Source organism: Hemitrygon akajei, chromosome 3, assembly GCF_048418815.1.
Source record: "Hemitrygon akajei chromosome 3, sHemAka1.3, whole genome shotgun sequence".
NCBI classification, from domain to species: Eukaryota; Metazoa; Chordata; class Chondrichthyes; order Myliobatiformes; family Dasyatidae; genus Hemitrygon; species Hemitrygon akajei.
Window position 1 is genome coordinate 174426971 of NC_133126.1, and position 58808 is coordinate 174485778.

A 58808-nucleotide genomic window follows, 5' to 3' on the forward strand; every position below is an offset into this window, starting at 1 on the left:
GCTAACCAATAATATAAAAGTGGATACCAAACTACATGTGGAGTGTGAAAGAGAGGTGAGAGTAGATAATGGATTGCTTCAAAATGGTGTTGGAGAGATAGTAATGGCGAACAAGGAAATTAAGGAAAAACTGAATAAGTATTTTGCATCTGTCTTCACTATGGAAGACACTAGCAGTATGGTGGAAGTTCAAGATTATCAGGGACCAAAGTGAGTGAAGTTGCCATAACTAGGTAAAAAGTACTTGGGAAATTGAAAGGTGTGAAGGTAGATAAATCTCCTGGACCAGATGGAATACACCCTAAGGTTCAACGAGTGGCTGAAGAGATTGTGGAGGCATGACTAATGATCTTCGAGGAGGATAGGAAAATTGCAAATGTCACTCTACTTTTCAAGAGAGTGCAGAGGCAGAAAATAAATTATAGGCTAGTTAGTCCGGCTTCAGTGGTTGGGAATATTTTGGAGTTGATTGTTAAGGATGTGGTTTTGGGGGCAAACAATAAAAAATGCTGAAATCAGCATGGTTTACCAAGGGAAAATCTTGCCTGTCAAATTTCTGGGAATTCTTTGAAGAAATAACAAGCAAGATAGACAGGTGGGTGTTGTGTACTTGGATTTTCAGAAGGCCTTTGACAAGGTACCACATGAGGCTGCTTAGCAAGTTAAGAGCCCATTGTAATATAGGAAAGATACTAGTATGGTTAAAGCCATGGCTGATTGGCAGGAGACAAAGAGTGGAAATAAAGCGAGTCCTTACTGGTTGGTTGCCAGTGTCTAGAGGTGTTCCATGGAGGTCTGTGTTGGGACCGATTCTTTTTATGTTATATGTCAATGATTTGGATGAGCAAATTAATGCAACTAATAACTTTGTGGCCAAGTCTACAATGACGCAAAGAGAGATGGAGAGGCAGGTAGTTTTGAGGAAGCAGAGAGCCTGAAGAAGGACTTAGAAAAATTAGGAGAATGAGCAAAGAAGTGGCAGATGTAATAGTGTCAGTAAGTGTATGATCAGTCACTTTGGTAGAAGAAATAAAAGCATGGACTATTTTCTAAGTGGAAAGAAAATTCATAAATCTGAGGTGCAAAGGGTCTTTGGAGTCCTCATGCAGAGTTTTCTAAAGAGTAATTTGCAGGCTGAGTTGGTGCTGAGGAAGGCAAATGTAACATTAACATTCATTTTGAGAGGATTAAAATATAAAAGCAAGAATGTAATGTTAATGCTTTATTAGGCACTAGTGAGGCCCCGCTTGGACTATTGTGAGCAGATTTGGGCCTCTTATTTAAGAAAGGATGTGGGGACATTGGAGACGGCTCAAAAGAGGTTCACAAGATGATTCTGGGATTGAAAGGCTTATCATGTGAAGAGTGTTTGATCACGCTGGGTCTGTACTCACTGGAATTCAGAAGAATGAGGGAGGATCTCATTGAAACCTTTCAAATGTTGACTGGCCTCAATTGGTTTTAGTCATGGGGTTTCAACTTCTGGATTTCTAACCAAACTTCTAGCTTGTTTATTAAGTATCGACTTCCCAGACCAGCTATTGACAGGACCACAAGCACCTCGCCTTGAACTCCAGGCTTGCTGACCTATTGGCCCTTGTGCCCCTTTATGCATCCTGCTCAGATTGACATCCGATCCTACGGATGTCCTTCATCACACCTTCATGTGGCTGGTAATCGAATGCGGTGTGGAGGCCTGGACTTCAGACAGCTTTTATCACCTGTCCACATGCTTGAGCTTAAACCATAACCTGACTGCTAACCCCCCTCTCTACCTCCATAAACCATCCCCATGAACTTAAAAAGATCCACCAAGTCTGAGCCAATCTTGACAGAGATGGCAGCTCAGCATCATCTTCACCATACATCTTTGTAGCATCTGCAGTTTCTTGTGTCTCCATTTTCCAGGAACTGACCTATCTTCACACACTGGGCACCGCTGCAAGCCTCCTCGTCACATCTAACATGTTGTCTGTTATTCTATCAAGGCATATCACTGACACACTTCATGTGACACTCTTGGCACTCTTCCCTCTCTCTTACAGGTCAACTTTATAATTAATCTCAGGCAAAAGCAAAAAGCTGACCTGGGACAGGCACAGCTCTGGGTCTTACCCTACAGGGGAAAAGGAATTGTAACATCTATCATTGAAAGTAAAGACAGTGTTGGGTCTGAAATTATAAAAGTTAACAATGTTATACCCAGCCCTGACTTTCACATTTCCCTTCCTCCTTACCTCTCCACCTCTTCTAACTATTAACTCAAATATACCCTTGTGCTTTTTAAACAGATATGGGTCTCTGTGAAGGGAAAGCAGAAACTAGTATTTTTATAGCATAATTTCATAATGGCAAACAATGTATTTTGACATCTAGTCACTCAGTTGTCAACCCCACACAATGGGAAAGTATTAACCATCTTCCTCCCACCCCACCTTCCCTGCACACCCCAACCCTCCTCTCTCCTCTGGTGTCATCAACACCCTTCCCCCTTCTGACTCTAATCTTTGCCGTATCTTCATTATTCCTTCTGACCTTCTCCTCTCTGAGGCAGAAGGTTCCGTCCTCAGCAAGGGCCTCAGTGAGTTCCACACCCGCCATGACGTTGAGCTCTTCTTCTGTTGCCTCTGTCTCGAAGCCCACTTCTTTGGCAAGAATTCCACACCCCGCACTGATGATCCCTTCTCCTGTCTTCGACCCTTCTCTTCTTCTTGGATACCCAGCTCTAGATCTCTGCCTGCTCTGGATGTTTTCATCTTGAATTGCTGACGAGACATCAACCATCTCAGCTTCAGCACTCCACTCTCCTCTTTGAACCTGACCCCCCTCTGAATGCACTGCCCATCCACTCTCTCTGCACCAACCCCAACCTTACCATCAACTCCAAAGACAAAGGGCATGCTGTTGTAGTGTGGTGGACTGACCTGTACCTCACTGACACCTCCTCATACCTACCCCTTGACGAGGGCCCCACTCTCCCACTCTGGACTCTCCACTCTAACATGAACAAACTCTTCTCGGGCGTCCAGCTGGATACAGGTACCGATTTTAACAAACATTTTGATGACAATTCTACCATCTTCAATGGGGACGATGCCTAGGCATGTATAGTCCAGTGTACGTGTGTGTATATATTTATATCTCTCCCGTCATCTGTCCCTCCTGATTGGTTAGTTCTCATCCAATCAGGTTTCCACTGTCCCACCTTGTTTACAATCTTCTTCTCCAGTTTTTTTCAATGTCTTCCTTTAGCAGGCAGTCCCAACAGCTATTGGTACAGCATAGTAGTTTTGCGCTGTTGAAATCTATCCTACGGCCATTACAAATGCTATGTTCTGCTACTGCTGATTTCTCTGGGTAGCCCAAACAGATACACTTCCTGTGCTTCCTGATGCAGATTTCCACTGTGCACCCCATCTGGCCAATACACGCTGGTCAGTATTCACAGGGAATCCTGTAACTGCCAGTCAACCTGAGTCCTAGATCACCTTTGACCCACATAAACTGTGATATGAGCTTCCTTATGGGTTTGTGGGTGGTATTAATCCAGCATTTCTTCAGGATCCTGGTGATCCTTCCAGAAATCATGGAAATATAGGGAAGACGGCTGGTACTGAAGGGTTCCTCCTTGTTGTTAAGTTTTGTGGTTTTTCTGTTAGTCCTTATAAGGGCCTGATTGATTTCCTTCTCCTTGTATCCATTCTGTAGTTATGTCATGTGTAATCATCTTATTTCCTTGTAGAGACTCTCTGGGTCTGAAATAGCTTTTGCACAGTTCATCAAAGCAGGAAGAACCGCTCTATGTTGGGAGGTGTGATGGCTTCTGTTATTGTTGAGGAATAAGTCTGGGGTGGCCCTTGTCACCAGATGTTGCTAATTTCTACATGAAGGATGCTGAGGAGACGGTGCTGAGTTCATCGCCCTTACCGTCCAAATGCTTCTTCAGATACATTGACGACATCTTTGTAGTGTGGCCCCATGGACTCCAGGCACTCCAACAGTTCCACGACCATCTGAACAACATACATCCAAACATTTGATTTACGATGGAGATGGAGAAGAATGGTTGCTTCCCGTTCATGGACATTCTAATATGACGGAATCTGGATGGTAGCCTCTCACATGGACTTACACCTACATCTGTGACACTTCTGACGCTCCTGACCTCCTCAGTAACTTTCAATTCCCTGGTCCTGACTGCCTAATTTTCACCACAGATCTCCAGTCCTTATACACTTTTGTCCCCATTAAGAAAGCCTTAAAGCTCTCTGTTTCTTTCTCAATAAAAGAACCAACCAGTTCCCCTCCATCCTCTTCTGTCTGACAGAACTGGTCCTCACCCTCAACAATTTTTCCTTCAGCTCCACTCATTTTCTCCAGACTCGAGTGGTAGCCATGAGCACCCATATGGACCGCAGATATGCCTGCCTCTTCGTTGGCTATGCAGAACAGTCCATGTTCCTAACCTTCCCCAGTAATGCTCCCAACTCTTCCTCTGATGACTGCATTGGTGCTGCTTCATGCACTTGTGCTGCACTTCTCAATTTCATCAACTTTGCCTGTAATTTCCACCCTGCCTTTAAATTCCCTTGGTCCATTTCTGATACCTCCCTCTCCTTTCTTGATCTTTCTGTTTCTATCTCAGGAGACAAACTGTTGACTGATATCTTTCAAAAACCTACTGATTCCCACAGTTATCTTGACTATAGCTCTTCCCATCCTATCTCCTGCAAGAATAATATTACTTTTTCTCAGTTCGTTTGTCTCTGCCGCATCTGTTCCCAGGATGTGACTTTCCTTTCAGGAAGCACAAATGCCTTCCTTCTTCAAGGGACAGGATTTCCTTTCCTCCACCATTGTGCAGCCCTCTTCCGCATCTCCTCCATTTCCCAAATATCCACACTCACCCCATCTTCCTGCCGTCTTAACAGGAGTTAAGGAGATAGAGTTCCTCTTGTCTGTACTACCATCCCAAGAACCTCTGCATCCAAAACATAATTCTCCACAACTTCCAACATCTCATAAGGAATCCTACTACCAAACCTTCCCCTGCCTCCCTCCTCACCGCTTTCCACAGGGTTTGCTCCCTTCACAATTCCCTTGTCCATTCATCCCTCCCTACTAATCTCCCTCCCAACACTTATCCCTGCCCTTTCACCTCCTCCCACACCTCCATTCAGGGCTCCTAACAGTCCTTCACTTGCAAATCTGCTGGGGTTGTCTATTGTGTCCAGTGTTCCCGATGCATCCTCCTCTACATTGGTAAGGCCCATTGTAAATTTGGGGACTGCTTCATCAATCACCTTTGCTGCATCCAGTAAAAGTAGACCTTCCCAGCAGCCAAACATTTTAATTCCTATTCCCATTCGGTCCATGATCTCCTTGTGTGCCAAGTAAGGCTACTCCCAGGGTGGTGGAACAACAACTTCTCTTCCATCTGGGTAGATTCCAACCTGACAGCATGAATATTGATTTCTCCTTCCAGTAAAAAAGTTTTTCCCACCCCCCCTCCCCTCTTTTATTCCCCACTCTGGCCTCTTACCTCTTCTCACCTGTTTATCACCTCCCCTGGGTCCTCTTCTCCTTCCCTTTCTCCTCTGGTCCACTCTCATCTCCTATCAGATTCCTTTCTCTCCAACCATTTATCTTTTCTACCACTAGGCTTCTAGCTATCCTCCTTCCTCTCTCCCCACCTTTTTATTTTGGCATCTTTCCCCTTTCTTTCCAGTCCTGAAGAAGGGTCCCAGCTCAAAACATCAACTACTTATTCATTTCCATAGATGCTGCCTGACTTGCTGAGTTCCTCCAGCATTTTATGTATGTTGCAAAGTATTAAGAACAACCAGCTATTGATGCTGGACAAATTTCCCTCTATTTTAATGACCAGTGTGCACAAAAATCTTGTGCTGTGCAATTTTTTTTGCCCAGTGACACACTGAATTTTTAAGTGGAAATAACCTGAAGCTATTCTAAGGATAATAAGTCATTCCACTTTAGAAGAACTCGCAGTTCTTTTGCACTTCACACCCTTTGCTTCTTTGGAATTCGACATAGTGAATCAATAATTTCTTCAATAAAGCAGTATAAATAAGCCAGTTCTAAAACCTGCAAACAAATCATTGCAAACTCCATGTTGTCGACACTGTCCGCATCAGAAAATGGAAAAGGAAATATGATTGTGTGTGATTGTGAAATATGTTTAACATGCCAATGAGGTAGAGGGTGAGAACCTTTCGTGCACATGCACACCTTAGAGGGAACATTGATGGTAAGATAAATACGGTCAAGTTAACTGTGGGGAATTCTTCTTCTCTTCTTTTGTTTCATTGTTCAAGAAGGCAATCAGGGATAATCCTGGAAACTATAGACTGGCGAGTCTCACGCCAGTGGTAGGAAAGTTACTGGAGAGAATTTGCAGGGATAGAATTTATGAGCATTTTGAATTCATGACCTAATTAGGAAGAACCAGCATAGCTTTGTGTGTGGCAAGTCGTGTCTTACTAACTTGACTGAGTTTTTTGATGAGATGACGAAGGTGATTGATGAAGGTAGAGCTGTAGATATTGTCTACTTGGATTTCAGTAAGGAGTTTGACAAGGTTCCTCATGGGAGGCACCTTCATCCAGAAGATTGTGGTGCAAGATGATTTAGCTGTTTGGATTTAGAACTGTGTGCCTATAGAGGTAGAGAGTAGTGATCAAAGGGACTTAGGGGGTCTGTGATTAGTGGTGTTCCACAGTAATCTGTACTGGGACTTCCGCTGTTTGTACTGTGTGTAGATGACCTGGATGAAAATGTAGATGGGTGGGTTAGTAAGTTCGTAGATGATATGAAGGTTGGTGGTGTTGTGGATAGTATAGAAGACTGACAAAGAAAGCAACACGATATAGGTCAGTCATAGATATGGGTGCAGAAATGGTGATGGTGTTTAAACTGGACAAATGTGAAGTGTACGTCAAATGAAAAGACACGGTACACTGTTAAGGGCAAGATCCTTAACAGTGTTGATGTGCAGAGAAATCTTGGGGTCCAGATTCATGGATCTGTGAAAATGGCTACACAGATTGACAGGGTGGTTAAAAGGCATGTGGCATTAGTTGAGACATTGAGTCCAAAAGTTAGGAAGTTATGTTGCAGCCTCATAAAACTCAAGTTATGCCACATCTGGAGTATTGAATACAGTACTGGTTGCCCCGTTACAAGAAGGATGTTGAGGCTTTGGAGAGGGTGCAGAAGAGGTTTACAAGGATGCTACCTGGATTAGAGGGCATGTGTTATAACAAGAGGGTAGACAAACTTAAGTTGTTTTCTCTGAAGCGGTGAAGGCTGAGGGGAGATCTGATTTATAGGATTATGATTTAGAGATATGATATATGATGTAGGATTTCAAGGTTTATAGGATTATGAGAGTCAGAGATAGAGTAACCAGCCAGTATCTTTTTCCAAGGGTTGAAATATCTAATACCAAAGGGCATGTATTTAAGGTGAGAGGGGCAGATTTTTTATCCAGATAGTGGTGGGCACCTGGAATGCACTGCCTATGGTGCTGGTAGAGGTAGAAATACTAGAAACTAATAAGAAATACTTAGATAGATACGTGAATGTGAGGAAAATGGGAGGATATGGACATTGTGTAGGCAGAAGAAATTAGTGTGATTGCTAATTAAATTGGTTTCGCACAACATTGTGGGCTGAGTGGCCTCTTCTTGTGCTTTACTGTTCTATGTTCTATTAAATGATGCCATGTGATTGTTTTCGTCACCTGAGATGTGGATTCTATTCAACTTTTATCAAAGCATCACTTCCTCCAGCCATCTGGCATCTCTTCAGTACAGTGCAGGAATGCCAAGCAACTGCTTGTTTTATAGCCCTGAACCCACAAGGCTCTGACCCAGAGTGTTACCAACCGAGCCACAGGTGGCACTCTGATGTGGTGTTTTGCATCAACAGTGGTGGAATAGCATCCCATCAATACCTGTAACTTCATGTTCTGACATGCCCCGCACCTCACTTTACCAACGCCGTCAAGCTGGGTGACTGACACCAGCACGGAAGAAGTGTCAGAGGTCATCGCAGAGGCAGTCCCAATATGGCACAGGATGGCGGCACAGCTGCCTTACAACACCAGAGACCCAGATATAGTGCTGACCTCGGGTTCAGGTCTGTGCGGAGCTTGTGTGTTATTCCCGTGACTGCGCATGACACTGTTCGCTCTCACACCCCAAAGACATACGGGCTGGTAGGTTAAATAGCAACTGTAAATTTCTCCTAGTGTGTAGGTGAGTGCTGAAGTGGCAGGGTGTGAGGGTTGAGTTGATGAGAATGGGTGACTGAGAAACAGGATTAATGTACAATCAATGTATGTACATGGTTGAGGTTGGCAGAGACTCGATAGGCTGAAGAAACGGCTTTTCTGTGCTACATCTCTCAATAACTCTATTATCACAACAAAAGACTACAGCAATCTGAGGATGTGCTCCAGCATGATTTTAGGATAACTATGCATGGCTAATAAATTATATCCTGCCAAATATCCCCCACTTCCAAGTGGGAAAAAATCTCAAGCAATATGTTTATCTCTTTCTTCCAATATATCGTGTAAGCAGAGGCTAGCTCAGGGAGGAAGTTTCCAGATCATTGCACTTACCGCCCTTTGTCACAAACATTCACGGGACTATCTCAGGTATATCTTCCCTGGTGATTCAGAAGTTGTACTTGTTGATAAACAAAATTGGAATATGAAAAATAACAGGTCATGATGGTGCACGGTAAGCAGGAGCCTGCTCACTGGCGTATTACCTTGTGTCCTGCCTCAGTTACAGAGGACAAGGATCCAAACACCCAGAGACTTGTTATTGGAGCCAGCTAAAATGGCTGCAACCACTGCAGGACCAACAGTAGCATTTGAAATTTTGTAACAAAACTGTTGTCTGCATTAGTACAGAAGGGCATTGACCTGTAATGTTAATACTGCTCCTTACCCAGTTGATGTCTCTCAACTGCTGAATTTATGCTCTTACTGTGGATTATTTTAAATAAATTTATAACAGCTACTGAGCCTGGACTTGTGTAGATGGGCAACAATTAGCTGTAGTTGGGCATGAAGAGAATGTTATTTTGGGTGGTTTATTATTTCATATCTAACTGCAGGAGCTTGCACTCCTCATTGTTACACCAGGCTGGAATGAATCTTGAAATCTGGAATAAATATGACAGCCTGTGATGCTGTTGCAAAGTTCCATGGGGACGGTGATGTCATTAGGTAAGCAAACACTCAAGACATCTGCTTAACACATGTGTTCTTTGTTCATTACTAGTGTTACTGAGGTCCCCTGAGAAAGCATGGAATGAACTTAAAATAGTTCAAGCATAGAGTCATAGAACACAATGGCACAGAAACAGGCCCTTCAGCCCATCTAGTCTGTGCCGAACCATGAATCTGCCAAGTCACATTGAACATTGAGAGTCACTGGAATTACTGCACCTACTTAGGGCTGATGAGAGGTGAGCTGCAGTAGATAGATCTTCACAGACTTTTCCTCAGATAGTTCCAGCAAGTATGATTTACCTATCTTTACAATTAGAAAGTAATCACAGGTGTTCAGGCTCCTGCTCATAAGTAATCTGACATCATAGGCATGTCTCCTAACTTCTACTCTGTGGAGAAAAATGAAACATGATTCCCATGGGTACATTTTTCTTTGGCTTCTATATTGTAGACCACTGTTGGTTTGCCTCCCAACCTATTACATCTTGATAAGTTAGAATAAATATCATGGCAGCTTGAGAACAGAGATACTATAATTAGGTTTCCACAGATATTAATTGTTCTTGTGCCCCTTAATCCTCTCAGAGATTTGTTAGGGTAATACTCATGCAAGTCTTTATTTTATATATTTAGAACTGAATAAATGTTTAATGGCAAATGAAGAAGAGAGTAACAGTGTTTATTACATGTTTACAATGGCTAACCGCTCTCCTTTTTAACAATAGTGCGTGATTCTAGACTGGTGAGTGAAAAATTATGGAATAACTTGATAAAATGTTTTACATTTACATAGAGTACAGATAAGGGGGGCAAAGGAGCAGTATAGGAGGAAGCTAGAACAAAAGCTGCAGAAAAAAAGCATGAAGGAGGTGTGGGATGGGATGAAGATCATCACCGGATGCGGTGCAAAGCGGGGGGCGAACATAAGTGGAGACGTGGAGAAAGCGAACTAGCTGAACAACTTCTTCAACAGGTTCGACAGCTCAATCTCATCCTCACCGCAGAAACCCACACCAGGCTTACTTCCCTCACAGGAAAATAGCCACTCACAGGAGACCTTGCCCATGCCCAGGATTACAGCTGCACAGGTGGAAGGTCAACTGAGGAAGATCTGTACCAGCAAGGCGGCTGGACCGGATGGAGTTTCCCCACGATTACTGAGGGCCTGTGCGACTGAGCTGGGAGAACCACTACAGCGCATCTTCAACATGAGCCTGGAGCAGAGAAGAGTACCCAGACAGTGGAAAACATCCTGTATTGTCCCGGTACCGAAGAAACCACAACCAAAGGAATTGAATGACTTCAGACCTGTTGCCTTGACGTCGCACATGATGAAGACCATGGAGCGGCTGATAATACAGAATCTGAGGCCACAAACCAGGCACGCCCAGGATCCTCTTCAGTTTGCGTATAAGGAGAAGGTGGGAGTGGAGGATGCTATCATGTATTTGCTGCACAAATCACTCTCTCACCTAGATGGGGCCAGTTGTGCTGTGAGGATTACATTCCTTGACTTCTCTAGTGCCTTTAACACCATCCAGCCCAAGATCTTAAGGCACAAACTAACGGAGATGGGAGTAGACTCTCACATGGTGGATTGGATAGTGGACTACTTGACAGATAGACCTCAGTATGTGCGGTTGGGAGACTGTAGGTCTGACACGGTGGTCAGCAGCACAGGAGCGCCGCAGGGAACCGTACTCTCTCCGGTCCTGTTCACATCAGACTTCCAATATAACTCGGAGTCCTGCCATGTGCAGAAGTTCGCTGATGACACGGCCATAGTGGGGTGTGTCAGGAATGGACAGGAGGAGGAATATAGGAAACTGATTCAGGACTTTGTGATATGGTGCAAACTACCTGCGTCTCAATATCACCAAGACCAAGGAGATGGTGGTGGACTTTAGGAGATCTAGGCCTCATATGGAGCCAGTGATCATTAATGGAGAATGTGTGGAGCAGGTTAAGACCTACAAGTATCTGGGAGTACAGTTAGACGAGAAGCTAGACTGGACTGCCAACACAGATGCCTTGTGCAGGAAGGCACAGAGTCGACTGTACTTCCTTAGAAGGTTGGCGTCATTCAATGTCTGTAGTGAGATGCTGAAGATGTTCTATAGGTCAGTTGTGGAGAGCGCCCTCTTCTTTGTGGTGGCGTGTTGGGGAGGAAGCATTAAGAAGAGGGACGCCTCACGTCTTAATAAGCTGGTAAGGAAGGCGGGCTCTGTTGTGGGCAAAGTACTGGAGAGTTTAACATCGGTAGCTGAGCGAAGGGCGCTGAGTAGGCTACGGTCAATTATGGAAAACTCTGAACATCCTCTACATAGCACCATCCAGAGACAGAGAAGCAGTTTCAGCGACAGGTTACTATCGATGCAATGCTCCTCAGACAGGATGAAGAGGTCAATACTCCCCAATGCCATTAGGCTTTACAATTCAACCGCCAGGACTTAAGAACTTTTTAAAAGCTATTATTAATGCTTTTTGAGATAGTGATTTAGATGCATATCATATTTTTTACTGAGTTAAGTATTGTATGTTATTATTTTTGCTACAACAAGTGTATGGGACATTGGAAAAAAAGTTGAATTTCCCCATGGGGATGAATAAAGTATCTATCTATCTATCTATCTACAGTCGTTCCCATTAAAATCTCAGCAATCACAGAGCCTTTTCAAACTCAATGATTTGTAAACTAGAAAGTGCCTCTGAAAACATTAACCAATGGCAGGCAGAAACACTTCAAAAATCTGACCATCCAATTACGTCTGAACAGTTCCTACAATTTGATGCTTTGAATTCATGAGAACATTAAGAAATAGGAGCAGGAGGAGGTCATCTGGCCCAAAGAGCCTGCTCCACCATTCAATAAGATCATGGCTGATCTGGCCTTGGACTCTTCTCCATCTACCTGCCATTTCCCCATAACTCGTAATTTCCCAACTATGCAAAAATCTATCCAACCTTGTCTTAAATATATTTACTGAGGTAGCCTCCATTGCTTCATTGGGCAGAGAATTCTACAGATTCACCACTCTCTGTGTTTTCGATGAAATCAGTGCTCCCTTGGACAACTAGCCAACTGAATGACGGCCAGAATATTGTGCTGAGGTATACTCCAGGGTGGTAAATCTGTGGAATTTGTTGCCACGAGCAACTGTGGAGGCCAAGTCATTGGGTGCATTTAAGGCAGAGATAGATAGGTTCTTGATTAGCCAGGGCATCAAAGGTTATGGGGAGATGGTGAGGGAGTAGGGATGACTGGAAGAATTGTACCTGCCCATGATTGAATGGCACAGCAGATTCGATGGGCTGAATGGCCTACTTCTGCTTTTATGTCTAGTGGTCCTATGTGGTTTCTCAGAGTGAAACCAATCTGTAACTTCTGAGTAATTGATCAATTTTGAACTAAAGCCTGGACAAAGGTGGCGGTTTTTGTTTCAAATGCTCAGTTGGAGCAAAACACAAGTGTCTAGAAATCGGGCCACAAACTGTCTGCAGACACAGCATTGGCTTACACCCAACAGCATGTATGATTCTCAAACCAACCCCCTCTTTCATCATTCAAAAATAACTTCCATAATAGTTGTTAAGATTACTGGATTTCCTTCAAATACATTTTAAGTACATGTCCAATATTTAAGAGATATTTGAGCAGGTAATTAGATAGGAAAGATGGAGATGAATATGGGCTTCATGCAGGCAAATGTGAGGAACATACATTAGAAAGGCAGCATGCTAGGTACAAATGAGATGGTCCATTTCAGTGTTGTACAATTCCACAATTCTAAAGTTTTGTAAGTAAGGGCAGCAGATTTCCATCCTTAATGAATCCATTGATTTATATAACTATTCAGTAGATTTATGACCAATACTAACTGCAGCAATTTATTCAGTAGGTTTCTATTTTGACATGGGGAGACCTTAAGGAAAAATGTGGATAATGTCATAGTCCTTTAAAAAAAAGTTCATGTAGAAACCCTCCTGATGAAGGGTTTTGGCCCGAAACGTCGTCACTACCTCCTCCCATAGATGCTGTTTGGCCTGCTGAGTTCTGCCAGCATTTTGTGTTTTCATGGAGAAATTGATGTTTTTGTTTACGTAACCACACCTTCTGCTCCCTGTGTACCAGCACATCATGTGACACCTGGAGGAATTGAGCATTCAAGTCAAGTCAAGTCACTTTTTATTGTCATTTCGACCATAACTGCTGGTACAGTACACAATAAAAACGAGGCAATGTTTTTCAGGACTATGGTGCTAAATGAAACAATACAAAAACTACACTGAACTATGTAAAAGAACACAAAAACTGCACTAGACTACAAACCTACACAGGATTGCATAAAGTGCACAAAACAGTGCAGGCATTAAAATATATAATAAACAAGACAATAGGCACAATAGAGGGCAGTAAGTTGGTGTCAGTCCAGGCTCTGGGTATTGATAAGTCTGATGGCTTGGGGGGAAGAAACTGTTACATAGTCTGGTCGTGAGAGCCCAAATGCTTCACTGCCTTTTGCCAGATGGCAAGAGGGAGAAGAGTTTGTTTGAGGGGTGCGTGGGGTCCTTCATAATGCTGTTTGCTTTGTGGATGTAGTGTGTGGTGTAAATGTCTGTAATGGCAGGAGGAGAGACCCTGATGATCTTCTCAGCTAACCTCACTATCCCCTGCAGGGTCTTGAGATCCAAGATAGTGGAATTTCTGAACCAGGCAGTGATGCAGCTGCTCAGGATGCTCTCAACACAACCCCTGAAGAATGTGATGAGGATGGGGCTTGGGAGATGGACTTTCCTCAGACTTCGCATAAAGTAGAGATGCTGCTGGGCTTTCTTTGCTATGGAGCTTGTGTTGAGGGACCAGATGAGATTCTCCACCAGGTGAGCACCAAGAAATTTAGAAACATAGAAAACCTACAGCACACTACAGGCCCTTCGGCCCACAAAGTTCTGTCGAACACGTCCCTACCTTAGAAATTACTAGGCTTACCTATAGCCCTCTATTTTACTAAGCTCCATGTACCTATCTAAAAGCCCCATAAAAGACCCTATTATATCCGCTTCCACCACCTTTGCTGGCAGCCTATTCCATGCACTCAACACTCTCTGAGTAAAAAACTTACCCCTGATATCTCCTTTGTACCTACTTCCCAGCACCTTAAACCTGTGTCCTCTTGTGGCAACCATTTCAGCCCTGGAAAAAAGCCTCCGACTATCCACACGATCAATGCCTCTCATCATCTTGTACACATCTATCAGGTCACCTCTCATCCTCCTTCGCTCCAAGGAGAAAAGGCCAAGTTCACTCAACCTATTCTCATAAGGCATGCTCCCCAATCCAGGCAACATCTTTGTAAATCTCCTCTGCACCCTTTCTATGGTTTCCACATCCTTCCTGTAGTGAGGCGACCAGAATGGAGCACAGTACTCCAAGTGGAGTCTGACCAGGGTCCTATATAGCTGCAACATTACCTCTCGGCTCCTAAATTCAATTCCACGATTGATGAAGGCCAATACACCATACGCCTTCTTAACCACAGTCAACCTGCGCAGCTGCTTTGAGCGTTCTATGGACACGGACCCCAAGATCCCTCTGATCCTCCACACTGCTAAGAGTCTTACCATTAATGCTATATTCTGCCATCATATTTGACCTATCAAAATGAACCACTTCACACTTGTCTGGGTTGAACTCCATCTGCCACTTCTCAGCCCAGTTTTGCATCCTATCAATGTCCCACTGTAACCTCTAACAGCCTTCAACACTATCCACAACACCTCCAACCTTTGTGTCATCAGCAAACTTACTAACCCATCCCTCCACTTCCTCATCTAGGTCATTTATAAAAATCATGAAGAGTAAGGATCCCAGAACAGATCCCTGAGGCACACCACTGGTCACCGACCTCCATGCAGAATATGACCCGTCTGCAACCACTCTTTGCCCTCTGTGGGCAAGCCAGTTCTGGATCCACAAAGCAATGTCCCCTTGGATCCCATGCCTCTTTGCTTCCTCAATAAGTCTTGCATGGGATACCTTATCAAATGCCTTTGCTGAAATCCATATACATTACTTCTACTGCTCTTCAATGAACATCAATGCGTTTAGTCACATCCTCAAAATATTCAATCAGGCTTGTAAGGCACAACCTGCCCTTTACAAAGCCATGCTGACTATTCCTAATCATATTATACCTCTCCGAATGTTCATATATCCTGCCTCTCAGGATCTTCTCCATCAACTAACCAACCACTGAAGTTAGACTCACTGGTCTACAATTTCCTGGGCTATCTCTACTCCCTTTGTTGAATAAAGGAACAATATCCGCAACCATCCAATCCTCCAGAACCTCTCCTATCCCCATTGTTGATACAAGGATCATCGCCAGAGGTTCAGCAATCTCCTCCCTCGCCTCCCACAGTAGCCTGGAGTACATCTTGCCTGGTCCTGGTAGCTTATCCAACTTGATGTTTTCCAAAAGCTCCAGCACATCCTCTTTCTTAATATCTACATGCTCAAGCTCTTCAGTCTGCCACAAGTCATCACTACGATCACTAAGGTCCTTTTCCATAGTGAATACTGAAGTGAATACTAATTCATTTAGTACCTCTGCTATTTCCTCCAGTTCCATACACACTCTCCCACTGTCACACTTGATTGGTCCTATTCTTTCATGTCTTATCCTCTCGCTCTTCACATACTTGTAGAATGCCTTGGGTTTTTCCTTAATTCTGTCCGCCAAGGCCTTCTCATGGCCCCTTCTGGCTCTCCTAATTTCCTTCTTAAGCTCCTTCCTAGAAGCCTTATAATCTTCTAGATCTCTAACATTACCTAGCTCTCTGAACCTTTTGTAAGCTTTTCTTTTCTTCTTGACTAGATTTATTACAGCCTTTGTACACCACGGTTCCTGTACCCTACCATAACTTCCCTGTATCATTGGAACGTACCTATACAGTGTTCTACACAAATATCCCCTGAATATTTGCCACATTCTTCTCCCTGAGAACCTGTTTCCATTTTAAGCCTCTAATTTCCTGCCTGATCACCTCATAATTCCCCTTACTCCAATTAAATGCTTTTCTAACTTGTCTGTTCCTATCTCTCTCCAATGCTATTGTAAAGGAGACAGAATTATGATCACTATCTCCAAAATGCTCTCCCACTGAGAGATCTGACACCTGACCAGGTTTGTTTCCCAATACCAAATCAAGTACAGTCTCTCCTCTTGTAGGCTTATCTACATACTGTGTCAAGAAACCTTCCTGAACACATGTAACAGACTCCACCCCATCTAAACCCCTTTCTCTAGGGAGATGCCAATTGATATTTGGGAAATTAAAATCTCCCATCACAACAACTCTGTTATTATCACACCTTTCCAGGATCTGTTCCCCTATCTGCTCCTCGTTATCCCCGTTACTATTAGGCGGCCTATAAAAAACATCCAGTAAAGTTATTGACCCCTTCCTGTTCCTAACCTCCACCCACAGAGACTCTGTAGACAATCCCTCCATGGCATCCACCTTTTTTGCAGCTGTGACACTATCTCTGATCAGCAGTGCCATGCCCCCACCTCTTTGGCCTCCCTCCCTGTCCTTTCTGAAACATCTAAAATCCAGCACTTGAAGTAACCAATCCTGTCCCTCAGCCATCCAAGTCTCTGTAATGGCCACCACATCATAGCTCCAAGTACTGATCCACGCTCTAAGCTCATCCACTTTGTTTACAACATTCCTTGCATTAAAATAGACACAGCTCAAGGCTTCGGTCTGAGCACGTCCCTTCTTTATCACCTATCCTCCCTCTCGGACTGTCTACAAGCTTTCTCTATTTGTGAGCCAACCTCCTCTTCCCCAGTCTCTTCAGTTCATTTCCCACCCCCCAACAATTCTAGTTTAAACTCTCCCCAGTAGCCTTAGCAAACCTCCCTGCTAGGATATTGGTCCCCCTGGGATTCAAGTGCAACCTGTTCTTTTTGTATAGGTCACACCTGCCCCAAAAGAGGTCCCAATGATCCAGAAATCTGAATCCCTGCCCCCTACTCCAATCCCTCAGCCACAGATTTATACTCCACCTCATCCTATTCCTATTCTCACTGTCGCATGGCACAGGCAGTAATCCCAAGATTACTATCTTTGTGGTCCTGTTTCTCAACTTCCTTCCTAACTCCCTGTAGTCTTTTTTCAGGACCTCTTCCCTTTTCTTACCTATGTCATTTGTACCAATATGTACTACAACCTCTGGCTGTTCTCCCTCCCACTGCAGGATATCTTGGACGCGATCAGAAACATCCCAGACCCTGGCACCTGGGAGGCAAACTACCATCCGAGTTTCTTTCCTGCGTCCACAGAATTGCCTGTCTGACCCCCTAACTATAGAGACCCTATCACTTCTTCTTCCATTCCGAGCCACAGGGCTGGACTCTGTGCCAAAGGTACAGCCACTGTCACTGCCCCCAGGTAGGCTGTCCCCCACCAACAGTACTCAAACAGGAGTACTTATTGTCAAGGGGTACAGCCACAGGGATACTCTCTAGTACCTGACTCTTCAGCTTCCCCCTCCTGACTGTGACCCACCTGTCTGTCTCCTGTGGCCCCGGTGTGACCACCTGCCTGTAACTCCTCTCTGTCACCTCCTTGCTTTCCCTGACTAGGCGAAGGTCATCGAGCTGCATCTCCAGTTCCCTAACTCGGTCCCTCAGGAGCTGCAGCTCGACACACTTGGTGCAGATATGGCTGTCCGAGAGGCTGGGAGACTCCAGGACTCCCCACATCTGACACTGAGCACAGAAAACTGGCCTCACACATATACTTCCGACCTTGCCTCGTCCCATTACCGCCTAAGCCAGTTGAGCCAAAGCCCAACCACTCTGTTGCCTCTCACTCCGCTGCCCGCTCCAACGCTGCTTGCTGGATGTGGCTGCCTTCTTTTTAAACCTTTTGCGCTGTACTGGCTGACGTCACGCGCTCTTAACAAGCTCTATGGAGGAGCCGTCGACATTCAGCAGAGAGTGGTCTCCATGCCCTCCTGAATTCAACAGCTATCTGGTTTGTTTTGTTCACATTCAGAGACAGGTTGTTGGCTCTACACCAGTCTGTTAGCCGCTGCACCTCCTCTTTGTATGCTGACTCATCGTTCTTGCCGATGAGACCCACCACAGTTGTGCCATCGGCAAACTTGATGATGTGGTTCGAGCTGTGTGTTCCTGCACAGTTGTGGGTCAGCAGAGTGAACAACAGTGGACTGAGCACACTACCCTGGGGGGCCCCGTGCTCAGGATGATGGTGTTGGAGATGCTGCTTCCGATCCGGACTGACTAAAGTCTCCCAGTCAGGAAGTCTAGGATCCAGTTGCAGAGGGAGGTGTTCAGGCCCAGTAGGCTCAGCTTTCCAATCAGTTTCTGAGGGATGATTGTGTTGAATGCTGAACTGAAGTCTATGAACAGCATTTGAACGTACGTGTCTTTTTTGTCCAGGTGGATTAGGGCCAGGTGGAGGGTGACGGCAATGGCGTCATCTGTTGAATGGCTGGGATGGTACGCGAACTGCAGAGGGTCCAGTGAGGGGGGCAGCAGGATCTTGATGTGCCTCATGACGAGCCTCTCGAAACACTTCATGATGATGGATGTGAATGCAACGGGATGGTAGTCATTGAGGCAGGACGCTGAAGACTTCCCCGGCATGGGGACGATGATGGTTCCTTGAAGCACATTGGAATGATGGTGCTGCTCAGGGAGATGTTGTAGATAGATAGATAGATAGATACTTTATTCATCCCCATGGGGAAATTCAACATTTTTTTCCAATGTCCCATACACTTGTTGTAGCAAAAACTCATTACATACAATACTTAACTCAGTAATAATATGATATGCATCTAAATCACTAACTCAAAAAGCATTAATAATAGCTTTAAAAAAAGTTCTTAAGTCCTGGCAGTTGAATTGTAAAGCCTAATGGCATTGGGGAGTATTGACCTCTTCATCCTGTCTGAGGAGCATTGCATCGACAGTAACCTGTCGCTGAAACTGCTTCTCTGTCTCTGGATGGTGCTATGTAGAGGATGTTCAGGGTTTTCCATAATTGACCGTAGCCTACTCAGCGCCCTTCGCTCAGTGAGAACATCTGCTAGCTGGTCTGCACATCCTCTTAGCACTCTGCCAGGAAATTGTCTGGTCCAGCAGCCTTCCGTGGGTTGACCCTGCACAGGGTTCTCCTCACATCAGCCATGGTGAGACACAGCACCTGTTCATTTGGAGGAGGGGTTTGCTCTGCTGGCAGGTATGAGGTGACATCTCACTTGTTGCTTCAGAAGATATAAATATATTGGAGAAAAGTGTTTTGGTATTCCAGCATATAGTGGAGCAGTAGCAAATGATCTGGTTCTGGTTGCCCAGCTATAGGAAGGATGTCATTAATTGGAAAGGGTGCTGAAACCATGTGGAGGATGTTACTAGGACTGGGGGAGGCTTGAGTTATAAGAAGAGTGGTTAGGCTGGGACATCTTCCCCTGGAATGAAGGGGCTAACGGGTGACCTTATGGTGGTTTACAAAATCAGGAGGGGCACAGATAAGGTGGATGGTCACAGCCTTTTTCCCAGGGTAGGGAAGCCTTAAATTAGATGACATAGACTTAAGGTGAAAGAATTAAAAGGCACCCAAGACCTATTTTTACACAAACCATGGTGGGTGCATGGAACACTCTGCCAGAGGAGTTGTAGAGTCAGGTACAATTATAATGCTTAAAGAACATTTGGAAAGGTACATTGCCAAACCCAGGCAAATGTGACCAGCTCAGAAAGGCATCTTGGTTCGCATGGAGGAGATGGGGGGGGGGGGGGGGAAGGCTTGCTTCCATAACTCTATCCATACACATGGACCCCAACCAACGATGTGATAGTTATATGAGAACTGGCAAGCAACTTCACCTGTGATACAAAGGCCCACATCCTATTTGTCCGCAGAAGACAAAGATGCATAGTTCACTCAGCCACCATATTCACTGATAGATGGCTTAGCTCTTCATGTGACTGGGAAGAGTTTAAAATTAGGGTTAATGGGATCATTGGTCAAAATAAACAACTTACTGTTCTTTACATGTCATTTATTTTCCAGGAACTTGAATAAATAACACTCTTTTCTCTGTGTAAAGGAGCTGTATGTGATATGAGGAAGCCTGCTCTCTGTGGTGTTGTTAGGTAAAACATAGGGCCCTATCCTATGAACCTCACTGACCGTGGTAGTTCAATATGAAATATATTGAAAGATCTTTCAGTTAATTCATATGAAATGCCCTCAGCCCTGTGTTCTTCATTACTTAGAGAAGGATGTGGTAGTTATAGAGACAGTGTAGAGAAGGCTTGCATGAAAAATCCCTAGCATGATGGGGTCATCTTATGAAGGTAGCGCGTACATGTGCTCTGGAGTTAAGAAGAACAAAATGAAACCTTGTTAAAACACAGAAGATAATAGCAAAGGCGCTTAGCATGACTGGCATTAGAAAGACGTTCCAACTTTTAGCAAGAATCAGTGAATGCTGTTTGATGAGTCATTATTTAATACAGAATTAGGGAGAAATCACTTATCAGAGTCATGAATCTCTAGATTCTCCCACCCTAGAGAACTGTGGATACAGAGTCAGTGAATATATTCAAAGCATTTTGCATTCTAAAGGAGTCAAGTGTTTTGAGTATTAGGCAGGAATGTAGATTTAAGATTATGATTACATCTATCATGATCTTATTGATTTATAAAGAATAAGAGTCAGAATAAGGTTTATTATCACTGGCATGTGTCATGAAATTTGTTAACTTAGCAGCAGCAGTTCAATCCAATACATAATATAGAAGAAGGAAAATAATGTTAATAATAATAATAATAATAAAAAAATCAATCAATTACAGTTTATGTATATTGAATAGATCAAAAAACATGCAAAAATCAGAAATAATATATATTAAATAAGTGAGGTAGTGTCCAAGGGTTCAATGTCCATTTAGGAATTGGATGGCAGAGGGGAAGAAGCTGTTCCTGAATCGCTGAGTGTGTGCCTTCAAACTTCTCTACCTCCTCTTTTTCTCTACAGGTACATTCATATTGTTTAAAATTAGATTCTATCTACCTTGTGCTAAGAAAGGCTTATACATATGGGATTATTTTTTGGTTGCATTATTCAAATAAATTTTCACAAAACAGTAACAGATTTATATTTTAGTTACAAGAACATAATGTAGTCATCAATATAGGACAAACGAATGCTATACTTTCTGGAATTGCTAAACTAGAGACGCATCTCTTGGCTCAGGAGGATAATGAAGATCTTATAGTCTTATTCAAAACAAAAATCACAGCAGATTTTTCCAGTGTTCTCTGTGACATTAGTACTATTTGGACATTTGTCTTACATTGTTGATGTACACTATCTAATTACATAGTTCACAGAACTTAGTTGCATATTAATAGTTTTTAAACACTTGTAATTCAGATAAAATGGCAAGATTAAAATCAAATTCTTCCTTCACTGCCATGATATTGAAAGCCCTGTAGTTTGAGAGGGAGAAGCTAAGACTGGGTGTATTGGTATCACAATTGAGCAAAAGTAATTACAGAGACTTAAGAGGGAGCTAGCCAGAGTTGATTGGAAGGGTACACTAGCAGGGATGACAACAGAGTAGCTTTAGCTGGAGTTTCACAGAGTAATTTGGAAGACACAGGATCAGTTTATCCCAAAGAAAAGGAGGCATTATAAAGGGAGAATAAGGTAATTGTGCCTTACAAGCCAAAACAAAGACAGCAAAAATCAAATTAGGGGGCATACCATTTAGCAATAAATAGTGGGAAGCTAACAGATTGGGAAGCTTTTGAAAAAACAAAAACAATAGAAAGCAACTAAAAAAAAAAATAAGGCGAGAAGAGATGAAATATGATGATAAGCTAGCCAATAATATAAAAGATAATTCCAAAAGTCTTCACTGTAAAAGACACCAGCAGCATGCCAAAAATTTGGGTGTCTGAAGTAAAAGTGTGAGAAGGTGCTTGGGAAGCTGAAAGGCTTGAAGGTAGATAAGTCACCTGGACCAGATGGTTTACAAACCAGGGTTCTGAAAGAGGTAGCTAAAGAGATTGTGGAGGCATTGGTAGTAATCTTTCAAGGTTCTGTAATGAGTCTGGAGAACTGGAAAATTGCAAATGCCACTCCACTTTTTATGAAGGGAAAGATATAAAAGACAGGAAATTATAAGTCGGTTAGCTAGACTTCAATGGTTGGGACGATGTTGGAGTCCACTCTTAAGGATGGAGGCACATGATAAAATAGACCAAAGTCAGCATGGTTTCCTTAAGAAGAATTGCTGCCTGACAAACCTGTTGGAACTCTGAGGAAATAACAGGCAAGACAGACAAAGGAGAGCCAGTGGACCTTGTTTACTTGGATTTTCAGAAAGCCTTTGACAAGGTGCCGCTCATGAGGCTATTAAGCAAAACAAGAGCCCATGGTATTACAAAAAAAAAAGATACCAGCTTGATAGAAGATTCATTGAATGGCAAGAGCCCAAGAGAGGGAATAAAGGGGGTCTTTTCTGCCAATGACTAGTGGTGTTCCGCAGGGATCTGTGTTAGGGCCACTTCTTTTCACGTTATATATCATTGATCTGGATGACGGAATTGATGGCTTTGTGGCCATGTTTGTGGTCAATACGAAGATAGGTGGAAGGGCAAGTAATGTCAAGGAAGCCAGGACTCTGTAGGAAGACTTGGACAGATTAGGGAAATGGGCAAAGAAGTGGGAGATGGAATCAGTGTAAGGTAGTGTATAATCATGCACTTTAGAAGGAATAAAGGAATAGACAATTTACTAAACGGGGAGTAAATTCAGAAATCAGAGGTGCAAAGATATTTGGGAGTCCTTGTGCGGAATTCCCTAAAGGTTAACCAGCAAGTTGAGTCGGTGAGGAAGAAGGCATATTCAATGTTGGCATTAATTTCAAGAGGTCTAGAACATAAAAGCCAGGCTGTAATGGTCAGAGCACATTTCGTTGCCACAGGTGGTTGTTCAGGCCATCATTGGGTATATTTAAAAAGGAGATTGTTAGGTTATTGATCAGTAAAGATGTCAAAGGTTATGGGAAGAAGGCAGGAAAATGGTGTTAAGAAATAAAACAGCCATGATCAAATGGTGAAATCAGAATCAGACTCAATGGGCCAAATGGTCTAATTCTGCTATTATGTCTTATGATGTTATAAAGAGAGACTCTATAGGCCTGAATATTTTCATTGGAGTATAGGAGGCTGATGAATATCTCTAGAATTTTATAAAATCATGAGGTGTTTAGGAAAGATTGATTGTCATAGTCTTTTTTACAGGGTTGGGAAGTCTAAAACCTCTGTGGCAGAAGTTAATTGTGGGAGGGGAAAAATTTAAACAAGATCAGATGGAAGACTTTTTAGTACAAAGGGTGAAGGGCCTACTAGAGTAAGAAGTAGACATACAGTGGTACATACATATAGCTAGGGTGTCTTCGACTTTTGCACAGTACTACAGTTGCTCTGCTGCTGCAAAAAACAAATTTCATAACATATGAGAGTGATGTTAAACCTGATATGGGTCTCTATTGTGGACTGAGAGTGGGAAGGTGGCAGGGAGAGGGGGATCAACTTCGGGAAGAGGGGAGGGAGTGGGAAGCATTGGAGAGACATTCTGTAATGATCAATAAACCAATTGTTTGGAATCAAATGACCTTGCCGGTTATCTCAGGGCTGGGTGGTTCTGGACCCACGCCGCTCCCCACCTCTGCACTCCTTCTCTGCCACCTGCCCTACACCCCCCTGGCAGTGTACAATTACAATGTTTGATGGACACATGGGAAAAGTTTAGAGGTTTGATCCAAAGGAAAGCAAATGGGAATTGCTTGGTTAGGCATCTTTGATGGCATGAACAGATGGTCCGAACGGCCTGCTTCTGTGCCTTACAACTCTATTAACTGTATGCTTGCAAAGTGGGCTAGCACTTCAATCAAAGACCTGGCATCGAGTCTTGATTTAGTGATATATTTCATTATACTTTAGTTGAAACAGTAATGTAGGGAGCGTTGATTTAAGAGCATTTTTAAAAAAAGTGTTTGATGAAAGGAGGCATTTTCACCTGACCTGACGAACACAGTTATTTAAACTGGTGCATCATTGGGAACTCCCGTGGGATTACGGGGTGGGATCGCTCTTTCGCATTCTGTTCGGCAGGACTGATCTCGTGGTTTCTTGGCAGCTGGCGCTGATATAAGGATTCGTTGTGGAGTGGTGCAACAGATACCTGTATATATCAGTTGGGGTCAAGTCCAGAACACGCTGCCGCTCACTCTTCGTTTGGCTCTGGGCGAAGGTATTGGGGTTATTGACACTTAAAGGGTTTGTAATTCATTGTGGGGAGGGGCCGATGTAGCGAGGGGATTTCTGCGATATCGTTCCGTTTTAATGAAATATGATAATTCTGCGTAAAGTAATATGTTTTGAATTGAGTCAGTGCTAGTTGTGTTTTGCGAGACTTTGAAGAAATCCGTCGACATAAATGGAATTCTCCTGGAAATGAAGAAAACTGGTTTATTTTGCAGATGCGGCCATGTATTAAGGAACTGGTTTGTGTGAACGTGGGTTTTCGTTGGTGCCTCCCGTTCAGAGAGATTTTTAATATATAGAGAGATAGGCTTATTTGACAGCATGGGTTGACTATTAAAACCCGGGTGACGAAGTGTAAAACTTGAAACGAGGAGGGCTCGGGAAAGTGACTGAGATCTGAGTGAACTTTTATCATGGGTAACTTGCAGGTAGTGCTTAAACATAAGTCGAGAGTGAATTGGTGTACTTTGCAAAGGAGGCTGAAGGGGCAAAGTTGTTTGATACGTGCGGGAATCAACCATTTCAACAAAGCATTAGCAATTGGAATTGTTGGCGGGTACTACGTACTACAGAGCAAGGCTGTAACCCAGCCTTTTAGCGGGCACCATCAACAAATTGAGCAGCGGGGAATAAAGGATATTGCAAAAAAAAACCCAGTTCTGCAAAGCAGAGCAGTCCCTGTTTCCCTGTTTGCGTCTGCCTTCTGCAATTTGAATCTTGAGGCCCAAATATATTCGCCCAAGCGAAGAGATTTTTGGACATACCCGCATCTGTTTCGAAAGGCTCTTGTCATCACAGTGCACTTGCAGCCGTCAAATCTGTTTTACGAGGCAGAGTTACAAATTTGCTATAAGATTGAATTTTCAGTAAAATAAAGCCCGCCAAAATGTAGAAACTAATAGTCTAAATTATTATAATTAATATAGTAATAAATTTAACGTAATTATTATAACTGGTATGAAATAATATAAATTATATAATTATATACATTTATATTATGTGCGTTAACTGTACCTACATACCTGTGATGCTGCTGCAAGCAAGTTCATTATTGTACCTGGATCTCACTGTACTTGTGCGTATAACGGCGAACTCGATTTGAGAAACTTGCAGCACAGCATTTTGGCGCCTCTGCTAAAGGGCGTCGATTCTAGCATTGAAAGGAATTGAAAAATAATCGATCAGTGCTTCACTCAAACCATTTATACTGAAGTTGCCCCCCACCCCCCCACCTCCCGTTTACTTGAAAAGGAAACTGTGGCCTTATTTTCGGTCAAGGAAAGAGCAATCAAGACATGGTATTTTTACAGAAATGGGCAATTTAGTGGGAGAATGGGGCTAGTAATACCGAACACAATGTTTGTAACGTGAATCTTGCAGCTTTACACCAGTTGAATTAGTTGCTGCGAGCGAAGTGCTTTTTTTAAACTGACGGGCACTGTTGTACATACTGTTTATTACAAATTACGATAAATTGTACATTGCACATTTAGTCGGAGACGTAACATAAAGATTTTTACTCATTGTGTATGTGAAGGATGCAAAAAGTAAAGTCAATTCAATTACCACGCTTCGTGGCATTCAGTCATCTTCAGACTTTTAAGAACTCTCTCTTGTGCTCCAGGGTCCCTTTAGACGACATGATGCAGCTGCTATCCCTGTTGTTGCTGTTTACTGCCCAATTTTGTTCCATTGCAACGGCAAAATTTGGTCCTTGTAAAAATCATAAAGTTCAAGAAAATTTCACCATGTCTAAGGTTAGTGACAACATTCTCTTTTTGCAGATGTGTAGTGGACCAGTTTTCTTTTATGCAGAACATTGAACAACAAAGGAACATGCCCTTATTCCATAATGCATGCACTGAACGGCAATGCCAAACTAAACCAAATCCATTCTGCCTACTACGTGTGATCTATATCCCTTCATTCCCTGCATATTGGTTTATCTGTGTAACAGTCTATCAAATGTCTCTACCAAAATCTTCCTCCATTAATCCTGATACCTACCACACTCTGTGTACAAAACTTGCCTGGCACATCTTCTTCCAACTTTTCCTCCTCTCAGCTTAAAATGCTTGTCCTCTAATGTTTAACTCTTCTACTTTGGAAGGGGGGAGAGATTTTGACTGTCAACCCTCTCCACCTCTCTCATAAGTGCAGTGCCCACTTTATTAGTACCTCCAGCACCTAATAAAGTGGCCGCCTGGTGTATGCTTGTGGACTTTGGCTGCTGTAGCCCATCATTTTTGCATTTAGAGATGCTCTTCTGCATTGAGGTTATTTGAGTTAATGTTGCCTTCCTGTCAGCTTGAATCAGTCTCCACTGACTTCTCTCAATAACAAGTCATTTTTGCCAAATAACTGGTGCTCACTGGATTTTTTTTTGGTTTGCACCATTCTCGTAATCTCTAGAGACTGGTGTGTATACAAATTCCAGGAGATCAGCAATTTGTGATATTCAAACCACCCTGCTTGGTACCGACAGTCATTCCATGGTCAAAGTCACTTAGATTACATTTCTTCCCCATTCTTATATTTGGTCTGAACAATAACTGAACCTCATAACCATGCCTGCAAGCTTTTAAGCCTTGAGTTGTTGTCGGTGATGCATTAGGTGGCAACCTTGGCCGTTTCTTTAGCATTTAGCTGTTTATCGACGAGGCCGAGTTGCTAGCTCGATGCTCAATCCAATACAGATGAAAAGTGTGGAAGGAGTCAGCCAGGTTCGAACCTGGGAACATTCACCCTGAATTCTGGTGTGGAGGCCTCATAATTGGCTGATTAGGTATTTGTATCGATAAGTAGCTGTACCCAATAAAGCAGCCACTGAGCGTAATTTTATAAGCTTCTATGAAGTCGCCCCATAACTTGAGATGCTTCAGAGAAATCAATCCAAACTGTGTAAAGAAACATTTTGTATTATAATTGGTTCAGTAAATAACATCAGCAGGCTAGGGTTTTGGCTGTTCAATGTGGACTTGTGGGAAGGAATAGTCTGTTAAAGCATGCCTGCATCTGTGGTGGTTTCAACATTTCATCGCTGGGATGAATGAGAGATTAGGAGAAGCGTGCTTGGTATTTATTTTCCAAATCCTCAATCAGGCTTTTCTCTTTGAATAACAGCTCATTTGTATTATCTAAACAATTCTTAGACAAATGGGGACGATCAGGATATAAAAAGTATGTAAGAAATTTTGGTCTGAGGTTAAAAACACTTCCAAGGGTTGTTTCATTTCCTGAGGTGCAATGATTTTTCCACTGACCTATGAATGTGGAGTGTTCATTGACATGCAATCATTGATTTTTTTTACTTCTATTTTAGCAGACTGTAACTTAAAGTTTGGTATGGATCTTCCTGTAACCTGATCCTGAATTCCCTTCCTAGTCTCACTGTATGTTGAGCTTTCTAAATGATATCAATTAGAGATAGTGCAATTTCATGGTTTTTGTTGAATACTCTTTGGACAAGAATTGACTTTCCAGTTTGTCTTTGCCATACTAGCTGATAATATCCTACTGAATTTTATTTCAGTACAACTAGGGAAGCATGGTAGCATAGTGGTTAGCACAATGCTTTACAGTACCAGCAGTCTGGATTCAAAACATACGCCCTTGACCATATGATTTTCCTCCAAGTGCTCCGGTATCCTCCCACAGTCCAAAGGCGGAGTTGTCCTGTGACTAGGTGAGGGTTAATTCAAGAGTTGCAGGGTGGCGTGGCTCGAAGGTTCAGAAGGGCCAATTCAGTAAATAAATGAACCGTTTCTCTTCCCTTTCATCCATTCAATGCCTTTTTCATCGCCTGGCTCATTAAATTTTTCTTTACCATCCTATAGCTTTTTTGCTATTATGCTTTTGACAACATATTAAAACAAGTTTTTGCTTATAAAACTATTAGCTCAGGAGTATTCTAAATCTTAATCTGTTGTTCATTCCTTTTTCTTTGGATAGTCCATACAGTGTGGTTCTTAAGTGTTCCTAAACCAATCTGAGAAAACATTACCATCCAAATCATGGCATGTCCATTTGCATTTGAATGACAATGAAACAGGTTATTAATTTTCTGTATATGTTCATCTTACTGATGTCATTTGCTGAACCAGTCATTGAAATACCTTGGAGAAGAATAGCACTACATGACCACATGAATTTAATTATTTTTCCCCTGTAATGTGAAAAATTGCCCGAGCCTCAACTTAATTTTCTACTAGACAGGAAAGATGGGCTTTTGTTCCCTTCTTACTGACTTCAATACTTGTGACCATTCAGTAATGGAAGTTCCAGTATGCACTCGTACTCTCCCTGCATTTCTTTAAACGGAGCAAAGTCACTTGTTTTTGTCGGTAATAATTGTTGTAAAGTTATCCCTGCACTACCACTGGACCATTTAACTGGAGTTTCCTTCTAGTGATATTTTGAATAGTGCATTGTTGGTACTGATTAATCTGCTTCAACGGCATCATTTGTCTATACTAATATGTATTTAATTTCTCAGTATTTGGGAACCTGGTATGAAATTGAACGATCTGGTTCTACTGACAGCGACACCAGGTGCATTAAGGAAAAATACTCAGTAGATGACGAAAATAAGATTGAGCTCCTGACACAGTATGTGGAGTAAGTACCCCAGAGATTTCCTTTAAGTTAACGGTAAATATTTCTCTTATGTAACAACCGCATGAGTGAATTTTTACTTGGGGAAACAGAGTGATTGAGTGGTATGTCTTTGGAGTTGTGTGAGGAAACCAGAGCACCTGGGGAAAACACATGAATTCCATGGGGTGGACATACCAAGACTCCTTACAGAATGGTGCCAAAATTGAATGCCCCGAGCTGAAAATGCTGGTGATAACAAATCTGATTCTGATGATTACTATATTTGTGCTCTTTATTAGATTAAATCTCCATTCTGTTTGCAGTGAAATTGAAGAAGACCCCAATCACATGCTGATTTTCTGTTTGGCTAAAAATAAATTCTTTCACCTAGATGCGTCTGCCATTTTAACCAATTCTCGCATTTTATCAGTACTCCTGAGCAGTTTCCTATAGATGTTTATAAAATAATCTGAGTGTCCTGTTTTTATTTAACCAACATCCAAATTGTTGAGAAGCAGAGTGAACAAAGCTGCATTCGGAAGAACTTCACTTTCAGATGTTTTTATTCAAATGCTCAGAAAGCGGCTTCACTTTTTGTACTGTTTCTTTAAAACCATTTAAAAATCCATTTTGTTGTCATCACTGCAATTCCTGATTCTTTATCTTTTCATGTCATTTGCCATTTAGGTTATTTTTTGCGGAAACTGTATATACCACAGAACTACCACAGTGCCCCTACCTACCACCGCCACTATCCCAGAGTTGCACATATTTGATGTCCCTTAGTAAAACTGGTGCTGCTTGCTACTGATTACTTATTTGGATCTCTGGTATTTTCAACATCAGAGGTTTTGAAAATTTGCTTTCCACAGGCACTAAGCCAACTGACTTTCTTTTAACTAGCTTACTTTGTATCTGCTATTAAAAATGGCTTCAACCATGACCGTACTGGCCCTTGAGCACATATCGAAATGAAACTTTTATTGTTTTTAATTTCTTGGTCATTCAAGTCTTGTAGGTTTTAATCCATCAGCCTTTATACTTTCCTGCTACTATCAAGAAATTACTTACAGAAATGTAAAATGTCATATTTTAAAAAAGATTATTGAGCTGCAGTGTGGAATAGACCCTTCTGGCCCTCTGAGCCGTGCCGCCCACACATCCCTCTATTTAATCTGAGCCTAATCACGGGACAATTTACAATGGCCAATTAACCTACCAAAGACTGGTATGTCTTTGGTCTGTGGGTGGAAACCAGAGCATCTGAAGGAAACCAATTGATGCACCATCAATAACTCTCGGAGATGTGAGGTGAGATATAGGCTTTTATTGGCTGGAAGAAAGAACAAGCAGCAATTGACCACCACACTACATCCTGGAGATTGAGGCCGGGGCTGTGTCTCCAATCGCCTTTATACCGGGGTCCATGGGAGGAGCCACAGGAGCAGTCAGCGGGGGGGGGGGCATGTCCAGACAGGTATATGTAGTTCACCACACCAATGCAAACTCCTTACAGACAGCCGCAGGAACTGAAGTTGGGTCCCCTGTACTGTAAGGCATTGTGCTAACCACTGTGCTGTGTTTCTAACACCTTCCGAGTTCACCACTACTACATTGTCCTTTTTCTAGTATGCGCCCATTCATTGACTAGCAGTTGACAACCCAGCCCACTCAATGCTAATTCTGCAACTGCACTAACTGATTGCAACTTGGACTTTGAGGCCTCAGTTCTACAGCTTTCTTCAAAGATGCACTGGCCCAAATGGTGGCTAGGTGGCTGGACTTCACATCCTGCAGTCCCAGCTTCAGCAGCTCCCTTCTAGCCTTCTGATGGCTCCTCACCTGTCAGAGTGCAGTTTCACTGTTTCCAAATTTCTCCGATGCGCAGGGACATTTAGAACATGAAAATATTTAAATTGATAATCTAATTAAATTATTCAACAAATATGCAAGGTTTTAAAAGTACACTTCCAAAATTAATTACAACATATTTAAAATCAAGTATATATTTTCAAATTTTATCCACGATGTGCTATCATTGATTCAAACATAAATTATTCAGTAATATAAAACTAAGTCTTTTAGTTAACCCAACATTTTTAATTGAACTTGGCAAATCATTTAACATTATTTTCATCTGTGCAGGAAAGACAATACTCTAAATATTCACAAAGGAGATATATTTTACGCTTCGCATGAGAAAAATAAAGCCAAATTTTTCTTCAGAGTTACAAATGGTAAGTATGTGAAAATGATTGCTTACCTTCTTGCCGACTGCTTCACAGGATTTGCTTTGTTTATAGTTGTAGCTAGCCAATAACAAAAACTAAATTTCAATGTCATGAGGTGAACTTGTAGGCAAATAGTTGTTGTGATGTTTTTGCTTGGTGTGGGTACCATACTCAGAGAGGATAATCTTTTAACCTGAAGAATGTATCGAAAATACTAGTGGAATGAAGAGGCAGTCACATTGCACTCTCACCTGTGTATAACAGACAGCAGTAGGTTATAGAAACATACGAGGGGTAATTGATAAGTTTGTGGCCTAATGTAGAAGGAGTCTATTTTAGAAAACCTAGCACATATATTTTTCAACATAGACCCCTCCTACATTTACACACTTAGTCCAGCGGTTGTGGAGCATACGGATCCCTTCTTTGTAGAAGGCGGTGCCTTGGACCTCCAGAAGTGGTTGACAGCAGGGGTAGAAGAGTTGAGATATTAACTTCAAACTTTCTGCATAATCACACAAAGAGTTGACCTGCACGTGCATGTAATGAGAGCTGTATAACTCATCTCCTTCTACCTGCCACTTCTCAGCCTAATTTTGCATCCTATCAATGTCCCATTGTAACTTCTGACAGTCCTCTACACTATCCACAACACACCCAACTTTTGTGTCATCATCAAATTTACTAACCCATCCCTTCACTTCCTCTTCCAGGTAATTTATAAAAATCACAGAGTAGGGCTCCCAGAACAGATCCCTGAGGCACACCACTGGGCACCAGCCTCCAGGCAGAATATGACCTGTGTACAACCACTCTTTGCCTTCTGTGGGCAAGCCAGTTCTGGATCCACAAAACAATGTCCCCTTGGATCCCATGCTTCCCTGCTTTCTCAATAAGCCTTGCATGGGGTACCTTATCAAATGCCTTGCTGAAATCCACATACACTACATCTGCTGCTCTTCCTTCATCAATGTATTTAGTCACATCCTCAAAATTATTCAATCAGGCTCGTAAGGCACGACCTGCCCTTTACAAAGCCGTGCTGACTACTCCTAATCATATTATACCTCTCCAAATGTTCATAAATCCTGCCTCTCAGGATCTTCTCCATCAACTTACCAACCACTGAAGTAAGACTCAATGGCCTATAATTTCCTGGGCTATCTCTACTCCCTTTCTTGAATAAAGGAACAACATCCACAACCCTCCAATCCTCCGGAACCTCTCCCGTCCCCATTGATGATGCAAAGATCATTGCCAGAGGCTCAGCAATCTCCTCCCTCGCCTCCCACAGTAGCCTGGGGTACATTCCATCCAGTCACAGTGAATTATCCAACTTGATGTTTTCCAAAAGCTCCAGCACATCCTCTTTCTTAATATCTACATTCTCAATCTTTTCAGTCCACTGCAAGTCATTCCTACAACCGCCAAGATCCTTTTCAGTAGTGAATACTGAAGCAAAGTATTCATTAAGTACCTCCGCTGTTTCCTCCAGTTCCATACACACCTTTCCATTGTCACGCTTGATTGGTCCTATTCTCTCACGTCTTATCCTCTTGCTCTTCACATACTTGTAGAATGCCATGGGGTTTTCCTTAATCCTGTCCGCCAAGGCCATCCCATGGCCTCCTCTGACTCTCCTAATTTTATTCTTAAGCTCCTTCCTGCTAGCCTTATAATCTTGTAGATCTCTATCATTACCTAGTTTTTTGAACCTTTCGTAAGCTCTTCTTTTCTTCTTGACTAGATTTACAACAGCCTTTGTGCACAATGGATCTTTTACCCTACCATCCATTCCCTGTCTCATTGGAATGTACCTACTTGGAACCCCACACAAATATCCCCTGAACATTTGCCACATTTCTTCAGTACGTTTCCCTGAGAACATCTGTTTCCAATTCATGCTTCCAAGTTCCTGCCTAATAGCCTCATAGTTCTTCTTATTCCAGTTAAATGTTTTCCTATCTTGTCTGTTCCTATCCCTCTCCAATGCTATGGTAAAGGAGATAGAACTATGATCACTACCTCCAAAATGCTCTCCCACTGCAGACCTGACACCTGACCAGGTTCATTTCCCAATACCAGATCGAGTACAGTCTCTCCTCTTATAGGCGTACCTACATATGGTGTCAAGAAATCTTCCTGAACACACCTAACAAACTCCACCCCATTTAAACCCCGCACTCTAGGGAGATGCAATCAATATTTGGGAAATTAAAATCTCCCAGCACAACAACCCTGTTATTATTAATCCTTTCCATAACCTGTCTCCCTATCTGCTCCTTGATGTCCCTGTTACTATTGGGTGGTCTATAACAAAACACCCAGTAGAGTTATTGACCCCTTCCTGTTCCTAACTTCCACCCACAGAGACTCCGTAGACAACCCCTTCATGACTTCCTCCTTTTCTGCAGCCATGACACTATCTCTGATCAACAGTGCCACGCACCCACCTCTTTTTGCCTCCCTCTGTCCTTTCTGAAACATCTACAGCCTGGCACTTGAAGTAGCCATTCCTGCCCCTGCATTATCCAAGTCTCTGTAATGGCCAGACCATCATAAGCTCCAAATGCTGATCCACGCACTAAGCTCATCTGCTTTATTCATGATACTCCTCGCATTAAAATAGACCCATCTCAAACCATCGGACTGAGCATGTTCCTTCTCTATCACCTGCCTGTCCTCCCTTTCACACTGTCTCCAAACTTTCACTATTTGTGAGCTAACCTGCCTTTCCTTCATCACTTCAGTTCAGTTCCCACCCCACAACAATTCTAGTTTAAACTCTCCCCAATAGCCTTAGCAAAACTTCTCGCCAGGATATTGGTCCCCCCGGGATTCAAGTGTAACCCGTCCTTTTTGTACAGATCACACCTGCCCCAGAAGAGGTCCCAATGATCCAGAAATCTGAATCCCTGCCCCCTACTCCAATCCCTCAGCCAAGCATTTATCCTCCACATCATTCTATTCCTATACTCACTGTCACGTGGCACAGGCAGTAATCCCGAGATTACTACCTCTGAAGTCCTGCTTCTCAATTTCCTTCCTAACTCCCTGTAGTCTGTTTTCAGGACCTCCTCCCTTTTCCTACCTATGTCGTTGGTACCAATATGTACCATGACCTCTGGCTGTTCTCCTTCCCACTTCAAGATATCGTGGACACGATTAGAAACATTCCAGACCCTGGCACCTGGGAGGCAAACTACCATCCACGTTTCTTGCATCCACAGATTTTTTTTCCCTGTCCTCTCTGCTCCTACACTCCATTTCTTTTATTGACCTCAAATTATAGCAAAGTGAACATAAAACTGGATATAGATGATATGTATTTAACAGGGCTGTTGATGAAATTGTTCAGAAAATTGATTCATAGAATCATTGCATTTAGACCATAGCCCCTCTATCTATGTACCTAGCCAAATTTCTCTTAAATGTTGAAATCAAACCCATATCCACCTATCCACTGGCAGTTTACTCCACACTCCCACCATACTCTGAGTGAAGAAGTTTCCCCTCATGATCCCCTTAAACATTTCATCTTTCACCTTTAACTTATGATCTCTAATTCTAGTCTCAGTAATTTCAGTGGGAAAAAGCCTACTTTCATTTACCCTATCAATACCCCTCATACTTTATATACCTCCATCAAATCTCTCCTCATTCTCCTATGCTCTTGTGAATGAAGTTCTAACCTATTCAACCTTTCTCTACAACTCAGTTCCTCAAGTCCTAGTAACTGAATTGGATGAAGTTACAGGATTATGATGGACTGGAAGAATGGAAAAGCCTTGTGGAGAAAATTAGCCCTGAATTTTAAGTGAATTTGATGGCAGTCACACAACAAGCTGTGTTTATGCCAACAAGAATGAGATCTCAGCATGTCCGCACCTAGATCTGCAACTAACAGACAGATTCACTGAATCTGCCTCCATACTTTATAGCTGGACTTTGCTGACTTGCCGAAATACCCCAGCACTTATTTTGTGGAATGTACTTGTAGGTCCTGTATCAGGTTAGGATTGGTTTAAAATATAGGAGTTCATTCATTTCAACCAAGATTTTATAGCTTCATAAAAGAAGGGGAAGGAGTGGGGAGTGAGTGGAATGGGTTGCCAGCAATGGTGGTGGAGGTGGATACGATAGGGTCTTTTAAGAGATTTTTGGATAGGTACATGGAGCTTAGAAAAATAGAGGGCTATAGGTAAGCCTAGTAATCTCTGCGGTAGGGTCATGTTCGGCACAACTTTATTGTGCTGTAGGTTTTCTATGTTTCTTCTATGTTTCTATAAGTTATGTTACCATTTTTGTAAAATCACTTGAGTTATGGCTATTTTTGTGTTTACATGTGACCTTAAATTTTTTTTAACAATGTATTTATGGCTTTTAATGTTATTTCCATTTAAGGCAATTAGAAATGGTTAAAATTTTTCAGATGACTGCAAGGTGAATGTGGCTTTGGCAACTGTCAATGGTTTTGTGGGTGCGGCTCTATCTGGACCATTCATTAGACACTGGTGGGTCTCTGCACAGATTCCAGCTGGCTTTCATCCAGCAAGTTCTTCTTTCTGAAAGTACCCAAGATGAGGGCTTCTCAGGGAGCCAACCAGCATATATTCATGTTGTCCTGTAATTCATCATTTTCTTTTTTGTTTTTGTACTCTAGAGTCAATTTTGGAAATGAAAAGGCAGTAATGGAATCGGGGAACAGTAGAGTGTAAGAGTGAGCTGATCAGCATATGTTGTCCATGCCAACTCGTAGGCACCCTTGCATATTTATGCCATTTCCCAGCACTTGGTCATTAGCTTTCTACACCCTGGGCAGATCCAGGTGTTCATCTACTGAGTGCTATCAACAACCCACCTTCAAACACTTCCTCAGACAGTGCACTCTAGATACTTGCCAATCTCTAGGCAGAGGATTCCTCTCCTAGTCACTTATCCCTTGCCCTAAATCTGTTGGGAAATGAACCTGGTCAGGTGTCAGATCTCTCAGTGGGAGAGCATTATGGAGGTAGTGATCACAACTCTATCTCCTCTACCATACACTGGAGAGGGGTAGGAGCAGACAATTCGGGAAAGCATTTAATTGGGGTAGGGAAAAATATGATGCTATTGGGCAGGAACTTGGGAACATAAACTGGGAGCAGATGTTCTCAGGCAAATACATGGCAAAAATGTGGCAAATGTTCAGGGAATATTTGCATGGTGTTCTACATTGATGTGTTCTATTGAGGCAGGGAAAGGAGGGGAGGATAAAAGAACCATGGTGTACAAAGGATGGAGAAAATCTAGTTAAGAAGAAAGGAAGAGCTTATGAGAGGTTCAAGAAACTTGGTACTGTTTTAGCGCAAGAAAATTACAAGGGTGCTAGGAAGGAGCTCAAGAATGAAATTAGGAGAGCTAGAAGGGGTCATGAGAAGGCCATGTTGAGCAGGATTAAGGAAAGCCCCAAGACATTCTACAGGTATGTGAAGAGCAAGAGGTTGAGCTGTGTGAGAATAGGACCAATTAGGAGTGATAGTGCAAATGTGTGCATGGAGTTGGAGGAGGCAGCAGAGGTACTTAATGAATACATTGCTTCAGTAATCACATTAAGAAAGCTGGAGCATACCAATGCATCATCAATAGGACGGGAGAAGTAGCAGAGGATTGGAAGGTTGCAAATGTTGTTCAAGAAAGGGAGTAGAGATAACCCAGGAAATTATAGACCAGTGAGTCTTTCTTCAATGGTGGGCAAGTTGTTGGAGAAGATCCTGAGAGACAGGGTTTATGAGCATTTGGATAGAGATGATCTGATTAGGGATAGTCAGTATAGCTTTGTCAAGGGGAGGTGGTGCTTTACGAGCCTGATTGAATTCTTTGAGGATGTAACAAAACACATTGATGAAGGTAGAGCAGTGGATGTAGTAGATATGGATTTCAGTAAGGCATTTGATAAGGCTCATTCAAAAAGTAAGGAGGCATGGTCTCCAAGGAAACCTTGTTTTTTGGATCCAGAATTAGCTTGTCCACAGAAGTCAAAGGGTGGTTGTAAATGGTTCACATTCTGCATGGAGGTCGGTGAGCAGTGGTGTTCTGTGAGGATCTGTTCTGTGACCCCACCTTTTTGTGATTTTTATAAATGACACGGATGAGGTAGCAGGGTGGGTTAGTTATCTTGCTGATGACACAAAATTTGCGGGTGTTGTAGATAGTGTGGAGGGTTGTCACAGGTTACAGTGGGACATCGATAGGATGCACAACTGGGCTGAGAAGTGACAGATGGAATCCGACCCAGATAATTGTGAAGTGGTTCATTTCGATAGATCAAGTTTGAAAACAGAATATAATGTTAATGGTAAGACACTTGGCAGCATGGAGGATCAGTGAGATCTTGAGGTCCGTGTCCATAGGACATTCAAAGCTGCTGCACAGGTTGAAGGTGTTGTTAAGAAGGTGTATGGTGTGATGGTCTTCAGCAACTGTGAGACTGAGCTCAAGAGCCATGAGGTAATGTTAAAGTTATATAAGACCTTAGAGCCCACCTGGAGTACTTAGTCCAGTTTTGGTCACCTCACTACAGGAGGGATGTGGATACTATAGAAAGTGTGCAGAGGAGATTTTCAAGGATGTTGCCTGGATTGGGGAGCATGCCTTATGAGAATAGGTTGAATGAACTCGGCCTTTTCTCCTTGGAGCGACGGCAGATGAGAGGTGAGCTGTTAGAGGTGTCTTAAGACGATGAGAGGCATTGATTGTGTGGATAGTCAGAGGCTTCTTCCCAGGGCTGCAGTGGCATAGTTTTATGGTGCTTGCAAGTAGGTACAAGGGGGATGTCAAAGGTAAATTTTTCACACAGAGTGTGCTGGGTGCATGGAATACACTGCCAGCGCTGACGGTGGAGGTGGATACAATAGGGTCTTTGAAGAGTTTCATAGATAAGTACATCTTTTCTAAGCTCTGTGTTAGGGAAATTCTAGGCAGTTTCAAGAGTAGGTTACATGGTCCTCACAACATTGTGAGCCAAAGGGCCTGTAATGTGTTGCAGATTTCTATGTTCTGTGCCCTTTTTCCCTTTATTTGTCTCTGTTATGGGGAACATCTCCTGCAATTTACCCCTTTATACCCCTCATTATTTTGTGTGCAAACTCAGCTGCCAGTCTGTAGTCTGTGAATTCCAGGTTTAGTTCTACTTTTCCCAGACTGCGGCTTCATTAAAGTACTGACAGTGCCCTGATATGTAGGAGGTGCTTACTTTTGAGTACATCTAGATGTCTTCTGCTCTTACAGTAATGTTTGTAAATTTAAAAAATTATTTTGCTATTCAACAGAATTCGACCGGTGGGGCAGTTATGCCTGGAATTCATTTGGTAAGTAGGACTATTCATAGAAATGGAGTCAAGAAATTGTGTCAGGCAATCAAAAGTTTGGGACTTTGTTTACCAACTGAAAATGGTGTTTTGTATTGTGGTCACAGAACCTCTGTTTGTCCTCCCTGGTGCATCAATTTTGTCATTTAATCTCACCCTATGTTTTATTTCTGTTCATATCCTCATTTGCCAATCTTTCTACTTGAAACCTAGTTTTCCAACATTTTCTATTTCTGCTGAGTGCCTTGATCTGACACTTCAACTGTTTCTCTTATCACAGATGTTATGGCAAACATTTATAGCTTGTTTCATTGTTGAAACTGATATCTGCTACCATTACATCTGATACCATTGCAATGGCTTCTTTGGTTCAAGCTGTCTATAAATGCAATTTGTCATTGGGAGTGTGGAGTTAACCTCTCTGTTATGGCCCTGTGCTAATGTTGTGTCTCTTGCTGGTATGCTATGTCAACCAAGGACTGTTTGCTTTCTGATTTCTTGGGTACTACTACTATAACAACCAAATTCATTTAAGCAGGTAATGGATGAGAAGATTTAAAATGGCAGCAGAATTTGTAAGTGTCTTCAATTAATATCTTTAATATGCATTATGAAATAAGAATTGTCTTTGATATTAGCCATGACATACGGTATGACAGTACGCAAGTTGTACTGTACTTTCTTGCAGGAAGTGGAGACCAGAGCATGATCTATAACAGGGGTGGCCAACCTTTTATATTCTATGCGTCAATTTTTTCACGCACCATACAACTCTTGTATCCCATTCAATTCTTGTAAAAATATGTTAATCTAGACATATTTAGCAATTTACATTATATTTTGATTTAATCTAAGAACAAGATAAACATTTCTTACCTTAATGAGACTTTAATAAATATATTTTGTCTTCTTTTGATTTCTTCCTTTTTCTTAATCACATATTCTTTCCGTAACTCAGACCCAAGCACTAGCTTCAGTTTTCCTTCTATTTCAGCCTGATGTTGTGTTTTATAGTGTCTATTAAGTTCATGTCTTCTACTATCTGAGAAAGTATTTTCGCAAACAATGCACAACGGTTTTCCTGACAGACCCGCTATAAATAAGAACTAATTTTCCCACTGTTCATTGAATTCAAGCTTACTGTCACTTTCTGCTTTTCTTTTGCTCATTTTCTTTTGCACTGTGATGGGTAACTGAATGTAAAAACAAGGCTTAATTTTTGAGTAAGTACAAAACTGCAAATGTTCACAAAGGACGAACAAAGCACAACTCTGTAGCGCACGAGTGTCAATTGTAAACTGACTGACAAAAACCTGCGATGCACCACTGGTGCAGACGCCTGGTGCCTGAGCATCAAACAAGTATCAAATGTGTATTGAACAGTTATGGAACGACTGCAGAACAAAAGTCCTTCTTTCCTGGTTTGACTCATTGAACATTGTTTTAATTGAAAACAGATTAATGTGAAAGAAGATAACATTCGCCAAAAGATGTGCATGAAATAATAAAATTGCTAAAAGTAAATGCTAACTTTTAGATTTATTCTCAGTAAAACCCATTTCTAGCTCTAAGCTACTTGAATTCCTGTTACAGATTTTTTTCCTACAGATTGGTTTTTGGTTAATACTTTTTGCATGAGTAGGCTTACTTTTTTATTATTATCACTGGGGTGCAATGCACCACTTCTAATCATCCAATGCACCAGTTCCGGTGCATGCACCATAGGCTGGCCATCCCTGATCTATAAAATAAAGAATCCTAGTTCAAGGTTTATTCCTCATGAAGGATAAGCAGCAACACAAATCTGAAACAAAAATAGAAAATGCTGGAATCAACAGGTCTGGCAGCATCTGTGCAAAGAGCAACATTTAATGTTTCATGTTGAACATTCTGAAGAAGGGTTTGTGACTTGAAACTTTTTGTCTTGTTTCTCTTTCTGCAGGTATTGTCTAACTTGTCAAGTTTTTTTTTTTAGGATTTTCTGCTTTTATTTCCAGTTTCCAGGATCTACTTTTTTTTAATTTTTCAGCAACATAAGTATCTCTAAAAATGGGCTGTATTGTTTAATTATGCTAAATTCAAGCATTTTAAGCTTGCATTCCTTATCAAGTTTAATGGGATGCTGAATTCTGTTCAAAAATACTCCATTTGAAGGCCATAGTGCTTGTTAGTTTTAATGTCCATTGTTTTTCAATTATGTCTTCTGATGGGCAGTTTATAACAATTGGCCGCTGTCGAGGCAATTCCACTGCCGAAGGGAAATTTGTGTCTTTTTTGTACATTATGACTTTTTTCCCCAATTAAAATATATGATAAAGCTATATCAGAGTCATCTTAAGAATTTAAAAGAGCAGAGATTGAAGATGCTGGCATCTGAAACAACACAAAGGTACTGGAGGAACTCAGTGGGTGAGGCAGAATACCAGCCGAGTTTCCCCACCAACCTTTGTGTTAATCTAAAAGAGCTGACCTTCTGATACTTTAATTGAACATTATTTGAGGCTCACGACTTTACACCAACCTATAAAATTGACAGAGTAGGGGAGTTGCAGGGTTTGGAAGTGATGGCAGAGGTCAAGAATTTGGTGTACCGAGAGAGTCCAAAAATATCTTTTTAGTGATACTTCCACATCTATCATTTGGAATTTGTGTGCCCAGTGCATCTATAAAGTTTTGTGTAGCTGCTATTACCTTAGAAGACTGGTGGCTTTTCTATATTAATGTTATGTATATTTGCTTTTGCAGAACGCTTCGTTCTGCCATACTGGGTATTGGCCACCGACTACACATCTTACTCTCTGGTACTCTCATGCAGCAGTGCTCTTATAACACACCGTGATTATATCTGGATTTTGGGAAGGGAACGGCAGTTACCAAAGAACGTCACTGATTACCTGCATGAAATATTGACGACATCTGATATCGATGTTAAGTTAGTTCCAACTGATCAGCATAATTGCACTGTAGTGTACTGATCAGAACCTGTTTGAAAAGAAAACTAACACATCAATCTAGATCAATAATCAACTTGTCTTTAGTTTATTCCATTGTAAATCATACTACTTATTCAGCCACAATTATACCACATTCATTGAGTTATGAGTTGAACGTAACTTTCCTATCAGCAGACTTCACAAGTTTCTACTGAGCACCTCCAAAGCATGATCGTAAACTTCAAGGACACTTAATTAAAAGCAATTCTGACATTCCCAATCAGTTACCATTCAAAATTTGCCTGCAATTCTAAATTTAAAAAGTAGCACAAAATAAGCAGAATAACTAACTCAGTATGCTGACGAGCGTGAAGTTACCTCATGTATGTTTGTGCACAGGAGTAAAGGTCTCCTACTGAGTCCCTCCGATCATTGTATCCTATTTACTTCACCACTTGCAATTCATATTAATGGACAGGAAAATCATGTTCTGGGAATAGCACTGAGCAATAATTGCTCTGTCTTGTTGATTTTGCTGTCATTCTGTATTTTAGTCTCTTAATTATCAGTTTGTTCTTTAATTATCTTATACTTTGAATTGATACTGAGTGTGTGGGACTTTCTGAAGTTTAATATGAAGTGATATTTTCAGCAATAGAAATGTAAAATTATTATTGTGCCTTTTTCTCTCTTCCTCGTGTTTATTGTTTTCAATATGAATTAGATGCCATTTCAAACTTCATGTTCTTGGTGTGGTATTTATGATTTGGAACCAATAGAAGGAGACAGATTTGCTGTTGGTTTTGATCATAACTGATGGTACTTCACTGAAAGATTTTCAGTGAAATCCAGATTTGGGGAGGTAATTTCACTCCATTTCTATCTTTGCAGTGGGCTGAAACCAAATTTCCTGGTTTGCTTGGTGCAGGGTTGGAGGACACATTGATTTCAGATAAAATATTTAGGACACAAAGGGGACAATAAATTTCTTCCAAGAAATACAATTTTGCTTTAATGTTTTAATTATTGATGTATCTTAATGTGTTTGTCTTTGAAATTATATTTTTATTTCTTGTGAATGCTGGCAGAGACACAAAAATGTGGTTAAAATCAATATGGCAAAGTCCTGTCCTTAGCTTTGATTACAGTCAAAGGCTATAAGGTTGACTTGGAAGTAGTTCTATACATAATCCCAGGGGTAAACTAGCAAAGGTAAATCTTAAACCCAAGAGATTCTGCAGAGGCTGAAAATCCAGAGTAACACACACAAAGTACTGGAAGAACTCAGAAAGTCAGGCAGCATCAGTGGAAAGGAATAAAGAGCCACTGTTTCAGGGCAAGATGCTTCATCATAACCCTGGTAAATCTTCCTTATCTGGGCCAGGTAAGTGCAGTAGTTACAGCTGGTGGGGCTGGACATGACATGATCTGGCCCATAAGCTGTTCTAGCCCATTATTTGATCTTGTATGGTATCTCAAAGCAAAGGAAAGACACTCCACTGGGTGGAGACATTACCTGATATAAAGAAAGATGCTTCTAGTTTTTGTACCAGGCCCAGTATGTTACTGCAGGAGGTTGTTAGGTCAGTGTCTTGGCCATCTTCAGTCGCTTCAATAATAGCATTTAAAAGACATTTGGGTAAGTACATGGATGGGAAAGGTTTAGAGGTATGTATGCTAAACACAGACAAATGCGACTGGCTTAGCTGGGCACATTGATTCAGACAAGATGTGCCAAATGACCTGTTTCCATGATCTGTCACTATATGACTCTGATTCGATCAATAACCTACTGTCCATCTTTAGGTCAGAAATGGAACTGCTTACCGACTGTTGTGCAATGTTCACTCCTCAGTCAATGGAATAGCCCAAGTCTGCATGCAGATGACATTGAGGTCAAATTGGAAACAGATGTTCAAAGGGGAAAGCACAGAAGTAATGTGGGAGAAGTTTAGGGACCACTTGAGCTGGGTTCAGGATAGGTTTGTCCCACTGAGGCAAGGAAAAAATGGTAGGAAAAGGGAACTGTAGCTGACGAAACACAAGGCAACTCGTCAAGAGGAAAAAGGAAGCATATGTTAGATATAAGAAGCAGGAAGTAGGAGGGACTTATGAGAAATATAGGGTAGCCAGGAAGGAGCTAAAGAAGGACTTAGGAGAGCTCTAAGGGGCATGAGAAGGCCTTGGCATGTAGGATTAAGGAGAACCCCAAGGCGTTCTATGCGTATGTGAAGAATAGGAGGATGACGAGAACGAAGGTGGGACCGCTAAAGGATAAAGAGGGCAAAGTGTGCCTGGAGGCGGAGGAGGTTGGGGAGGTCCTAAATGAATACTTTGTTTCAGTATTCACAAGCGAAAAGGATCTTGATCAGGGTGAGGTCGAAATAGAGCAGGCCTGTGTGCTGGACAATGCAGAGATTATGGAAGAAGTAGTGCTGGATCTTCTTAAAAACATCCAGATTGATAAATCCCCAGGGCCGGATATGATACACCCCAGGTTGTTGTAGGAATTGAGAGAAGAGATCACTGGAGCATTAGCTATGTTCTTGGAATCCTCTTTGGCTACAGGGGAAGTGCCGGAGGACTGGAGAATGGCAAATGTAGTTCCCTTGTTTAAAAAAGGTAATAGGGAGAAACCTGGGAACTATGGACCGGTGAGTCTTAAGTCGGTGTTCTGCAAACTACTGGAAAGGATTCTTAAGGATGTACGAGAATTTGGAGAAGTACAGTCTACTCATGGATAGTCAACATGGCTTTGTTAAAGGAAGATCGTGCCTCATGAGCCTGATTGAGTTTTTTGAAGAGGTAACAGGTAATTGATGAGGGTAGGCCAGTGGATGTGGTATACATGGACTTTAGCAAGGCATTTGACAAGGTCCCTCATGAGAGACTCATCCAGAAAGTCATGAGGCATGGGTTAAGTGGAATTTTGGCTGTTTGGATAAAAAATTGGCTTAAAGGAAGAAAGCAGAGGGTAGTTGTGGAAGGAGAGTATTCTGCCTGGAGGTCGGTGACTAGTGGAGTGCCGCAGGGATCTGTCCTGGGACCCCTGCTATTTGTGATTTTTATAAATGACCTGGATGTAGAGACAAGGATAGGTGAGTAAGTTTGTAGATGACACAAAGATTGGAGGAGTTGTGGATGGAGCTGCAGGTTGTCGAAGGTTACAAGAGGATATAGACAGGCTGCAGAGTTGGGCAGAATAATGGCAGATGGAGTTCAATCCGGATAAGTGTAAGGTGATGCATTTTGGAAGGACAAACCAGAAAACTGAGTACAGGATTAATGGTCAGTTACTTGGGAGTGTGGATGAACAAAGGGACCTTGGGGTTCAAATCCATACATCCCTCCAGGTCGCTGCGCAGGTTGATAGGATAGTTAAGAAGGTCTATGGGATGCTAGGCTTCATTAACAGGAGGATTGAGTTCAAGAGTAGAGAAGTCATGTTGCAACTCTACAAATCTCTGGTGAGACTGCACTTAGAGTATTGTGTTCCATTCTGGGCACCTGTTATAGGAAGGATGTGGAAGCTATGGAGAGGGTGCAGAGGAGATTTACCAGGATATTGCCTGGTTTGGAGAACAAGTCCATAAGACCATAAGACAAAGGAGCAGAAGTTGGCCATTCGGCCCATCGAGTCTGCTCCGCCATTTCATCATGAGCTGATCCAATCTCCCCTTTAGTCCCATTCCCCCACCTCACCATAACCTTTGATGCCCTGACTACTCAGATACCTATCAATCTCTGCCTTAAATACACCCAATGACTTAGCCTCCACTGCCACCCATGGCAACAAATTCCATAGATTCGCCACCCTCTGGCTAAAATCTTTTTTTCGCATTTCCGTTCTGAATAGGCGCCCTACAATCCTCAAGTCATGTCCTCTCGTACTGGACTCCCCCACCATGGGAAACAACTTTGCCACATCCACTCTGTCCATGCCTTTCAACATTCAAAATGTTTCTATGAGGTCCTCCCTCATTCTTCTAAACTCCAAGGAGTACAGTCCAAGAGTGGTCAAACGTTCCTCATATGTTAACCCTCTCATTCCCAGAATCATTCTAGTGTATCTTCTCTGAACCCTCTCCAATGTCAGCGCATCCTTTCTTAAATAAGGAGCCTAAAACTGCGCACAGTATTCCAAGTGAGGTCTTACCAGTGCCTTATAGAGCCTCAACATCACATCCCTGGCTCCTATACTCTATTCCTCTAGAAATGAATGCCAACATTGCATTCGCCTTCTTCACCACTGACTCAACCTGGAGGTTAGCCTTAAGGACTCCCAAGTCCCGTTGCCTCTCAGAACTTTGAATTCTCTCATTTAAATAATAGTCTGCCCGTTTATTTCTTCTACCAAAGTGCATGACCATACACTTTCCGACATTGTAATGTTATGGTCCGGTCCGGGGCCTGCATTCTGGGTCATGATCCGGTCCGCAGACTCGTGGACTCCGGGTCTTGTAGCCATCCCTCCTTTCACCCTTGAGCCCAAGTAGTCAGACCTGTTGGATCACCGTGGTTTGTTTGGACTCGAGGAGGTGCACCTGATACCCATCGGCTGGCGGTGTATATAGGGGACTCTCGGACTGAGTGGGGGGGTTGTCCTGCTTATCCTGTTCTTTTGGTTGCCCTGGCTTGGAGTTCCCCTCATTAAAGATGAGTTCTTTGAGTAAGTCTGGCAGTCACCCTGGACCTAGTTCCTTTCCTATCCCTTGCCTCTGTTGGGCAAGCCTGGCTGGACTGCTGTTGCCTGGTGGGGGATTCTACCCCTTTCCATCCCTTGCTGCTGATGGGTTGTGCCCTGCAACCTACCCAGGTGCCCTGTGACCTGCTCAGGCCCCCGTGTTCCTGCCTGGGAGGTCCGGGCCCTGCCCAGGAGTTATGCGGCCTGCCCAGAGGTCTCTGCCCCTACCTATCCCTCGCTGCTGACAGGTTGTGCCCTGCAACCTACCCAGGAGCTCCGTGACCTGCCCAGGCCCCTGTGTTCCTGCCTGGGAGGTCTGGGCCCTGCCCAGGAGTTAAGTGGCCTGCCTTGCCTGAACTCTGGAATCCTCCTGCCTGCCTGAACTCTAAGACTCTCTTGGAACCCCAGCATCATCTTGAACGTCACGTCCCTCATGCACACCACAGTCTCCCTGTCTTGTCTCTTGTTTACTTGTTCCCGTCCTGCCCCTAGTACTTCAGTGCCTGCGTCCTGCACTTGGGTCCAGCCTCCTGTCCCCTTATGACATGTAATTCATTTGCCACTTCTTTGCCCATTCCCCCAATCTATCCAAGTCTCTCTGCAGTCTCTCTGTTTCCTCAGCACTACCGGCCCCTCCACCTATCTTTGTACCATCAGCAAACTTAGCCACAGAGCCATCTATTCCATAATCCAAATTGTTGATATACAATGTAAAAAGAAGTGGCCCCAACATGGACCCCTGTGGAACACCACTGGTAACCGGCAGCCAACCAGAATGGGATCCCTTTATTCCCATTCTGTTTCCTGCCAATCAACCAATGCTCTATCTACGGATGTAACTTTCCTGTAATTCCATGGGCTCTTGTTTAGCAGCCTCATGTGCGGCATCTTGTCAAAGGCCTTCTGAAAATCCAAATACACAACATCAACTGCATCTCCCTTGTCTAGCCTACTTGTAATTTCCACAAAAAAATTGCGCAACGTTTGTCAGGCAGGATTTTCCTTTAAGGAAACCATGCTGAGTTCTGCCTATCTTGTCATATGCCTCCAGGTACTCCGTAACCTCGTCCTTGACAATCGACTCCAACAACTTCCCAACCACTGATGTCAAGCTGACAGGTCTATAATTTCCTTCTTGCTTCCTTGCCCCCTTCTTAAATAGCAGAGTGACATTTGTAATCTTCTAGTCCTCTGGAACCAGGCCAGAATCTATCGACTTTTGAAAGATCATTGCTAATGGCTCTGTAATCTCCACTGCTACTTCCTTCAGAACACGAGGGTGCAATCCATCTGGTCCAGGACCCTTAGACTATTCAGCTTCCTGCGTACTTTCTCTGTCGTAATTGTGACTGTGCATATTCCTCTTCTCTGACACCCTTGAATGTCCGGTATATTGCTGATGTCTTCCTCAGTGAAGACTGATGCAAAATACTCGTTCAGTTCCTCTGCTATCTCCTTATCTCCCATTACAATTTCTCCAGCATCATTTTCTATTCGTCCTATATCTACTCTCATCTGTCTTTTACTCTTTATATACTTGAAAAAGCTTTTAGTATCCTCTTTGATATAATTTGCTAGCTTCTTTCCATAGTTCATCTTTTCCCTCTTAATGACCTCCTTAGTTTCCTTTTGTAAGCTTTTAAAAACTTCCCAATCCTCTGTCTTCCCACTAATTTTTGCTTCCTTGTATGCCCTCTGCTATGCTTTTACTTCGGCTTTGACTTCTTTTGTCAGCCACTGTTGCATCCTTATTCCATTCGAAAATTTCTTCTTCTTTGGAATATATCTGTCTTGCACCTTCCTCACTTCTCACATAAACTCCAGCCACTGCTGCTCTGCTGTCCTTCCCGCTAGTGTCCCTTTCCAGTCAACCTTGGCCAGTTCCTCTCTCATGCCACTGTCATTTCCTTTACTCCACTGAAATACCGACACATCGGATTTCGGCTTCTCTTTCTCAAATTCTCACAGTGAACTCAATCATGTTGTGATCACTGCCTCCTAAGGGTTGCTTCACTTCCATCTCTCTAATCACCTCTGGTTCATTACACAATACCCAATCCGGTACAGCCGATACCCTCATGGGCTCAACAACAAGCTGTTCTAAAAAGCCATCTCGTAGACTTTCTACAAATTCTCTCTCTTGTGATCCAGTGTCGACCTGATTTTCCCAATCCACTCGCATGTTAAAATCCCCTACAATTATCATAACACTGCCCTTCTGGCAAACCTTTTCTATTTCCTGTTGTAATTTGTAGTCCACATCACTGCAGCTGTTTGGAGGCCTGTAGATAACTGCCATCAGGATCCTTTTACCCCTGCAATTTCTTAGCTCAACCCATAAAGATTCTGTACCTTACAATCCTATGTCAACTCTTTCTAATGATTTAATATCATTTCTTACCAATAAAGCCATGCCACCCCCTCTACCTACCTGCCTATCCTTCCAATACACCATGTATCCTTGGATGTTCAGCTCCCAGAGACATGCATCCTTTAGCCACGTCTCAGTGATGGCCACAATATCATACCTGCCAATCTGTAATCATCCACCTTATTCCTTGTGCTGCGTGCATTTAAGTATAACACCTTAAGTCCAGTATTTGGTACTTTTTGCATTGATTGCACTGCAACTCATCCCAATGGCTGCAAATTTGCTCCATCAGCTGCTTGTCCTTCTTGACATCCTTACTGCTCACTACCTTAGATCTATTTCTGTTTTCCCTCTGCTCCGCTCCATCATTCTGGTTCCCATCCCCCTGCCAAATTAGTTTAAACCCTCCCTAACAGCTCTATTAAACCTTCCCGCCAGGATATTGATCCCCCTGGGATTCAAGTGTAACCCGTCCTTTTTGTACAGGTCACACCTGCCCCAAAAGAGGTCCCAATGATTCAGAAACTTGAATCCCTGCTCCCTGCTCCAATCCCTCAGTCATGCATTTATTCTCCACCTCATTCCATTCCTACTCTCACTGTTGCGTGGCACAGGCAGTAATCCTGAGATTACTACCTTTGCGGTCCTTCTTCTCAACTGCCTTCCTAACTCCCTATATTCTCCTTTCAGGACCTCTTCCCTTTTCCTACCTATGTCATTGGTACCTATATGTACCACGACCTCTGGCTCCTCACCCTCCCACTTCAGGATATCTTGGACGCGATGAGTAACATGGCACCTGGGAGGCAAACTACCATCCGAGTTTCTTTCCTGCGTCCACAGAATCGCCTGTCAGAACCCCTGACTATAGAGTCCCCTATCACTACTGCCTTCCTCTTCTTTTCCCTACCCTTCTGAGCCACAGGGCCAGACTCTGTGCCAGAGGCACGGCCACTGTCGCTTCCCCCAGGTAGGCTGTCCCCCCCCCGCCCCCCCCCCCCAACAGTACTCAAACAGGAATACTTATTGTCAAGGGGTACAGCCACTGGGGTACTCTCTAGTACCTGACTCTTCCCTTTGCCCCTCCTAACCGTGACCCACCTGTCTGCCTCCCGTGGCCCCGGTGTGACCACCTGCCTGTAACTCCTCGCTATCAACTCCTCACTCTCCCTGACCAGACGAAGGTCATCGAGCTGCAGCTCCAGTTCCCTAACACGGTCACTTAGGAGCTGCAGCTCGACGCACCTGGTGCAGATGTAGACGTCTGGGAGGCTAGGAGACTCCAGGACCTCCCACATCCGACACCGAGAATGACAAGCTGCCCTCAATCTCATACTTCCCCTTTCCTCAAATAACAGGGAAAAAACCTACCTTGCCTCACCCACTTCCACCTAAGCCCATTGAGCCAAAGCCCTTGAGCCCTCACTCTGCTCCCGGCTCACTCCACTACCCGCAAATGACGCTGCCCGCTGTTTAAGGCTGTGTCCTTTTTAAATCCTCCTCACTTCACTGCCCGACGTCACACGCCTGCGCAGTCCTGCCTCTCAACTCCGATGAGAAGAAATCAAAATGGCTCCCACTGCACTCCCGTTCTGATCCTCCGACCGACTTCCTTCTCCAAAATAGTCACATGAAGCAAGGTTAGCAGAGCTGGGACTTTTCTCTTTGAAGGGTAGAAGAATGGGAGGGGACTTGATAGAGGTCTACAAGATTATAAGAGGCATAGAAGATTATGGATCTACAGTATCTGTTTCCCAGGGCACCAATAGCAAACACCAAAGGGTATATGTACAAGATTAAGGGAGGGAAGTTTGGGAGAGACATCAGGGGTAAGTTTTTTACACAGAGGGTTGTGAGTGCCTGGAGTGACTTGCCAGGGATGGTGGTGGAGGCTAAAACATTAGGGGTATTTAAGAGCCCCTTGGACAGGCACATGGATGAAAGAAAAATAGAGGGTTATGGGCTAGTGTGGGTTTAGTGCTTTTTTTTAAAGGATTATATGGGCTGGCACAACATGGAGGGCTGAAGGGCCTGTACTGTGCTGTAGTGTTCTATGGTTCTCGGTACGGATTGATAAGTGGCAAGTGATAATCACTTCACAAAATTATCGGACCACAACAAAAAAGTTAACTACTTACCCTTAACATTCAATAGCATCATTATCCCTGAGTCCTCCACTGTCAGTCATCAACAAACTAGTATAGCCACATAAATATTACATCTGCAAAAGCTGATCGGAGACTGGGTACCCTGTGACAAATACTCGTAAAGAATTTCCTCTGTCTACAAGGAACATGACAATGATGGAGTACTTTCCATTTGCTCTCTAGAAGCTTGAACAAAACAGCCTGCCTTTTCAGTACTCCAGCCACTAAACTAAGTGATTCACAAAGGCTATCACCTGCATTCTTTACAAAGTGCACTGCAGTAGCTCCCAGGCTAATCCAGCAGCAGCTCCTACACCTGTGCTCTTTACCTCTAAAAAGGATGAGGGCAGCAGGTAATTGGGAACACATCCACTTGCAGGTTCCCTTCCAAATAGCATACCACCCTTAACTGAAAAAGCATATTTGCAGAAATTCATCATTAAAGAATTGAACTCCTGGAACTTGGCAAAAGGTGTTAGGCAGATTAATAGTTTCACACAAACTAGATGGGCCAAAGGGCCTTTTTCTGTGCTGTGGCATTCTTTGCCTCCATTAATTCCTACTCAATAATGTGCGATTACCTCTACCAGAAGGACAGTGGCAGCAAAGGTAGGTGGCTTACTGCCACCTTCCAAAGGGCAATTAATGATGGTTGCTCAATAAATGCTAACCTTGACAGTGGTACCAAAATCCTATTCTTTACTTTCTGAAACAGCAGGATCACATTTGCTACCTCTTAATCCAGTTTATCCTTCTGAAAAACTGTTCTTGAAACAAGTCATCCACAATACTGTATCATCAGTTACGTTTAAAATAAATCTCTATCTCTGTACCAGTCATGCCACTAGCATTTAGGGGAGCAAAGAATGTCCTCCATCTCCAGCGCTGTTCACGTCTTCCTTCATCGTCTTAGTAGCTCGGTTTTCACTACTGTCAGTCATGCAGGTTCCAGGTGGAGACTCAGGAATACCGTCACACTCAGATGTAGAAGGATTCTTCATTGCTGTTTCCATTACGATTTTACCAGTAAGGGTTGTTAGCCCTAAGCTGAGCCCCTGAACCTGGAGGACCTGTGGACCACTTAGTCTGGCCTCTACCCTTTGAGCTTTTTGGCATAGGTGACCCTACCAAGAGCGAAGGCATAAAACCCTGACTCTAGCCAAAACAGCTCTCTGGGCTATTGAGGGACATAAGCCTCCCTACAACAATGTTATAGTCCTCCTGGAGAAAAAAGAATAAAACTGAGGAATATGAATAAAGGAAAATTCAGCTAAGGCTTGCATTGCCAAGAGAAGATCAGCAGATGCTGGAAAACACAGCAACACACACAAAATGCTGTAGGAGCTCAGCTGGCCAGGCAGCATCTATGGAAATGAGTAAAGAGTCATCGATTCAGGCCAAGACGCTTCATCAGGATTGGAAAGAAGAGATTGGAAATTATAGTAAGCTGGTGGGGGGAGGAAAGAATGAAGTGCAAGGTAGTAAGTGATAGGTGAAACCAGTAGGGGGGAGGGATGAAGTAAAGAGCTGGGAAGTTGATTGGTGAAAGAGATAAAGGGCTGGAGAAGGGGGAATCTGATAGGAGAGGACAGAGGCCATGGAAGACAGGGAAGGGGGAGGAGCACCAGAGGGAGGTGATGGGGGGGGGGGTAAGGAGATAAGGTGAGAGACGGAAATAGGAATGATGAAGTGGGGGGGAGGCAATTACCAGAAGTTTGAGAAATCAATGTTCAGGTCATCAAGTTGGAAGCTATCCAGACAGAACATAAGGAGTTGCTCCTCCAACCTGAGTGTGGCCTCATTGCAACAGTAGACGAGGCCATGAACAGACATGTCAGAATGGGAAATGGGAAGTAGAACTGAAATAGTTGACCATTGGTAGATCCCCCGAAGTGGTCTCCCAATCTATGTTGGGTCTCTCCAATACACAGGAGGTCGCACCAGGAGCACTGGGTTCAGTAGATAACTCCAACAGACTCACAGGTGAAGTGTCGCCTCACCTGGAGGGACTGTTTGGAGCCCTGAATGCTCGTGAGGTTGGAGGTGTAGAGGCAGGTGTAGTAGCACTTGTTCTGCTTGCAAGGATAAGTGCCAGGAGGGATGAATGGACAAGGGAGTCACGTAGGGAACGATCCCTGCGGAAAGCAGAGAGTTGGGGGGGAGGGGGGGGGGGAGGGAAATATGTGCCTGGTGGTGGGATCTTGTTGGACATGGTGGAAGTTAAAGAGAATTATGTGCTGGAGGCTTGCACTCCAAGGATCAATCTTTATTTGCCATAAACCTTTACATGTATTAGGAATTTGCTGTGATGTGCAATAAAAACATTAAAAATTTATAATGAACAAAGAATTCTATTAAAATAGTTAGCGAAGTATGGATATGGAATAAAATGTACGTAGATGTATTAATGCCAACATGTATTTACAAAGTGAACAGCATTACAAAAAATGGTTTAACGTGTTCACAGTGCGGTAACTGGGGTATTAGAGGAGGGTTGGGGGATCTAACTAGAATGGTTGATCAAATTTACTGCCTAGGAGAAGGAACTTTTAAAATGGAGAGATGTTTTAGTTTTAATAGCAGGAACTGAGCTTTTGGAAAATGCGGTTTATAGGGTGGGTAGTGTCTGCAACGATTTTCCTGCCCACTGCTTTGTCCCGGACTCGTATATGTCCTGCAGTGATGGAAGACTGCAGCCAATTACCTTTTCTGTTGAGGTGACTGCTTGCTGTGGTTTTCGTATATTGTGAGATGCTGCTGGAGCAGCCTGACTGCTCTGCTCATTTTCCGGGGCATTAGCAAATAGATGGAATGTAATAATAATATATGTAATGATTTAACATTAATTTACTTCTCCTATATCAACATGCAGAAGGATGAAACGAGCAAAAAGTAACACTGGCAAAAGCTGAGAACAATTAACTTTGCAGTAATCGGGTATTAAGTATAGACCATTTATGTTCTGTGTCAAAACAAAGTATTGTGCTGATTTATGTACTAATCCACTGTAGGGGTTTGGGAAGGAATGCTGGAATGGGAGTAAAAAGGTCTCAGGTACTGCACGTTCATCCTGTGCTTTGGTTGAGCATTGGGACCTATGTATAAATTGTGAGCTGCATCTCCTGTGCTTAAAACTTAGTAGCTTTTTAAAAGGTAATACTATCATATCTGTTATTTGAGGAGACACAGGGCTCATGTTTAGACCATAAGGCCTTAAGACATAGGAGCAGAATTATGCCATTCAGCCTATCGTCTTCTCCGCTATTTCGTTGTGGCTGATTAACTATCCCTCCCTACCCCATTCTCCTGCCTCCTCCCTGTTTACTGTCTTGTCCGAAGATTTGCAGCCCTTGGTCATGCAGCATACTGCCAGGAATGGTCTGAACGGAAGCCTCTGTTTCTATGCTCAGATTTCTGGAGTGGCCTTTGAAATTAAAACCATGTTCTGCGCGGGCAAGAGGCTACCCAGCTCAGCTGCAGGTGTCAAAAACATTATTGATTCTTTTCAAACCTTTGGCATTTTGTGATTAATAACTGCTTAATCAATGTAGAATAAGCAAGTTATTATTTGGATTTTCAGAAGAGCAAATCAGTTTCAAGTTGCCCACACCTTATGCCATTTGTTTGACAAACTAGGGTACTTACCCCTTCAAGATGCAGTGGGGAGGACAGGAAAAGGACATGGAAGCCAATAGAGGGCGACAAACGTGCAGCTTTGATGACATGACAATTTCAAAAGCCAGACCAATTTCCAGTGTTGCTAAGAATTTAAGTTGGTGGTGGCATCTTCTACCTCACCACAGGTTTCCATCAGAATATTTCTTGCTGACTCCTAAGTTAGCATGTCCACCCACAGAAGCAGAACGAGGTTAAATCTTGTGCAAGGACAGTGTACCCATCAAACGAATAGTGGAAATCGGTTCTTTGGAGAAAGTTAGTGGAGCTTACTAATTAGTGAATTAAACTTTGTGCTTTAAGTGTGTGTGTGGGGGGGGGGGGGCGGGGTAGGAAGAGGGTGTCTCTTTACACTCAGTGGCCATTTATTTACCTCCTTCACCTAATGAAGTGGCTACTGATTGCAACATATCGATGCAATTACAAAGAAGGCACGACAGCAGCTAAATTTCATTAGGAGTTTGAGGAGATTTGGCATGTCACCAAAGACACTTGCAGATTTCTACAGATGTACCCTGGAGGGAATTCGAACTATCTGCATTGCTGTCTGGTATTGGGCGGGGGGAGGCGGTGTTGCTACTGCACGGGATGAAAAGAAGCTGCAGGAAGATGTGAACACAGTCAGCACCATCATGGGCACCAGCAACCAGGACATCTTCAAGGAGCAATGCCTTAAATAGGCAGCATCCATCATTAAAGACCCCATCACCCAGGACATTCCCTTTCCTCATTGCTACCATTAGGAAAGAGGTACAGGAGCCTGAAGGCATACACTCGACAAATCAGAAACAGCATCTTCTCTGCCATCAGATTTCTGAATGGACATGGAACCCGTGAACAGTACCTCACTACTTGTTTAATTTAATAAATATATATACACTGTAATTCACAGTTTTAATGATATCTTGCAATATACTGCTGCTACAAAAGCTGCAAATTTCACAACATATGCCAGTGATATTAAATCTGATTCTGATATTTGTGGTCTGCTGCTGCTGTACCCATTCACTTAACCAAGATGCTCTTCTGCACACCACTGTTATAATGTGTGGTTATTTAGGTCACAGCCAACTTCCAGTCAGCTTAACCCAGTCTGGCCATTTTCCTCTGACAGCTCTCATTAACAAGACATTTTCACCCACAGAATTGTCACTCACTGGATCTATTTGTTTTTTTGCTTTTCACACCATTCTCTTAAAACTCTGAAGGCTGTTGTATGTGAAGATCCCAGGAGATCGGCAGTTTGTGAGATATTCAAACCATCCTGCCTGCTACTATCAATTACTCCACAGTCAAAGTTACTTAGATCATATTTTTTTTCCATTCTGGTGTTTGGCCTGACCAACAACTGAACCTCTTGACCATGTCTGCATGCTTTTATCCACTGAGTCACTGCCACATGATTGGCTGTTTAGCTATTTGCAGTAATGAACAGGAGTACCTAATAAAGTGGCCACTGAGTGAATGTCTCTGTTCATGTACAGATAATCACATCACTTAATTTCACACACAAAATGCCTGACCTGCTGTGTTCCACCAGCATTTTGTGTGTGTTGTTTGAATTTCCAGCATCTGCAGATTTCCTCGTGTTTGCACTTAATTTCATGAAAACTTTGACATGCAGTGAGGATAGGCCCTCAAAGATTGGCAAAGCCCTTTCCTGTGTGCAGCAGGTTTGGACAATCTGTGTGTTGGATTCTACTGATGAGCTGTTGAAATAGAAAATTAAAACCCAACGTTACCACAACTTAACTGTGGCCAATCTCAGCCTTACCAGGATCTGTGGGCATGTTTTTTTCTCTCTGATACCAATGCCAGCCCAAAACCCAGCAAATGCATTTGGGTCCCATTGGATTTTGTAGTTGGAATCTACTCTCAATAGTGGATTCTTCTAGAAAACAAAGTCCATTTCTGCTATCAATGGTCCAGCTATAAATATCTGTGCCCTCAAGTAGCTTCCACCAGATTCCCATGCTGAGGTTTGCTTCAGATTCATTGTAATTGCAAATTATTGATTCTCGCCCTATCCATGATACAGCAGGTTCACTTAATGCATTCCGCTGGTCCAGTCCCAATTCCCTGGACCAGATGGGATTCTGTTGCGAATTTACTGCGCAGAGCCAGATTCTGTCCTGGATTTATTGGATTCCCTGTTGTTAAGGAAATCAAGTGTCCTGTTGCAAAGGGAGGTGTTAAGTTCTAGATGTAGAAATCTGGCTATGAGTGTTCTTGGAACTATGGTACTGAAGGGAGGAATGTACTATACGTCTAATGTATATGTCTATACTTCCCTGCCCTCCAGAGCTGAGTGTTCCTAGGATGTGACTTTCCTATCCAGGACATCTGAGATGTCCTTCTTTTCAAAGAATGGGTTTTCCCTTTCTCCACCATTGATGCTGCCATAACCCATCCATATCTCCTCCATTTTCGGAATGTCTGTGCTCACCGACAGAGTTCCTCTTGACCTTACCTACCACCCCATGGGCAACTTCTGTCACCTCCAAAGGTACTGCTCCTTCCATGATTCCTTTGTCCATCTGTCCTTCCCCGCTAACCTTCCTTCTGGTACATACTGTATCCCTGCAAGTTCCAGAACTGCGATCCTTGCCCATTCACCTCACCATTACCTTCGTTCAGGGCCCCAGACGGTCCTTCCAGGTGAGGCAACAGCTCATCTGCGAATCTGCTGGGGTCCTCTATTTTGTCTGGTGCTCCCGATGCATCCTCCTCTACATTGGTGAGACCCGACATAAAATGGGAGACCGCTTTGTCAAGCACCTCTGCTTCTTCAGTCAAAAGCGGAATTTCCCAGTGGCCAACCATTTTAATTCCTATCCTCAATCCTTTTCTGACATGCTCGTTCATGGCCACCTCTTTTGCCATGATGAGGTCACTATCAGAGTAAAGGAGCAACACCTCATATCGAGTCTAGGAAGCCTCCAACCTGATGGCATAAGCATTGATTTCTTCTTCTGGTACTTGTTCCTCACCCTCCCCTCTTCTTCTATTCTCCACTCTGGCCCCTTACCTCTTCTCACCTGACTATGGCCCTCCCCCCACTGGGTTCCCTCCTTCCCTTTCTCCTATGACCCACTCTCCTCTCTTATCAGATTCCTTCTTCTCCATCCACCTGGCTTCACCTTCTAGCTATCCTCCTTCTTCCCCCCCCCCACCTTTCTATTCCGTCATCTTCTCCCTCCCCTTCCAGCCCTGATAAAGGGTCTCAGCCTGAAACATCGACTGTTTATTCATTTCCACAGATGCTGCCTGACCTGCTGAGTTCCTCCAGCATTCTGTGAGTGTTCCTATAGACATATTCATGCCCATACATTGCTTTTGCCCAAAAATAGGAAAATATGGGCACAAGATCATTCAATATGCTATCTCCGCAGTATTGAGGTAGATACACCTGGTTCTAGAGAAGCTGCTGAGGTAGATGGAGCTGATTCTGATTTCCTTTCAAACATCTTAAAGATGTATCAAGCACAAAAAACCTTATTTACCCTTATTTACTGTGCTTTGCAGAAGGAGAACTCTGCTTCACCAGTTGTATTTTCCTCCAATCACTATGCTATCAAGCAATGTAGGAATATGATATGGTCTCAGAAAAACTGGAAGATCAGAATAAATTATCACTGTCCCTATGCATCATAAAGTGTAGAATCCAGGAATCATGGTGACATTTGCGGGCTGCCACCAGCACACCCTAGGCCTGTGCTGGTCATTGATGCAAACAATGCATTTTACTGTGTGTTTCGATGTTTTGATATACATGTGCCTAATGAAGCTAAAGCTGAAAATGAACCCTTGATCTCCCAGTGTACTTTGTTGTGGAGCTTTCATTTGATTTGCCTACATTGCACCTTCTCTGTAAGTCAGGGGAATGGGAACTGGAGTGATAGTGCTGAGGGAGTGGCAATTTGTGGATGGCATCAAGACTGGGGATGTAGTGGACAGTGAGGAAGGCTATCACGGCTTGCAGAGGGATCTGCATCAGCTGGAAAACTGGGCTGAAAAAACGGCAGATGGAATTTAATTCAGACAAATGTGAGGTGTTGCATTTCGGTCAGACCAACCGAGGTAGGTCTTGTACAGTGAACAGTAAGGCACCGTGGAGTGTTGTAGATCAAGGGGATCTGGGAGCACACGTCCATAATTTGTTGAAAG

At 43.0% G+C, this 58808-nt stretch overlaps 1 protein-coding gene across 1 annotated transcript; it reads left to right on the top strand.

The window, feature by feature from the left end:
- The first annotated feature begins 24537 nt into the window (after window positions 1–24537).
- LOC140724398 (apolipoprotein D-like) lies at window positions 24538–42737 on the top strand. The gene is made up of 6 exons (XM_073038847.1): window positions 24538–24641; window positions 26280–26412; window positions 29151–29272; window positions 31397–31488; window positions 38793–38831; window positions 41577–42737. Exons 2-6 carry the CDS (start codon window positions 26296–26298, stop codon window positions 41804–41806), a joined length of 600 nt encoding a protein of 199 aa, XP_072894948.1. The 5' UTR covers window positions 24538–24641; window positions 26280–26295; the 3' UTR covers window positions 41807–42737.
- Window positions 42738–58808: the final 16071 nt, after the last annotated feature.

What these genes read in the sequence shown, in the direction of transcription:
- LOC140724398 (XM_073038847.1), top strand. Translation starts at nt 26,296, where the DNA reads ATGATGCAGCTGCTATCCCTGTTGTTGCTGTTTACTGCCCAATTTTGT. An exon ending in AAAATTTCACCATGTCTAAG is followed by an intron (nt 26,413 to 29,150) that starts GTTAGTGACAAC and finishes TTAATTTCTCAG; the next exon opens with TATTTGGGAACCTGGTATGA. An exon ending in TTATGCCTGGAATTCATTTG is followed by an intron (nt 38,832 to 41,576) that starts GTAAGTAGGACT and finishes TTGCTTTTGCAG; the next exon opens with AACGCTTCGTTCTGCCATAC.